Below are 72,089 nucleotides of genomic sequence, written 5' to 3'. Positions count from 1 at the left end.
CAAACAAAACATAAAATGAAAAAAACAAAAACATTACCTATAATAATACCATCTGAAGTAAATTCTGTTAACATTTAAGCTTCATGGTCTTCTGGATTTAAAATTAATATATTTATTTCTAAACAAGATATGAGATCCTTTTATTTATTTAGATTTTTTTAAAATTTATTTATTTGACAGAGAGAGAGAGATCATGAGTAGGCAGAGAGGCAGGCAGAGGGAGAGGGGGAAGCAAGCTCCCCACCGAGCAGAGAGCCCAATGAAGGGCTCGATCCCAGGATCCTGAAAGCATGACCTGAGCTGAAGGCAGAGAGGCCTACCTCACTGAGCCATTTTATACAGAGTATGGAAACCTGAGTTTTTTTTAACTTATCAACAAATATATATATAAACATATTTCTGGAATATTAAATGCAACTCTAATTTATTAAGTGATTATACAGTATTTTTTAAATATTTTATTTATTCATTTGAGAGACAGCATGATGGGGGTAGGGGCAGAGGGAGAAGCAGATTCGCTACCGAGCAGGAAGCCCAATGTGGGACTCGATCCTGGGACTCCAGGATCATGACCTGAGCCAAAGGCAGTTGCTTAATCAACTGAGACACCCAGGCGCCCAACAGTATAGTACTTCACTATAGGTTTCAAAATTTCCTTAATTATTCTCTACCATTTGATATTAAGCTGCTTACAATTTTTTTGAGTTATCATAAACATTATGACATTCTTATTCACACTTCTTTTTAAAATAGTCCAATTATTTCTCCAGAATAATTTCCTAGAAAGTGAAATTGTTGGATCAGATGGGTATGCACATTTTTTAAAGACTTATTTATTTGAGAGAGGAGCATGTGAATAGTGGGGAGGGCAGAGGGAAAGGGAGAGAAATCCTCAAGCAGACTCTTGGCTGAGTGCAGAGCATGACACGGGGCTCCACTCCAGGACCTTGAGATCATGACCTGAGCCTAAATCAAGAGTTGGACACTTAACTGACTGAGCCACCCAGGTATGCACATCTTTTTCAAAAGACTTTATTTATTTGAGAGAGAGACAATGAGAGAGAGCATGAGAGGGGAGAAGGTCAGAGGGAGAAGCAGACTCCGTGGAGCTGGCAGCCTGATGCAGGACTTGATCAGAAGACTCCAGGATCATGACCTGAGCCGAAGGCAATTGCTTAACCAACTGAGCCACCCAGGAGCCCTAGGTATGCACATTTTTAATTAATTTAAATTAATATTTACCTATTACCAAACTGCCCACCAGAAAAAAGTTGTACTATTTAACACAACCATCTCCCCCAATCTTCACCTTCACTGTACAGCGTCACTTTTTTAATCTTTGCATTTTTAATGTACTCACCTCAGCTAAAAATGCTGCTTACAACAGTGTCTTTTAAAAGTCATTATGACACTTGCTGAAATTAGGCTGCTTTGAGCTGCACAATCATTTTAGCTGGTGTTTGGGGCATCAGTGCTCTCCAACTCTACCATGCAAAGAAATTACCTGCAGATCTTTTGAAATGCAGATTCTAATTCCGCAGATCTAAAAGAGACTGAGATACTCATTTCTAACAAGCACCAGGTGATGCCAATGCTGCTAGTCTATTAACTACACTTTGAGGAACAAGGAACATAATTCTCTTATCTCAAGGACCCTCCCAGTCCCAGAAAGATAGCTCTGTTTCTCCAGAAGCTTCCTCCTCAAAAGTGCCCTGCAAGAGTGAAATTATACTACCACTAACTACTTACATTGTCTTGAACAATTCGCTGAGCTTCAAAGGGCCTCAGTTTACCCATCTGAGAAATGAAAAGCCTGGAGTAGCTGGCCTTTAAGTTCCCACCCATCTTCAATATCAAAGGAAGTTCTCCTCTGCCCACATATAACGAGGTGCATCCTATATTCCTTCTCACTAGGATAATTTTGAATATCTTCTCCCTTTCATGCCAAAGGACTATACTTAAAAGTGAGGACAAGCGAAGAGGTGATCTTCGAGCATCTGGTGACATTCACTGCTGTACCCCAAGGGAAAAAAGGATCCCTCAAAAGAGGACATTCTTCTCCAACTGACCTTTCTCCTGGTAGTGCCTGGTCATAACCACATACAAATCTCTTCCCAAAAAGAAGAGATTTAACAAGAACCTAAGGCTAATTTGCCCATTAAAGGAAGAAAGGATGGAATCAGGAAGGAGATCGACAGAAATACTGCATCTGTAAAGACCTTGCAAAAGAGCCTCCAGAAGTCAGCTCTTGAGGAGTGCCACTGTCCTGGATAATATTTTCCTTGTAATGGCTACTCCCTTCTGTTGTGTTTTTTTCCGTCTTGCTTTTCTGCAACCCTGAAAGGTGGGCAGAAGCAGAACATGATCCTTGATGCCTGGGATGACTGAAATGGTTATCTAATATAGGGTAAAATCTATAGACATAGTTTCTTCTTTGCCAATAATATGAAAATGTTGTGCTTCTAGTCCTATAGGAATATCAACTATGCATTATCTACCCTAACAGGAGACAGATTTTAATGCCCTCTAGTTCAATTAAGCTACTGAATAAGACCACAAAAATGGGTGCTTAACTCAATTCTCTATTTCTGAAGGACTGGGCCAAAATGACTTATTTTTAGTAACTGTCCTTTTCCCCCCAGACAACTTTTTCTCCTGCTTCTTTCCATTTGGTAGCAAGGAGTTTAATGTATTCACTAATTTTTTTTTTTTGGCTCATTTTAATTTCATTTAGCTTCCTTTAAATAACTCCATAGTTTTGTTTTTATGTCTTTTTGACTCCTAAGTGAACTTTTAAAAAAAGATACCAAACTCTTCACTTTTCTCTTACATGAATTGTATCCTGTCCTGCTTGCCAGTGTCTCCCACAAAGTCGGGAGGTTTCTGTTTCTTAAATTAGGCCTGAATTAGGCATGTGGATCAACTCTAACCAAGGACATGAGCCAACTTCCCAGAACCTAAAATACAATAAACAAAAATAAATCAGCTAGCATCCTCCACTTTTAATATTTATGTTGCTGGACATTCCCCCGGACCCACTTCCATTCTACAAGACCTGAACCCCTTGTTTTGAGCTGTTTTAAGTCTCTTGCTCTCCTATTTCAAGATGGAGCCCTGGAAAGAACACATTTCTCTGAAGAGCTGCCGTCCTAATACCTCCCCATCACTTTGCAGCTAGTCAGCAGGACCCAAGCAACAAAAAGATCAATAAGAAAACAAATCCCACCTTATTAGGTCCTGTTTGATCTTAAACCCACACCATTTAAGATTTCAGTTACTTAATGCTGGCTCCAGACAAGAAGAGCAGAGTTTTCTTATGAAAATAAATTAAACAAGCACACAGAAGAAAGAGAAAGTGGATGTGCAGCTACTAAAATGTACGAGAGCCTTCAATGTGGTCACCAAGCTAAGCAAAGGGCAATGGTTTCTTTTCCTTTCCTCTTTCATCTTCTGTTCTCTACTTTCCGTGCTCCATGCAACAAGACAAGTGTCTTTCTTTTAAGAAGTATGTTTAAGGTACTACTTTTCAATTAGGGATGACTTTATTTCTTTTGTATGCTGGGGTTTTTTCACAATTAATTGTGAAATTATAATGTATACTAAAGACGCCAAACACGAGTCCTAGGAGTCGCCTTGCTACAATTCATCAGCCACAATAACAGCAAGATGAATATATTGTCAGGAACCTGTACGCAGCATTTCATTGATCCCACCCCTTCCTTAAAAGAGATACCATAAGGGATTACATTATTATTATTCAAGCTTCCTGGACTCACTCCAAATGCAGATTGCAACTATAATTGAAAGGGAAACTTACAAAAAGTAATAGGAAATAGACCTTCTACAGAACTTAAAAAAAAAAAACAAAAAACCTATTCAGACTTTAATTCCATCCTATATACTCATAAATAGACCAGGAATATTTCAGGAAATAAAGACTAATCTTATAGTAAGATCATTAATATTGCTTTAAAAATCATGAGAAATCTCTTGGACTTCTTAAGCTTTGTAATGCATTTCCATACACCAATCCAAGAAACCTCATTAATTTAGGTGGCCTTTTTGCAATACATCTGAGGCACACAAATATTTGGATTTTTTACTTTGGGTCAGAGTTTAAGAAAAAATTAACTTATTTTCAGAAAGGATTTATGAATGTGGAAAAATCATTTGACAGTAGCATGGTTTAGTTATCTAATTTGCAAATAAAATAGGCTACACAGAATATAAAAAGTAAAAATTCAAAGAAAAATAGAGAAAGACTTTATATAAATGGTGAGGGATTTTTTTAAGAAAAGAATCTTATTACATCCTTAACATTTATTCCTATAACCTAGTTTCAATATTCCAATCGAATGTAAGATGGAAGAACTTTGATTTGGGAGGGAAAAAAATCCTTTGAACATCGATCAACATGCGATTTGTGCAATTATTTTACCTAGACTGCACTCCCTATGCTCTATTGTCCAATCACTGGATTGACTGAGATGCTGTTTCCATTGAGCTGGGTTTACAATTATCCTTAAACAAGTGGAACTTCAAAGGCTGCTCAATAGGTATTTTCTGTTCTTCATTAGAACTCATAAATGTATAACCTGAACATAAACAAGTCACTCTACCTAATTAAATGGAATCTCTTCATCTCTATTAAAAATTTAGAAGTGCTGCTTAAGTATAAACATGTCATCTAAAAAGGGGGGGAGGGAGAATCTCATAATATCCATGAATAACCATCTGAATCTCTCCTTTAGGCAAAGCCATGTTAATAATAGCACACATGCCCATAAATTTTTCTAATTATTTTATTATCAATAAAGATTGCTTAAATGTAAAGGATATTCATTGTAGGCAATAATGCCCTCAAGTATTATGTATCCACTAGGGAAATGCAGTTCAGGTACTTTAATTTACTTCAAAGACTATAACATAGCCTTTCCCCTACTTTCTTCCTCTACTATGTGTATTCCGGGAGAGGCAACACAGCACTTTCTCCGATAGTTCTATCTAGATTGGAAAACGGATTTGTTTGGTTGTTGGTATTTTTTTAAATCAAAAATCTAGACTCCAGGGGTGCCTGGGTGGCTCAGTGGATTAAGCCTCTGCCTTCAGCTCAGGTCATGATCTCAGGGTCCTGGGATCAAGCCCTGCACAGCTCAGGTCATGATCTCAGGGTCCTGGGATCAAGCCCCGCATCGGGCTCTCTGCTCAGCAGAGAGCCTGCTTCCCCCTCTCTCTCTGCCTGCCTCTCTGCCTACTTGTGATCTCTCTCTCTGTCAAATAAATAAATAAAATATTTAAAAAAAAAAATCTAGACTCCAAATTCTTTTTTTTTTTTTTTTTAGATTTTATTTATTTATTTGACCGACAGAGATCACAAGTAGGCAAAGAGGCAGGCAGAGAGAGGAAGGGAAGCAGGCTCCCCACCGAGCAGAGAGCCCTGATGCGGGACTCAATCCCAGGACCCTGGGATCATGACCTGAGCCACAGGTAGAGGCTTTAACCCACTGAGCCACCCAGGCGCCCCTAGACTCCAAATTCTTAGGAAGATAATCCATAAAAGATGTAGTTTGGAAATGGAAATGTTCCTAAAGTGTTTTTGAATTTGTGTTGTTTGGTCTATTGTTAAAGATAGTGAAGCTTTTTAAACTCTTTTGCCCCCTTCCTTGGAATTGAAGAAATGTTAAAGCCTCTCCAGCTAAGCAAGTAGTTAACTTATGCTCAGTGTTCACCTCCCAAGCTCTCAACACTCTTTAAAAAATCTCTTTTCATAAAGTTTGAAACAATATTTGTGACACTGAGCTTTATGTCACAAGACTAGACAGAAATCGTAGCATGTAAATGTTTGAGGAGGACGAGGTAGAGCTTTTGAGCTGTGAGGTGTTTTGTTAGAGCGCCCTCTTGTGGTAAAATGCCGTCACTGTTATTTGTTCCACATTTTTCTAAAGGGCACTAAAATTTAGCAATCCACAGCAGCACAATTTTGACGAAGATAAGATGCAATGTAGGGTTGAACTTTTAGTATCTTGTTGGATTTTGGACTCTCCTCTTCCCCCAGAAAACTTTAAAGTGCATTCACTTAAGCAAACAGGAATGTATGAGAGTTCTCAAATTATGAGAACTCTTATAATATATACACACAGTTAAACACAAATGCAAAGCAATGTTCCTTAGTAACTGGTGAACAAAGTCTTCATGAAATGACACCCTTCCCAAATGTCCTTCAGCTGGCCATGGAAGGGATGGTTTCTTTCCCTAGAATCAACTCCACTGTCAGATACTGACAGCATGAAGTTGATATAGTAGCTGCAGGCTAGGTGGATAACGTCACCATCACTGTCTGAGATGTCTTAAGATGCTATAACGTCAATTGTATGTATCTACAAGGAGAATAGATCTCCAATGCATGCAGCAAGGGCCCAGCGGCCTTAGTTCTTGACGTGAGTGAGGCTTTGCTGTGGTATCTCATCATATAAGGGCTACAGAAATTCAAAGTGAAGAGAACAATAATGAAGGAGTAATTATATTCAGGTATTTATGTAATTTGTTACTATGTAAAATATAAACTATTTCCATGGTTTCAGAATATCTCCTTAGAAGCTTCACTAAAAATAAGTATCTTTGTGATAAATCCCATCATTAATCAGGAAACCTGGGTTTGAATGAAGTGAGACTCTCTCTTTGATACATCAAATTTCAGGCCTTGAAGAGACTCTGGGGAATATACATTTCAAAGTTGTCATTTCACAGATTAAAAAAAAAAAAATCCCAGTGAGGTGTAGGGATTTTCCCAAGGTCTCATGGTAAAAAAACAGTAAACCTGGAATTAGAAGGGGATCTCTCAGCAATAAGTAGCATGATCTGTCCTCCTTGGCTCCATCTTGCCAAAGAGCTTCTCAGCATCCAATTCCCTAGCTTGGCTTGGAGTCCACCATCCGACCCAGTGGTTCCTGAATTACTACTAAAACTTCTGTCCTATTACTGAGTGGTCTGTCCTGGTTCTTTTCTCATACTGATAAATAAATAACCATATTCTTTAAGACAAGACTAGCACCAATTGAAAATCACAACCAAATTCAAAATAATGCTGAATATAAGACATCCTCCCTAGAAATTTCTGAAATTCCCATTCCATGTGGGTTCATGTACTGGGAGTCTTTTCAGTCAAACTACTTATACAAAATGGAATTAGGGTATGTAAATGAACTGATAATATGTCATTTTTTATTATAAAGTACCAATGTTAGTACCCTTACATGGGGTTATTAGGAAGGTTATCAGGAAGTACCTAATAAGGTTATCAGGAAGTAACTTTTAGTCATTTATGAAAATAAAGGTCCACAGAATGATTTAATAGAGGTAAAAGAACTAAGAGAGGTCTTTAATCAGTTGCCCTCAGCTGATACATTACATACAGATGGTTTCTATACAGACTGGTTCTCTAGGGTTGATCAACTTCCAAGATCTGATGTAACTGTGGAAGGAACAGATATGCCCACAAGATGGCACTCTTCTTCATTTTTAATTCATCACAAGCAAAATAATAATTGTATGTCTGATTTTCACACAATCTCTAAATAAACGGGGTTGTGAAATATGTAGCTAATTTCATATGCTATCATATTTAATGCTGTAACATACATCACAGTTATGAAAATCTGCTCCCCACTTCCCTGAGGATGAGGCATGTGATGATGGAGAACCTCTGTCTGGCTCTCCCCACGACCTGGACAAGGGTCTTGATGGTGCTTTTAAAGAATGCCAAGCTTTGGAAGAAAGGCTGTATGTGCACATGTGTGTGTGCACTCAACACACATGCAGGTGTACGTAGGTACTGCATAATTCTATATTTTTCCCAAGAGATGCTTGTCTCAAAAGTATGTTAATTAAATCCTAACCATCTTAAAAGTTTCCTGTCTTCAAGGACAAAATAGTGGCTCTCCAACCACTACCTCTTCCTCTACAAGTCCCAAAGGGACTTTACTGTCTCTGATACACACAGACAGCAATTCTTCTCTTGTGCACTGAAATAACAAGTCTTTGTAGCTATCTTCAGTGGGCAGCAGACAGCATCTGATTTGACAGGAAGATGGGTGAAAAGAAAACACCATATGGAGGTTACAAGAAGACTTCAGTGACTGGGCCAGAGTTTTCAAAGCCTGCTTCTATAGCACTCTAGTTCCCCAAACTGGACAGAAATATTTTTCTTTTTTTTTTCTTTTTTTTAAGATTTTATTTATTTATTTGACAGAGATCACAAGTAGGCAGAGAGGCAGGCAGAGAGAAGGAAGCAGGCTCCCTACCGAGTAGAGAGCCCAATGCGGGGCTCGATCCCAGGACCCCAGGATCGCAACCCGAGCTGAAGGAGAGGTCTTAACCCACTGAGCCACCCAGGCGCCCCCAGAAATATTTTTCTAATAAAAAAAAATATGTTGGCTTTCCAACAAATGATGCTAGAACTGAATGTCCGTATTAAAAAAAAAGATGACCTTGGAACAGACATTACACCCTGCACAAAAATTAACTTAGAATGGATCATGGGCCTAAACGTGAAACAGAAAAAATATAAAAACTTCTTGAAGAAAACATAAGAGAAAATCTACATGACCTTGGGTCTGGTAATGAGTTTGTATTTACAACATTAATAGCACAGTCTATGAAAGAAAAAATTGGTAAGTTGCACTATACTAAAATTAACACTTGTGCTCTGTGAAACTTCTTTATTAAAATTAAATAATTTATTGATTTTCAAATAAATTTAATTTTATTTAAATGAATTTTTAAATAAATTTATTTAAATAAATTTTATTTATTAATTTAATAATTATTAAAATTAAAACTTCTCTATTAAGAAAATGAAAAGATAAGCCAAGAAGACTGGAAAGAAAATGAGAAGACAGACTGAAAGAAAATATTTGCAGCATATCCAAATATTAGAATATATCCAAAATATGAAAGAACCCTAAGAGCCAACAATTTAAAAAAAGAGGCATATTAAAAAGCAGGCAAAGATCTGAACAGACACCTCACCAAAGAAAATATACAGATGGCAAACAAGCATAGAAAATGTGCTCAACATCTTCGTCATTAGGGAACCACAGGTAAAAACAAGATACTACTACACAACTATTACAATGACTATATCCAAAAAACTGACAGTATCAAATCCTGGCAAAGATACACAGCAAAAGAAATACTCATTGCTGATGGAAATACAAAATGGTGCAGCCATTCTGAAAGGCAGTTTGGCTGTTTCCTATAAAATTAAACACAGTCTCACCATATGACTCAGCAACTGTACTCCTAGGTATTTATCCAAATGAGCTAAAACTTATATCCCCACAAAAGTCTGCGCAGATTGGAAGCAACAAACATGTCCTTTTTAACAGGTAAATGCATCAACAAACTGTGGTTTATCCAGACAATGGAATATTACCCAGTGGTAAAAAGAAACAGCTATCAAGACATGAAAATACATGGGTAATTCTTAAATGCATATTGCTAAATAAAAGAAGTCAGCCTGAAAAAGTTACTTACTGTATGATTCCAATTATATGACATTCTGGAAAGGCAAAACTATAAAGCTACTAAACAGATCAGTGGTTGCCAGAAGTTAGGAAAGTGAAGTTGAGTAGATGAAGTGCAGTGAATTCTGGGGGTGTTGAAACTATTCTCTGAGTTACTATAAATAAAATTAAAATTAGCAAAAAAAAAAAATTACTTAGGAGGACAGAGGATCCTAGAATGGAGTACAAAATGTGACAAACCACCCAACTATATTACAAATGTGTGAACCTCACCGAAGGAGGTGGAGGTAAATGGTACTGACTGAAGCAACTTTGGAAAGAAGTAGAATCTATAACACCAAAGTAAAAGGAAATTCACATAGCAATGTACTCCAGTTGATAATGCCGTTTTCCTTGGAGATTTGGATTAAAAATTCTGATACTGCTATAACTATAGTAGAACTGGACAATTAAGTAAATGGTAAATGGCAGGTACCAGATTTCTCACTGTTGGGAGTGAGAATTTATAGGTAAACAAGGGGAGGAAGTTAGAATGATCCATGTAGCAATAAATTAGAGTTGGAGATACTAAGATGAACTCATGTTTAGTTTAATATAGATACAGATGATAAGATATAGAAAAATGTATAGATGTGTATATACACAAGTTAGTATACACGTATGTATTTCCTTGGTCTTTCAGCTGAGAGGACCTAGAAGCAATGACATCCCAACAGCAATGAACACGCTTAATGCCCTTGTCTCAGTTTCTAATACTAATTCTCCAGTGAAGGAAACCAGGGCTCCTTGGAGAAATGGGTGATTCAAGGACTGGACCAGGAAATACACGAGATGATCCTGAAGCATCCTATAATGCCAGAGAGTAAGAAGTGCTCCAAAAAATTCTAATTTAATGTATCACAGGGACACAGGAGCCAGATGAAAGACCTCCCAGTAGCCAAAGCTAAAACAATTTGAGCAATAAAATAAAGCTGTATTGGATTATAGTCCAAAGTATGAAGTAAATATCCATGAGTCCATACTGACATAAATTAATGACTATATTAATAAGAATAAATAAATAAGGAAAAGAGAAAAATCCACTGTGACAAATTCCAAATTACTTGTGTAGATAGATACTCTATTCTCAAAGAGATGGTGCATAACTCCCAACTCTTTAGGAAAACACCATGGTAACAGGAGAAAAAGAATAAGTTTACAGGGAAGAAACCTGACAAACACTACCTTAAGTAGATGATCTACATTAACATCAACAGCGATAAGTCATGTTCAAAGGATGAACCTTGATAAAAGATGACAAAAATAACATTCTACCTCTGCAGTCTTCCTCCAAAAATATATTACCCCAACCTAATCATGAGAAAAACATCAAACAAGTTCTGACTGTGAGACATTCTACAAAAATTCTGACAAGTAATCCTCAAAACTTCACAGTACCAAAAACAAAAAAAAGTCTGAGAAACTGCCACAGGACTACTAAATGTAGTCTGATATTCTAGATGGGAACCTGGGACAGAAAAAGGATATAAGGGGGAAACGGAGAAAATCTGAATAAACCATGGACTTTAGTTAATAATAATATATCATTCTAATGTAAGTTGTTAATAAAAAAGAGAAACTGGGATTAGAGAATACAGGTACTCTGCACTATTTTCACATTAATTCTGTAAATCTAAAACTATTCTAAAATCAAAAGAGTAAGTTTTTAAAAGGTTGAGTCTTTTCCATTCACATATGCACACAATTAATGGATAAACTTTTCTTCCATTTTTATTAAAATTCTGGTGCAGAGGTTGCAGAGTGAGCTGATGGCAAATAAAGGTGTTAGAATAAGATATTTGGGCTCTGCCTCCCACTAGCTGCACAACTTTGAGAAAGTTGTTTAACCTCTCTGAACTTCAGCTCTCTCAGTCAAATAGACTCAGGATAACCTACTTCTTAGGCATGTCATAAAAATTAAATGTTATAAGCCATATCAAACACTTAACCCAGTGGAACAGAATAACTTCAAGAAAATAATGCTCTTACTAGCTAGCTACTGTGGACTGATTGACAAAATAAGGGTCCTGGTAGCAAACAGATTTATGTAAAAAAAAAAAAAAAACCTCAGAATGTACAAAATATCTACCTCAAGTCCTTTATTGTGGATGAAAGAATAAATTCTTAATCTTAACCTATCAAACACCAACATCAATTACAGAAAAAAATATTCAAAAAGCTATTTACTCCATGTTCAAGCAATATATTCTAACTAACAGAAAGCCTTTCTGATGAGAGATTTCAGGGTTTCTTCTCTAATTTTCTCAGTATGACTCATGGGCTCATACAGATGGGTTTTTAGTCCCCAGCTCTGTGTAGACACCCTGAAAAAAGGTGCCCTCTCTCTCTTCTCTTTACCTTGCACTTTTGCCTTCTTTTGCTCTGCCTTTTCTTCTACTCCTTCACTCCCTTCTCTCTCCCCAAAACTTTGATATAATGGAGCAAGTATCCTCTGCTCAATGTCCAAGTCCAGAGAATGGAGAAAATGGAGAGGACTAAAAAGCAATCAAACCCTATATTCAGAAAAGGTTAACTCCCACTAGCGAATCTTCTTACATGTTATTGGGCTAACAGGCAAGTCCTCCACAGGCTGCCTTCTACAACCTACCCTCAGTAAGAGCCAGCTCCAGGAAAGGAGGTGAGGACAGGGACAAGAAGGACCATCACTGTAGATGTCATTTCCTAGAAATAATTTATGCATACATTTTTGAGGCATGGGACCTGTACACATATGATTATAGAATTTTCTATCAAGAAAACTGCTCCTGGATTATATAACACATGTAAGATGGATCATCATTCTGTGATGTCCTCAGAAGTGACTCATAGGGACTTGGCCACAAGGACAAGCCTGAGAGGTACCTCCTAAAATTAAGACTCAGCATGCTTAAGATGTCCATGCAGAATAGAAAACATGTTCTGATGGTTTCCTGGCCTTTTCCATGTTTTCTGGTCTTGTGGGACCAAAATTCCCCAGAAATCTAGGCAACTTGATATTTCCTACAGCTTTTACTACCACTATTTAATTGCAGTCATTGTCACATGGTTCCAGAAAGTAACTTAACTTAACTCCACTCCCTAAAGGAACTGGGTCTAATCTTTGACAAAGGAGGCAAGAATATGTAATGGGAAAAAAGACAGTCTCTTCAACAAATGGTGTTGGGAAAACTGGATGGCAACATGCAAAAGAATGAAACTGGATCACTTTCTTACACCATACACAAAAATAAACTTAAAAGGATTAAAGACCTAAATGTGAGACCTGAAACCATAAAAATCCTAGGAGAGAGCACAGGCAATACTTTCTCTGATAACAGCCTTAGCAACATTTTCCTAGATGTCTCCTGAGGAAAGGGAAATAAAAGCAAAAATACACTACTGGGACTACATCAAAATTAAAAGCTCTGCACAGGGGCACCTGGGTGGCTCAGTGGGTTAAAGCCTCTGCCTTCGGCTCGGGTCATGATCCCAGGATCCTGGGATCAAGCCCCGTGTTGGGCTCTCTGCTCAGTGGGGAGCCTGCTTCCTCCTCTCTCTCTCTGCCTGCCTCTCTGCCTACTTGTGATCTGTCAAATAAATAAATAAATAATCTTTTTAATAAATAAATAAATAAATAAAAATAAAAGCTCTACACAACAAAATAAATAAAAATTTTAAAAATCAATAAAACTAAAAGACTACTAAGTGAGAGAAGGTATTTGCAAATGACATATCCAATAAAGGGTTTGTATCCAAAATATATAAAGAATTGCTACACACATACATACACATGCACACAATCCAATCAAACATGGACAGAAGACATGAACAGACATTTTTCAAAAGACATACAGATGGCCAACAGACACATGAAAAGATGCCCAACATCACTCATCATCAGGGAAATAAAAAATTCAACCAAAATGAGATATCACCTCACACCTGTCAGAAGGACTAAAATGAAAAACACAAGAAACAAGCATTGGCAAGGATGTGCAGAAAGAGGAACCAAATTGCACTGCTGATGGGAATGCAATTTGGTACAGCCACTGTGGAAGACAGCATGGAGGCTCCTCAAAAAATTAAAAATAGCATTACCATATGATTCAGTAGTAATTCCACTACTGGGTATTTACCCAAAGAACACAAAACACTAATTAAAAAAGATAAATGTACCCCTATTTTTTTTATTTCCAAATAAGTTTATTTTTTTTTTCCATTGGAATACTGACATGTTTATTTAAGAAAACTCAGAAAATTTAAAAAAAAAAGTAGGAAGGAGAAAAACATTACCTATATAGCAATTTCTTTTTTTATTTTTAATTTTTAATTTTTAATTTTTTACAGACATATATTTTTATATCCCCAGGGGAAATGTACCCCTATTTTTACTGCAGTATTATTTATAATAGCCAAGATATGGAAGCAACCTGTCTCTCCACAGATGAATGGATAAAGAAAATGGGGTGTGTGTGTGTGTGTGTGTGTGAAAAAAGAATGCAGTCTTGCCATTTGGAACAACATAGATGGATCCAGAGGGTATAATGATACGTGAAATAAGTTAGAACTATTATTTCACTCATATTTTACTCAATTTAAGAAACAAAAGTGGACAAAGAAAAAAGAGACAAACCAAAAAACAGACTCTTAACTCTCTAGAACAAACTGGTGGTTGCCAGAGGGGAGGTGGATGTGAAATGGGTAACATAGGTGAAGGGAATTAAGAGTATGCTTATCCTGATGAGCAACGAATAATGTATAGGATTGCTGAATCACTAATATTGTCCACCTGATATTAACATAATACTGTATGCTAACTATACTGGAATTAAAATTTTTAAAAAAAGAAAGAAAAAACAATCTGTGTTAGGTCATTAAGTTCAGTGATTTTCACAAACAGAAGAGACGGACCATCACAAAACATTATTTCCTACTCATCATCAGTTTACATATATTCACCAACTTGATATGGTCCAAAGTTGATGGAAATGTGAAGGGAAAAAAAAGTGCGGGAGGGATCCTGTCTCACTGCCAAGAATACGAATGATGTTATCTATAAGATAAATTCAAGGACATCCATACTGAGACCCAAACACTGTGCATTTCCCAGGTAGGCTTGTATAGTCAGTCAGTCAAGTCTTGGGATGTGTTTACAGACAGGAAGGAATGAAGTAGGAAGCACATCCCAAGCCAATTATATGACAAGAGAAAAAGCCAAGGGAACCATGGAGGCTAAATTCCCAAATGGAAACAGGCCACAGAAGGGGGACAAGCCACATGGGACCCCTGAAACTACAGTCCACTGCCCTGTGCAAATGCCATATAGTGGAAAATCTCTCCTGGGTCTCTGAAGGACAAATCTAGTAATATTGTATGGTATTATTTACTTATATATCGTCTACCTGATTATATATGAAATTGACTTATTTGATTAAATACTTCCACTATACCAAGGACTATGCTAGGGACATTAACCTGAACTATCTCATTTAATCATCACAATCTTTGAGGTAAATAGTATTATTCCCGGGGGGGGGCGGGGCGGGGGGCAGACCTATTAGGCACAGTGGGGAGACTCCAGGAAAGAATTCAGCTTCTGTGAACTCCCAGGCTCACAATGGGGTTCAAGGGAAAACAGACCCATGCTGGGGATGAGCCAATCATCCTAACTGCCCCATGGCCGCCTCACCAGGGACCTGCTGCCTCCAGGCACTGCGCAACCCTGGGCACCCTCACACCTGGATTCTTGACGGGTGAGAGGGGGTGATGTACTTAACTCACCTCTGAGGAGGAGTCCTCAAAACCTGTGATATCTAAGCCGGTGTTCCGTTATAAAACACACCAGAAGTATATTAATGATGCATCTTAACAGGCCCTACCAGTTAATGTCTTACCTCGATTTAGTTTGCGGTCATGCTGCACGTTTTGTCATGCTCGTACCTCATTCAGACTCCCGGCCTGGCTTTCAGAGCAGCGACGGGCGGCGACACACGGGCCAGGAAAGACTCAGTGGGCGGCTGCGGCCCCTCAGTTCCCACTCCTGGGCCTCGCAGCCAGCACCCCGGCCGCGGGCACCTGCGTGCCTCGTGACTCTCGAGGGTTGCCCAGCCAACCTCAGCCGTCCGGAAGGTGTTTCTCACTCCCCCGCCATCCTCCCATTGGCATAATGGCGGCCCCCGGCGTAGAGTCTGCGCACTACGTGCTGCCCAACGAGGTGTCAGGAGGACGGCGCCTGCGCCGGGGTTCGACGCTGCGCAAGGACAGCTGCGCTTGCAGCCTGCTCAGCTACCCATTCCCTGCTGGCTCACGGGCGTACTTCCCCAGAGAGGTGTGTGACACTTCCAACTCAGATTGTCCTGAGTGTTGTGTAGCCTCTAAAATCCATTTTACCAGAGAGCGCTCAGTAGCCAGTGTGTAATACAGGTGCTGGGCATCAGCTGTGGATGGCTGATAACCAGCGCAACCAGGTGAAAATCTTAACTGTTCTTTACCTTGGAAGTGCCCACGGTAACAAGCGCCACCTGCTTGCCCACCTGCCCGTCACGGCCCTGCTGAATGTCTCACGGTGAACATCCAAGGCCTGCATGACCCACCTGCACAATAAATGGATCCCCGTAGAAGACAGCCATGTAGCTGACATTAGCTCCCATGTTTGGGAAGCACTGGACTTCACAGACTGTGTTGGTGAAACGGGAGGCAGGATCCTGGTCCCCTGTGAGGTTGTGATCTCCTGTTCAATTACCATCTGTGTGACTTACCTCGTGAAGACATAGCCCAACTTTGGCTTCATGAGCCAGCAGCTCCTGCAGAATGGATCTGAGATCCTGCCTTCCATGCCTACCCCAACAGGCTCCCTCCAGTCAAGAGGAGGCATCCAGCTCTTCATTTACAGCCCACTGGCAGACGCTGACCCTGAGCCCTAATGTTCAGGTTTCCTACAGCACTTTCCCTACTTAAGTGCTAGTGACAGGGCCCACCAACTGGATGGTCTCAGAGCTTCTCAGAGCCTCATGGGCACAGCCACATCCTGCTAAAACTGGGATGGGGGAAATAGCCCAACACAACTGTGATTTTGTTTTTTAAATTCATGGACATTTCGTATCTGTGTAGTACTGAAGAGCTCACTCTCTCACGGTGCTCCAATGGGGTAGTGAATGATCACCAGGCTTGCAAAGGACTTAAGACAGCTCAGGGATAGGTTCTTGGGGTACAAGGAAAGCCAAGCCATTATGAGGGCACAGCCTGTGCTGACAACTGTACTTCCAGACCCCCTGTCCTCTCAGGACTGCCCAGTCCTCGCACCTCAAAGTTCAATTTTTCATTTCAAGGGTAAGGCAATAAAACCTGCAGCAATGTGGGAGAAAGGGCTTGTCAGACCAGGAGAAAAGGCAGTTTCAAAGCCAATTCATTTCTAAGGAAACACAAGTTCCACTTCTTTTTTTTTTTTTTCTTTTTTTAAACTTTAGCGGTCTTAGTACCTGTCTCTGTTGCTTCAGGGTATAAACTGATCACCATCAAGTCAGCAAAGTAACCCTCTAGGGTTTGTATATGCTGATTTGAACTCTTAGATGTTTTTCAGACTCCCTCTTGGGTCCAAAGGAAGCAGTTGGTTCACGTAGCAAAATGCTGACTTTTCTGGGTTTCCCTTTCAATGTGTGTTCTTCCCTGAGTTTGGATTTTGATTATTATTCGTACTTTCTCATTGCGCCTCTCCTCAAAGCATGTCAACTGAGAAAAGTTCTTCGGAGCATAGACCAAAAATGACCCCGTTAAGGTGGTGACAGAGGGTGCCAGGAGAAAAAGGGTATCTATTGTCTGGGTGAGTGGCATTGAAACAGTCTCTCCCCTAGCTCACTTTCCCTATATATACTTGTCTCATCTCTCATGACGCTTGTTTTCTTCCCTGCCCCTGGGGATTGTCTTCAAGCTGTTGACTTCTGGGATTTACAGATTTTACAATGTGGTACTACTTTTTTTGGCTATAGGTTAGTTCTCCAGGGGAAAAAGCAATAATTTCCTAAAATCCATACTAATGTGAAGAAAAGCAATATATTACTGGTTGTCGTTGTCTGTAGTGCAAAATAAAAAAGTAAAAGAAAAAAAACCTTCACATCCCACATCCCCATTCTTTAAGAGCCACATTCTCTTTCAAAGAAATGATAAATGGCTCTAAAGTATGCTAAGAGATTAATTAGAACCACCCAATTAATATGCTTGCATAGAGACAATGTCTTAATGCAAAGACTAATGTTAAGGAAGGAGTTTCTGGCAAGAGCAGCAGGTGGAGGATGGGAGAAGAGAGGGAAAAGTAATTATCTGATCTCTGAACTTTGTGTAGCGTGTTTTTGTGTGTGTGTGCCAAACGAACAAATTGCATTACCATCTCTGAATTTATCATTGCTTGGCTGGTTATTCATAGTAAGGCAAAGCAAGCAAGGGACCATGGAATATGTTTTAAGTAGAGGCAAATAGTTAACTGTGATGGTGGAAACAGACAGTAGTGCTCTGATAAAGGGAATGTTCCAATTGCTGGGCAGAGCTCATCCTTCAAGGATGGCTGCCCCTGTTATGTGGACATTCATCAAGGAACTGAGAAAAGTAGGACTGGGATTGGAAGGAATGGTTCCAGGATATAGGAAGAAGGACCGTATAAACCCAGGGTTTAGGGTAGCTGGGAGATGAAGTCAGTTAACCGGGGAAGAAGACAAACTATAACAATCTCAGCCCCTTCTGGGCCAGGGTTTTCAGAGCTGGGCCCAGTGCTGGGGACAGAGCATGAGCCCCAGGAATAGCTTATTCCTTCCCAGGACAATACAGAGGCCCCCAGATTCCCAGAAGCGGCAGGAGACACAACTGGTTAAATATTCCATGCTCAGGCTAGCATAAGTCTGACACCAGGGATTAGCCAGGCCTGAATTTCCATGTGGTATTTGGAGGCTGGGAACAAGACTGACATACCTTATCAGACTCTGTATTTGTTAATATTAGAGACCAGATAGTAACTACATGGAAACTTCATATTAAAAGAACTGGCAGGGGCACCTGGGTGGCACAGTGGGTTAAAACCTCTGCCTTCGGCTCAGGTCATGATCCCAGGGTCCTGGGATGGAGCCCCTCATCGGGCTGTCTGCTCGGTGGGGAGCCTGCTTCCTCCTCTCTCTCTGCCTGCTTCTCTGCCTACTTGTGATCTCTGTCTCTCAAATAAATAAATAAAATCTTTAAAAAAAAAGAACTGGCTGTTACCCCACTGATAAGCTGAAAAGGTTTGATTCTACATCTTACTTTTTTAAAATCTATGCTCTGAAATCGCTTTCTGTTGTTTGTTTTTCTAGAAACCTGGAATATGATATCCAGAGCACATCCTTCATTTTTCTTCTCTTGTTTTATAACTCTAATAGGATCCTGTTTTCCTTACTGATTTACAAAATTTAGCTAACTTAAGCTATTCAAAGCACAAAGTTAGATCTAAATTATACAGCTCTGAGGTGCCAGGAATACTTACTATGATTTATCTGAGATACATTTTGTAGATCATAAAATCCCAGAAAGGGGAGTGCCTGGGTGGCTCAGTGGGTTAAGCCTCTGCCTTCAGCTCAGGTCATGGTCTCAGGATCCTGGGATCGAGCCCCGCATGGGGCTCTCTGCTTAGTGGGGAGCCTGCTTCTCTCTTTCTGTGCCTGCCTCTCTGCCTACTTGTGATCTCTCTCTGTCAAATAAATAAATAAAATCTTAAAAAAAAAAAAAATCCCAGGAAGAAAAGAAGGAATGGAGGGAGGAAGAAAGGGAGAAAGAGAGAGAAGTCAGAAATTAAACGTAAAAGAGATTCCCTTCCAGCAATTTACCAGGGGACCCGAGCTGTTCTGGTAATTGAGGAAAGAGGAGGATAAAATCAGGTCAAGATCGGAAGTAAGATTTTAACATTGGGCAGGGCCTCATTCCCTATTCACCACGCACAGTCATCAAGACATTCCCAGAGATAACCAACATTGTTGTGGGCAGTTTTTGATCCCCCATCAGAGCTTTGGACACTCTCATGCACTGTGTGGGGGCCAGAAACCATCCCTATCACCTGAACACTGTCCCGCTCAGTCTCTGGAGAGCCAGCAAGCCCAGTATAGGATACTTACTTCTTCCTCCCACCCAGAACCATCACCCAGAACAATCCAGGCCTACATCCTCTTGAACTAGACTTTGAAAAATCAAAAGCCATTCCACTCTTTCAGCAAAGAAAGCCTGACTTTCACTGCTTAAAGCCCAGCCCTTCCTCTTATGAAGGAGGAAAAATTGCCTCTTTCTTTCCTGATGTGCTTACTGCCAAGGGAAGAAGAGCTAATTCTCAAACAGGTTATCCTGCCAAAATGTTAACAATGACTGGTTGTGGTTGAAGTTGATTTTCTTCTTTATGCTTTACTTTCCAACTTTCTACAATTACTGTATATTCCTCTTGCACATCAAAAAACAAAAACAAAGGGGCTCCTGGGTGGTCAGTGGGTTAAAGGCCTCTGCCTTCGACTCAGGTCATGATCTCAGGGTCCTGGGATCGAGCCCCGCATCAGGCTCTCTGCTCAGCAGGGAGCCTGCTTCCCCCTCTCTCTCTCTGCCTGCCTCTCTGCCTACTTGTGATCTGTCAAATAAATAAAATCTTAAAAAAAAAAAAAAACCAACAACCCTACCACCACCACCCCACATATAAATCCTTATTTGAGGATTGCCTCTCCTAGAAACCTCCCAGATGTTTCATCCTAGGGGGTCAGCTACTATGGACCCCCAAGCACATTGCCTTGCCTTCCTCAGTCTCAGCTCTTTCATTCTACATGGTCATCGTTGCCTTGTTCTTTAAATCTCCAGTATTTCATTCAGTCACCAGCACATGATAGGTGTATCTGTTAACTAACTAGTAAGTCAACGAATGAGTCAGTGACTGAAGTCCCATATTACCTGCTCAACTCTAGACTTTAAAAATCGTTCTAGTCATGGAGTGCCTAGGTAGCTACTTGTGATTTTCTCCCTCTGCCCACTTGCACATTCTCTCTCTAAAAGAAAAATAAATAAATCTTTTTTTAAAAATTTCTAGTCATATATGAGTTCAGATCTACTAGAACCAAGGTGATCAGGGTGCCTGGGTGGCTCAGTCAGTTAAGTGTCTGCCTTCGGCTCAGATCATGATCCCAAAGTCCTGGAATTGAGCCTTTCATTGGGCTCTCTATTCAGTGGTGAGCCTGCTTCTCCCTCTGCTGCTCCTCCTGCTTGAGCTCTCTCTCTGTCAAATAAATAAATAAAACCTTAAAAGAAAAAAAAAAAAAAAGAACCAAGGTGATCCATAAAGACCAAGTTGATTCTCTCAAACTCAAGAGTCCACGGTAAAATTTGAAATCTGGCAAACTGACATAAAAACCTAAAACTCGTTAAAAACATTTCTTAATTCCTGATCCAAACTTCTTCCTAATTCTTTTTTCAAACTCCTTCCTAATTCTTAATTAATACTTAAAAATGTGCTTGCAAGTTATAATAGCCTTAGGCTGTAACGGATTATAGCTAAGAAAGTTCCAGTTTGTCATCACCTGTGGTTTAAAAATAACAGCCACCCCCACAGTCAGGTTCCATTGACATACTACAGATTTTCTGGTTTATTTCATCTTCTTTTTCTTAAATATTTATTTATTTGTGAGATATAGGGAGCGAGAGAGAAAGCATGAGCCAGGTGGCAGGAGGCAGGGGCAGAGGGAGAGGGAAAAGCAGATACCCCGCTGAGCAGGGAGCTTGACAGGGGGCTGGATCCCAGGACCCCGAGATCATGACCTGAGCTGAAGGCAGAGGCTTTACCAATGGAGCCACCGAGGCACCTCTGGTTTATTTCTTCTTAAAAGCAAACAGATTGTTCAAGGACAGATCAGCAAGGAGAAGGATCATTCTAAATACTTGGCTCATTTCTTCACTGTGATTTTAGGAATCCAAGAAAGCCCTCTTGTACTCAACTGCCTCTCATTCCTGTAACAGGCAAACAAAACCTTCACTCCAAGATAAGGCTGACCCTATAAACTCATGTCCAGGAAAGGGACATGGGTGAACAGTCATACCAAAGTTTAAACAGTATCCCACAGACCATAAAGGAGGGAGAGGCCCTGCAGAAACCAGGAAGGGAAGTTTGGAGAACTTAAGTCCATCTTGACCAGTCCCATTTCTGCCCAGAGCTTGCAGAGCTCTTAGACTGGGCACAGGCTATTGAAGGGTGGAATTGTTGGGTTTGGATTTCACCTAAATAAAGTGGCTTCTGGCTTACTCTCCCCTTTGCGCTCTACTGTGGAGAGCAAGACTGAGCAGCCTGATTGGGGACGTATAGCTGGGAACAGCACAAATGCAAAAGAAGACTTGTAAAGGGGGTGAGTGTACTTTTCTGTTTTAGGAAACCTGCTGACGTAGGGAATGCTTCTGTTTTTCTGCAGAAATGCTGCCTTCAGTGGACAAAATTCAGCCACAATCAAGCTAATTGAATGCACAAATGTAATATTTTTCCAGGGTACCTCCAATTTAATGCTTGATGAAATCGTGTCTTTCGCATATATTTACAAAAGCTTTTCTTCATCCAGAAATGTCTGTTAAAATTGCTTATAGATGCTGAGATAGCAAATCACTCTTCTAATGTAATGAGATAAGTCATCTCTATAAACTTTGCTTGCTCAAATGTACTCGCATAAAAGAAATCAGGCTACAGGCTTTTTTCAATAAATAGAATGAACAACTAGAACTTGATGGCTATAGTATGTTCTGCCTCATTGCTAAGGGATGTTTAAAATTGCTCCCTCTCTCTCCCGAAGCAGAGTTTTCATTTTGGTAGTTGATGGAAAAAGGAGGTCAAATAAACTGATGTGGATAAGAAGCCAAAGCCATTTGTCAAAACATAGGGAGAGGCCGGAGATTGGAGTCATTTAAAGACTAAAAATTGATTTAAAAGAGTTCTGTCCTCAAATCATTTTTCTTGCTAAACGTAGCCACTTTGTGAGCCAGGTTTTCCCTGCTTTAGCTATCTTTACTAATAATTTACACTAGAGGAACTTCACATGCTGGGAAGATTCATATGCATAGCCGCTCGTGTATAGCCAAGTACAACATATCCAAAGATCAAGAGTCTATGGGAAAATCGAGGCCTTCAGAGGTTTAGCCAACTGTTTCTAAGTAAAATGTGTCTTTAATCTTGGAAGCCAACTCTGTGACAAAAGACCTAATAGGGCATCTCACACACGCCTGGGGTCACCATATAGGGCTATCATACATATCTGGCCACTCAGGTTGTACACTGCACAATTGAAAAGAAGATACCATTCACATAGGCTACAATGTGAAGGGTGCCATCTGGAGTTGTACAGTATGTCAGTCCCACCACACAGGTCAGGGGGAAAAAATACATCCTCTTGTTCACAGTTACCGTCAGTAAGTTTCCATGGCTACACTACATGCATTGCCTTTAATTCTTCGAAGAATAAAATCGAAGTTCTTATTATCAGCTGACAAAATGTTAAAGCCTGCCTGGTGCCCTTTTTCTTCTCTTTACAAAGTAAAATTGGGAGTCTATTCAAATCTCCAGATGGTTATTTATTTCAAGAAATGGTTTGGACAGCTTCACTGAGGACAGACTGGAATCCAGAAAAACAGGAGACCAAAGTCTAAGTGTCCTTTCTGTCAGTTTTGGATAACATGAGATAATCACAGCTCCGAACAGGGGAGAGACAGCGGGAAGCATTTGGAACAGTTCTCCCAGAGCCTCTCTGGTGCCAGTCTGCCTTTTGGATTTTCCCTCATGCCTGCTGGAGGGTCCAACCGTCCAGACCTGTGGCCAGGGTGCCCTAGGCATGGTAGGAGCAGAAGCCTCCCCACATTCTGGCTGTACACCCTTGCCTTCTCCTACCACCTTCCCTTTGCAGCCTGAAACACACTTTAAGATGGGAAGAAACAAAGCCCAAATACTTCCTGATATGAAACATTACTCCAGACAGCCTCTGCTTAGCCCTATCAATTTTGAGTTCAGTATCACCATTTAGGGTTAAACATAAATATCCTGCTTCTTATGCATTTCCTTGAACTCTGTCCTAAGGACACAGAAAAGGATATTTTGGGATTTGAGCATCAGTTCGAATATGCACGGTAGGATACATTTGAGAAAACACTACTTTTGCCTAAGATACTTTTTAAACAATAGCTTAGTGGACTTCTAGGCACATCACGGGCCAATCAAGAGCCATGCTCTATTTGAGTTTCTACCCAAAGTTTGCCAAAATGAAAACGGCAAATCATTCAGCCCACAGATATACTTAGTTTGGTCAACATAGCGTCATCCTAGCTGAATGTGCATGCTTTAAGTGGGGCAGGGGGTCTTCATTTCTCTAGCCGCATACCCCGGACCCCCGTTCTGTCCAACTAGCCATTTTACACATTTCCATTACCTGCTTACTTCCTGCCGACTACTGAGTTTGCCCTATGTCATCCAGGTTCAGGAATGAGCAGTTGACACAACATCCTCTGACCAGGAGGAAATACAATAGAAGGGTTTGGAGAGAGTCATCAACTCCCTCCCTACATCCTGCTTAGGGGAAGAACATGTGTAAGCAAACCGTCCTCAGTGTCCTGGGCTAGCAGCCTATGGACAGCATCTTTTTTATTATGAACAATGATACAGTGTTACACATCATGTCTATTGCAGTCTATCCATGAAATAATGAGTAGAAACCAATCAGTCCTAGGAAGAGCCCCTGGCTGGCTGAGAGGTGTGGGAGACATAATTCTTTCCGTAAATAGTCTTGATGCCTATAGTGTGAATCACCTCTTCCATTATCAGAACCATAAGAATCTGGTGCAGAGCTTCCTACCTGCTTTAAAAACTTTACCCAAGATTTTCGGACACAATAAAAATGCTTCCTTCTCCTCTGGGTCATCTTTCTCAATCCTCCCAAAAGCAATCACTTTCTTCTCTGTGCTCCCAATCCACTTTTGTTACACCTCTAGCCTGACTCACTGGCAGGTGTGTCCTTGAAGTTGGGCCAGAACATTATTTGTTTCTCTAAGGCTAATGGCTTATAGATATATCTGCAATATTTGCTAGAGCCCACCATGCCACCCCACTCCTCTTCCCAGTTTGAGGCCACCACTGATGTTGGTTTTCACCAAATTTACCTGTAGAAAGATGAGTAGATGTGAGTTTTCCCCCATGGGTACTATCATCCCCTGGGCATGAAGAGCTGTGCAAGAGAACTTTCTAGTATAATGGAAATGTTCTGTGCCTGTGCTGTCCAATACACTGGCTGCTAACCACATGTGGGTATCGAGCATTTGAAATGTGGAGAGTGTGACTGAGGAACTGAATTTTTAATTTTATTTCATTTACATTAATTTAAATGTAAACAGCCACATCTGGATAGTGGCTACCATATCAGACAGCTGAGTTCTAGAGCTTTATTCCTCCAGGGGACAGCTTTACCAGCTGAACAATACAGCCCTTACACATGTTTGATTTTTACTTTTTATTTTATTTTTTAAGCTTGTTTGATTTTTAACAATTAAGTTGAAAGCAAGGTCAACAAAGTACTTGTTTATAAAGTAAAAATTCAGTTTATTCATCTGTTTATGACACAGTACACAAGAGGCAAAGTGTTTCACATCATAGATTTCACTTCCAACTCCTTGGAATGTTCATTTCTTTGGCTAAAAAGAGAGACTAGACATGAGAGGCAGGCAATGCTTAGGCAACTGCAATAAGGATGCGGAGCGGGTGATACTAATGCCATCCCTGTGGGGACGGGCACAAGGGGACTATTAGTCATAAGCTATTTTCTAGAATTGTTAGCTGGAAACAAAGGAGCACCACTCCTGGATGCTTAAACGTTGTGGGCCTCAGTCATCCCCACCACACAGGTACAGCAGCGCTTTCTGGTAGTCGCCCTTCGTGTCTTGCTACAAATGGCCAAGGAGAAAAAAGAAAATCAGTAATCAAAGCAAGGACCCCAACTCTGCGAATAGCATAGAACAGGCTCAATGCACACAGAGCCTTCCCTAGTAATAGCAAAGAGAAGGCTCTGCAGGACCTGCCTAGCCACAAGACCTGAGCCATCATCAGCAGGCCCTCGGGGAGTCTGGCCCAGGGGAGACCTTCGAGTGCCATGACCATAAGAAAGAAGGTGAGGTACTAGGGATTCACGCAGCAAGGAATCAGGCCCACACAAGCCGGCCTGCTCTTCCTGCAGTGAGGTCCTGCAAGCACCACCATTTTTCTCACCTCCCTTAACACTTTCAGAGAAAATAAGGGCCTCTCCCACCTCACAATGCTGTTTCTGGGATTCTTAAGGTCATGCGGGAATAAGCTAGTGAAGTGAAGAAATGTGTGCCCTAAAAAACCTGGGTATACCAAACCCACCTCAAAATTCACCCCTGGTAACCATTGACATGCCTTTGAAATTTTCAGGGTCTTTTGGAAAAGGGGGGCTGCAATGTCTGTCTGAAATACCCAGCTGGGGGCCACCGTGAGCAGCCCCTCCTTGCATTCAAAGGCTTTGTCTCTCCAAAACAGAGACTAAACTGATGAGAGAGATGGAAGTTCTGAGTAACTAAACATTGCCAAGCCTGTCACAGAGGACTTTGAAAAAATGGAAATAGTCGACTGCTTAACAATGGAAGGCTGAAGGGTGCCAACCCATGCCCCTGTTCCACCCTGACAAAAATCTGCATAAAATTTCTGACACCCCAAAAACTTCACTACTAATAAGTTTAACCAGAAGCTTTACCAATAACATAAACAGTTGATTACCACATATTTTGTCTGTTATATGTATTATATACTATATTCTTATAATAAAGGAGGATAAAAGGAAATATTAAGATCAGAAGGGAAATACATTTATAGTACTACACTGTATTTATAAAAAAAAATCGTTAAGTCAATCAGTGCAGTTCAAACCTGTGTTGTTCAAGGGTGAACTGCATAATAAAATGTAAAATTTAAGTGATCTCAGGCTCTTCAGGATGTCTTGCTCTTCGGCAAGTCTTAAATGATTATTGTCATGAACACCAATTATCGCTATAGAATAGCAGATGTGGGAAGTATAAAATCTTTGATTGTCTCTGGAAGATTCTAGGACAAGTCACAAACGGCACTTTCAAAATAAACCCTTGGTATCTGATGACCAGCATCTCTTCCCAATGAATTAGAAAACCACCACCCTTGTCATCATTCTGACAGGCCCCCGGCCCACGGAGCCAGGGCCTTCTGGATGGCCTGGCAGGGCCAACGCATCACCGTAGGGCTTACCTGGATGTAGTAATACAGGGACTTGCCATACTTTCTCTTGAATTCAGACCTAATTTTCAACATGTCCACTTCACTGCGAGAGACCATGATTCTTATCAGAACTTTATCACGAGTCCCCTTGCCCTGAAAGTCAAGTTGATGTTCCAAGTTACAATTCACTGACAATGTTAATCCAGTAAGTTTTCTTACACATGGAACTCATCTGAGTTCTTAATGCTGCCCTCTAAGAAGCTGCAAAGGTAATGATGGAACTATTTCTTTAAGAAAAATGATCATATTAGGGTGCCTGAGTGGCTAAGTTGGTTGAGCATCTGACTCTTGATTTCAGCTGAGCTCATGATCGCAGGGGTCATAAAATTGAACCCTGCATTGGGCTCCACACTGGGCATGGAGCGTGCTTGAGATTCTCTCTCTGTCTCCCTCTGCCCCTCCCTCACTCCCTCTCTAAAAAAATAAAAAATGAAAGAAAGAAAGAAAGAAAGAAAGAAAGAAAGAAAGAAAGAAAGAAAGAAAGAGAGAGAGGGAGGGAGGGAGGGAGGGAGGGAGGGAGGGAGGGAAGGAAGGAAGGAAGGAGGGAGAAAGAAAGATGAGCATTTTGGAATTCCAAACACACTAGGATGAAATCAGCACAAAGCCCCACTATGTTCACCCAATAAACCTGTAGGAGCCCTAACTACAGCACGGCTCACTTTAAGAAGTATACGAGTTTCCATATGTAACAAACAGTTCCTGGCTCACAGGGCTTAAAAAAAAAAACATACCGCTTTGTGCCATTTTGAATGGTATAAACGGTAAAGACAACTGAGTTTACTCTCAAGAGTCTCAGACCAGAGGCACCAAGGAACAGGTGCTAGCTGACACAGAATCCGAGGGAGATGGGAGAAGGAGATGGGAGTGGACAAGGGGTGGTCCAGGAAGAAGGGCCAGGAAACCAGAAATCACAAGGGATATCTGAGGCATAGAAAATGGGACGGGATTGTGAGAAGAGACAGTCCATTCAAGAGATAGCTGTAGGGCTGCCTTCAGAATCAGACAGACCCAAGTTCCAATGTGGCTATGTAACATCAGGCTAGTTGAAGATTTATGAGCTCCAGTCTCCCGATCTATAAAGAAAATAACACAAGCCACAAGGGCTTTTTGGTAACGATTTCAAATGAAATAAGTAGCACAATGTCTATGGCAGGCGACTGCTTGGTAATCTCTCCTTTCCTTGCCTGTCTTTACTCTGGGTTAATGGAAGGCAATCCCTGAGAAATTTAAGCAGGAATCAGACATGATTACCATCTGGTATTTTATTTTCTATCTGCACACAAACACATATTCAAGTAGTCGAGAGACAGAGAGAGAAGACGGACTTGTAGTCTTCTTACCCGTCAGACACAACTGTGGCTGACCAGTACATTCCTGCGCCTGGACAGCAGGGACCCTCCGCTATCCACTAGTCAAGGAGACTTGGTTTGGGGGCACAAGAGAAGAAAAGCCTAGTGTGTAAACATGGACCTCTCAGCTAACTCCCCTTACCTTCATGGAGTCGTACAGCCGGTCAGCAAAATACAGGGGCTTATTCTGAATGCACTGGACTGTGGAAAGAAGAAAAGGGGTCAGCTGCTCCTTTCTTCACCAGTGAGGGCCGAGGCCCAGACTCTGGGGTGCAAACAAGATGACCTAACATAACAGGAATGGGCTGCAAAAGGGGAAAAACTAAGGGAAAACTGGGGTCCTCTGAAACTCAGCTTCACCATCATTTTAAACGTGGGGACCCTGAGGGCTGCAAAAACCAATGTGGAAATGTGAGTTTCCCTCACAGAGCCCTTTTTCTTGTCATCTTTTTCTTCCTGGGTAATTCCTCACTCTACCAGCTTCAAGCCCTCCTTAGTTTTGTATCTTACATTTATACAGTGAAGATTATACAACAACCCAAATCAGGTAAAGCAGCCACCTGTCCCAAAAGCACTTGAATGAACAGGATGACCACTGGTCACTTCCACTGTGGCACAATTTCCTGAAAGCTGATGTCCACTAGCGATGGGTCGGGGTAGGGGGGGGCACACTTGCTTACCCAGGTTTAGGAAAGCATTTTCCAGGTCTCCTTTGACCTCCTTCTTGATGCTCTCCAACATGTCATAAGGGCTGTAGCTCTTGTACCTATCAAATACTGAGGAAAAGCAAAAAGTAATTATAATAACAGAGCCACTAATCAAAGCTGTCAGTGACGACTCACATGCTTATGCACCATGGTAAAAATAAATAAGCAAATGAGGATGATCACAGCATCTTAGAGTGTTAGGGGTTGTCATGGTGGACCAGAGCTGACACGGCACTGGCTGGCTTGGGACAGCTGTACCAGGCATCTGTCCTGAATAGCACTGCCTGGGCCACATATTTTGACCATCTTTAACTCTGAGTGGAAACTATTCTGTTTGGAAGCAATGAGAAACAGTACACAGAGCCCAGGAAAGTCCATTACTTCAACAAATATGGCAAGATAAAATGATCCTGGACAAGAAGGAGCAGCTAAAGCATCAAATATGGAAAATATTTAGGAGAAAGAAGGCTCCAAAATGGAAGAGAAGGGCAAATGGATCTGGTGATGGAAAATTGGATAAGATTATGGGGCGCAAAGTAGAGAGTGAACTTTGTTCTGGCAGACCCGTGCCCCAACATAGATAACCAGCAAGCTGGGCTGAGGGGACCATCCGTAGGCTTGAAGATTTCTTCAGTACAGAACCCACCTTTCTGGAGGTGACACACACTCCGCTCAGTCATGATGCTGATCCACTTGGGTACATCAGTTCCTTTCCTCTTCACTCCGGCATCATAGAGATCCTACAAGCACAACCAACCAAAAAAGCTGACTACACGATCCAGGGTAAGGTCGTAAAAAATATCATGCAAAGAAACTCAAAACCCATACACTGAAAATGCCAAATGAGAAGGATGATTGTGCTGAAGACACGGGCAAATATGTTGTATTTAAGTGAAAAGTCTTAATTAAGAGCAGTCTTCCGTAGGCGCAAACACAGCATGAGACTAGATTGTTTGTGAGGTGTGTGCTGTACACATCTACCTCCTTGACTGACAAAGGAAGAACCAAGCACTTCTATTCCTATGCAGAAGAACAAGCAAATGCTCATTAGCACATCCAGCCCTCCTTCCTTTGGTACTTTTGATAGCAAATAAGCTAATGGTTGTCTGTTGAAGACAGCTACAGATCAGGCACCCACACCCACATTTCTTAGAGACTCAGGAAGTCTCATTTTTAGTTTCTGGAAAATTTAGGAGCTACACGTAATGCTAAGAATGGCAAGGAGGGAGGGAGAAAGACTTACACAAGGATAAGATATTCATTCAGTGAATACCCATTATCTAGAAGATGTGAAACCTAACTAATATTACTTTATTTAAAACACTTCTCTACCTCCAGTTAAAGGTGCTGTTTGAAACATAATGAATTTTATTTTAGTTTTTAAAGATTTTATTTATTTATTGAGGGAGAGTGGGAAAGAGGGGAGGAGCAGAAGGAGAGGGAGAGAGAGAATCTCAAGCAGACTCTGTGCCAAGCACGGAGCTCTCAAAGTGTGGCTCAATCTCATGACCTGAGACTATGACCTGAGCTGAAACCAAGAATTGAACGCTTAACCCACTGAGCCATCCAGGTACCTCAAAACATACTGAACTTTAAAACCAAAATGAGTTTAAATTAATTTTGTTCTGAAACTCTTATAGAATGCCTTGAGATAGTTGACAACTGTTTGGGAAAGGTATGTAGTTCATAGTGATCTGAATTAGCTTAACAAACAGTTCTTAGTGATTATGACACTATAACCAGCAGAAGTGCTATTCAACCAGAAAAGTAGGGTCTCCGTTACTCTTCCCCTTTTCCCTCACCAGAAAGGGCATATAGTGTCTTCTTCCACTCTGCCATGTTGTTTATTGGTGTTTATTTGTAGCAAATGCACAAGAGTGCACACAGTCTTATTACACCCTGCAGAATCTGGTACTTCCATACAGGTAAAGCCTAAATAAGCACATGAGTCAGGTATTGGTCCTGTAATTAACAACAGCATCAAGAGGGATTATCTTAAAATAACTACTATTCCCAGAAAGTGAAAATGAAGCCCACAAATTCTTTGACATTTCTCCCTTCCAAAAATGGCACCTGCTTCCTTTTGAACTGACTATAGGCTACACCATAGTGACTCACTTCTAAGAGTACGACAGAAGTGACACTGTGAGGGACAACTGGGTGGCTCAGTCATTAAGGGTCTGCCTTTGACTAAGGTCATGATCCCAGGGTTCTGGGATTGAGTCCCACATCGGGCTCCCCGCTTAGCAGGGAGCCTGCTTCTCCCTCCCCCTCTGCCTGCTGCTCCCCCTGCTTGTGCTCTCTCTGTCAAATAAATAAATAAATAAAATCTTAAAAAAAAAAAAAAAAGTGACACTGTGATTCCTGAAATTAGGTGATAACAAGCATTTGGCTTCCTCCTTGCTTTCTCTCCTGGCTCACTCACTTGGGAAAGCCAGCTGCCATGTTACAAGGACGCTCAAGCAAGCCCTTAGAGAGGCACAGGTAGAGAAATACAAAGCCTCCTTCCAACATTCACATGGCTGGATGATCCTGAAACTAGATCCTCTTGAAGCTGTCAGGCTCTCAGAAGATGCAGCTCTGGTCAATATTTTGACCCCAGCCTCATAAGAGGTCCTGAGGTAGAACCACCCAGGTAAGCCACACTCCACAGAAACTGAGAGATGTAAGTGTTCTTGTTTTAAGCCACTCAGTTTGGAGGTAAATTGTTACAGATGATCAATAACTACTGTATAGACTATCTAAAGACCTGCTAGAAAACAGAAACTCAAACAAGAACCTTGATACCTACCCGGGCATCTTGGTCAATCAGTTCATAATCAATGACAGAGCCATCCTCTGCTCTTCTACCCTACAGAAGAAAACAAAAGAACATCAAATAGGTTTCCTTGTGTATTTTAATGTTGAAAATTTCATTCTCTCCAACTCATGAAAACCATTATTTAATTTATGAAACACACACACACACATTTAAAATTTTTCTTCACTTTCAAGTCTAGATAAGACGAAAGATTAGTAAATTACTGAGGCAGTGAAGTGGGGGGAGGGGGACTGTGCCTCACCATCACCAACACCCTCCTGGGACAAGCACTTTCTAGAATTCCCTCTACCTTCAAAAAAAGCACTAATGATATTTAATTCCTTCCCTCAGAGAGCTTACCATCCAGATGGAAAAATAAGCATGGAACAAAAGGTAAAACAACACAGTGATCCATGGCTTATGCAGACATAAAATGCAGAAGAAGGGAGAGATCTGTCATTACTGTCAGCAAAGTCTGTGGACAACGGTGTAGGGTTGAGGTGCACACTGAGGCCTGAGTCAATGAGGCTGGTAAAGGGGAGGAGGAGGAAGCCATTCCCCACAGCAGACACAGTACAGAGAAAGGCTGAGCACGCCACAGGGCAGCTAGAGCAGAAGGTAAGCAGGAAGGAATCCTGGAAGGAAGATGAAGTGAGGGAGGGACAGGGCCTAGGGAAGTTTTCAAGGCAGTAAGAGTTCCGATTCGGTGGCAGAAATGGGCTTTGATCAAGGGAGTGAATTACTGAAAGTGGACTCCAGGAAGATGGGGGGTTGGTGGGACGCAGGGCGAGGAACTGGCGGGGAAGGCTGTACGGAGTTGTTACAGTAACAGGTATGTGAGCGGGCAGGAGACAGCGTTACCAATCAATCATTCGTCACTGAGGTTCCTGAAGAAAATATTTGCTCTTCCTTCCTCTGGCACACAGGCCTTGAACTGCACACTGGTCAGGACTCGGACTCAGAAGGGAAATGCCTTTCATTCAGGTTTCTGTGTTAGCATTAGCAAACAAAGATCCCCTCTTCAGGCAAAGGACTACCTAGGCAAACCCTCTCAGAAGAAGTGAGAGCAGAGAGAAGGAAAGAAAAACAAGAGGATCCCTTCCCACTGGGTCCTATGTGGCCACTGACAGGCAAAGTGACCTTCCCCAAGTCATGCAATGAGGGCTGGCACATAATCCAGGCCAGGACTTCAGAGCTGCCTATTCCTCCTCTGGCCCAGAAGTCCACTTGACCATGCTGTTTCCCAGGATAAGAAATCCTATTATACAAAAATGACAACTCTGCAGTGACAGTGTAAACCCCCTGTCAGAAATGCAGCTGGAGATTCTGATGCAGGCACAGAGGACTGAGCTAATTCGATGCCAGGTATAAAATGAGGTACAGGACCTTAATTGGGAGGAAACAAGGACAAAGAAATAAACCGGAAACAAACCTTTGCAAGGGCAACCATCAGCTTGCGGAAGTCACCAGATGTGTCAGAAACGATGTCCTTCTCCAGATCAGTCTTGTACACTTGGAAAACAGCACATCTGGTTTTATGCTTCCTGCCTGTGCAGCCAGCCACCCACCCACCCCAACCGCCCCCGCTGCACTACGCCTTTGAGAAGCAGAAACAGCTGTGGCAGCATGGACATATCCACCCAAATGAGGGCAGATGGTCCATGATTTATTTTATGATTTTTAGCCTCATAAAATCAGAGCCAAATGTTATTATCAGTGACAGGAGATAGAGCTAGATCAAATCAGGCATCCGTAAGCTCACCTTTGATCAGTGACCTCTTTTGTAGCTAGAATACTGTTTCCCAAACTTAACTATGAAAACTCACTTTCAAAATGAAAAAATTTGGAAGGCTACACACACACACCCCAATTGTGCTTTGCTATCCACTGAACGAGAAAATGCACAATGGCAAAATTAGTAAGAACCAGAGAGTACTTTTGAATGAATCTGTATTTTATTATTCAAAATAGCTTCTACATTGAAACCTAGTAACAGCTACACATGTAAGCTGCATCAATGATTCTACCCATAGCCGCCTCTAATGCTTGGTGCACATAGAGCCACATGCCTCTTGCAATAATTATCCACAATCCAGAGCTGGGAACATCTTAAGCAGAGAGTGGGAAGCACCCAGTACATGTAAATCCGAATACATGCTTTCTATGCCTCCCATCAGACCCTTTACAAAAAAAATTTTTTTGATTCTCTCTTTCCCCTCCTGCCTATCCTTTTATAGACGGTCTAGTGGAATCTAATTACCAACACAGGCCACAAGAAGGTGGAGGGACTTGGACCATGGCAAACCCCTGGATGGTCCAGACAGCACTTCTGCATAGGTAATCCAGGCATCCTGCCCCCAACACTATCCAGGGAGCCATGATGAAGTTACAGACATTGGGCTGAGAAGCTGCATCCAAGAACTAGGGCTACTCACTTTCCTTGTAGACTCTGTTAATTTCCTGAAGCTCTTGGTTGGTCCTTGAGCAGATGATCTCAATGAGGGAGTCCTCATCAGTCCCCAGTCCCTGTGAACCAGGCAAAAGACATCAGCAGGGAAAATCCTCTTAGCCATTAGTGTACTTCTCTGATCTCAATCAAGAAACTGCAAACTTGGATTGGATCAGTTAGCAAGCTCCTTTCCATATTCTTAGTGGGGGAAATCTGTCCTGTATTCCACAGCACAATGTAATGTTATTTTCTATTTCTTAAAAAAAGGCTTCACGAGAATAAAAGATGTAAATGATACATCTGAGCTCAACTATGTCAATTGTTGCCTTTTGGTAATGGGTTTTCAGAATGAGTAACTTTTTCTTCCTCCTATTTTTTCTCTATTTTTCAAATTATTTTAATAGATGGGAAATTTTTCTTTACTAAACAATTCTGCTCAGTAATATAAAATAAGGGAATATAGAGAGTTTGTTGTCATTTGCAGTCAGCATCGCTGGAATGGAATAAGTCTTTTACCAGGGAAATGTACAGATAAGATAAAATTTTTAGCTTTACCTCTTTGAAATGTAAAATTGGGTTAATGTTAAAAATTTTATTCTTGTACTTCCATTTTTGCTTGATTACTATGCACTCTTCGGGCATTTTAGGGAAGCAAAAGGAAATAATGAACTGCCAAATAAACCTAGACACCAACACTTTATTAAGGAAGAAGAATTTGATGGGTGATGTATTCAAATTTAATATATACACTTTTGAACGTGCCAGAAAGCTTGAAAGGCCTCAATGAAACATGTATTTCAAAGCTGGCTTCATGATCAAAGTCAAGATTTAATAATCAGGATTCTCTAATACTTGTCTTTCCGAATATGGAAATATTACTTTGAACTAAGTAGAATTACAACTGTTTAAAATGTAAATCAATTATAAGGTGTTAATACAATAAGAAACTTACTTATCCACATGAAAAGTGTGTCAGCTATTAATTAAACTTATTAGAGTTTATACACCCCTGAAAAGCGGTTTGTATAATATAAGCTAAACCTCAGGTTAATGGTTAATTTTGAATTTTATTCTTAATCTAATCTACGAGCCAATGACTCTTCTTTCAGAGTTTTTAATCATGATATGCAGAGGTTCTGGCACAGCCAAACTTTCTTCCTACCTGAGCAAAAGGTCTACACAACATTCTATACACACGTTATAGAGTGACTAAGTGCCTTCAAATATGTTAGAGGCAGGTTTTCAATCTCAAGATGATAGAAATATAGTCTAAAAATGATACTGCATTGGAAGAAATGCTATATCCTGACACTGTTGAAATGTAAAACACGTGTGGCAATATAAGATGCTTTCTTTCACTGCTGATATACCAGTATTAACATCTGAGGATTCTAACAGTATTTTTATCTCTGTATTCAGAGGTGACCTTGGCAATTTCCTAAACTTGGCCCGTGCTTCCCACAGATTGTCCTATCACAAGGGCAACTTCTACCATAACATATGGCCAATAGTGCCACTGGTATTGCCAGAAGTCAAAACAGATTTTTTTTTGAAAAGCATAGTTCAGTTAACGTCACTTCGAGCTTTATGGATTTCAGAAGGGTACTCAACTGTGATAGCTAATGGAAGAGCTGGCACAAGGTCAAAGATTCAGTAGTCAAAGCACCTTTCATTGGGCCCAGTTACAGAGATTACAGCGGTGAGTGACAGCTCGAGCAGGTCCATTTCAAGTCACTAATACTGAGTAAAAGATATTAGTAAAATAGCACACATCACAACTAAATAGATTTTTGACGAAAGTAAGATAAACTGATCTGAAGTGATGATGGTCAGAAGAAACCTAGGACAGGCTAACTCATCCATGGCTCCAGAAAACCCAAGATTTGGTTTTCAGGACTGTCCTTCTTATCAAGCAGGATCATTAAATGTTGGTGACATTTCGTCATTCATCATCTACCTTCACTGCAATATAGCCTACTTGGGAAACTCAGAGCCAGTCCACTCAAATAAACTGAGCAGAGCTTGGGTTAGGCTGAAGAACTGAAGGAAGAATGAGATTCCCAAACAAATCTTGCAGCAGCCCTAAGCTATCAAGTCCTGGGCGATGGAAATGCCTGGTACGCGAAGCTGCCTCACTCTCGAGGTGCTCTCTGGGGAAAGAGATGACATGAACTGTGACATCAGCTCTGGTGACAGGCTTATAGCTTGGTCTCTTCATAATTCAGAAATAGGAGCATCACAGAAAATGCAACTGGACTCCAAATAAAAAATGAAAACTGCGGCTTTCCCCCCTACTCGGGACTTTACCCAGTTTTATCAGCAGAGGGCAGTATCAGATTACTCAAAGTGTTGCAGGCACATACTATAGAAAGGGTTATGTTTTCCTGTAAAATGCATTTATGCTTATGCCTCTATCACTTTATATAATACTCGATGTTTTAGGTACACACAGAATTCGGGGAGTTTCTAACCTGGAATTTCTACTGCCTAATGTAACCTAAAATTCCAAATAACTTTACAAAAACAAAAAATAAACAAAAGAGATAATCTGTGCTATAATACTTTGAACAAAACACAGGTACTAATTACAACCTGAAACCACCCTTTATATATATTGTAATGTCCTGATTTGCCTAAATTTGAATTAAACAATGGAACTGACAGGAGAAGGTCAGAAGAAGAAATACCCGATAGAACATGGGCAGAATTTGCAAGTTTCACTTGACAAAAGCTATGAGTTTTACTTTTGCCTTAATATCACAACAAATCTTTTTTTAAGGAGGAAGTGTAATCAAGGAAGTAGTTTTTCCAAATGGTATTCCAATTGCCCAGGTGCCAAGCAGTAGCAGCTGGGTAACTGACTTCCCAGCATCATGAAATTTCTTTACAGTCTTAAAAAGAGTAATTGAAATATTTTTGGTACAAATCCTGAGACTTATAGCTTCAGTTCATTAGAAAAAAAAAAAAATAGTTCCAAATGAGAATTCAACAAAACTGAAAATCACCTAATTATACCCAGAGAGCTGTAATTCACAAATATTAATGGCGGATTTGACAGAGATTGCATCTCACACATGTTTACCTTCATGGAGGCTTTCAGCTCAGAAGCGTCATACTGAGCAGGTGTTTTTAATAGGCCCAAAATCACTGTCTCCAGGTGGCCGGACAAGGCTGATTTCAGCGCTGATGCAAGTTCCTTCAGAAAAATGGGCAAGAACACGGAAAATGTGATTGGTAACCAATATTCCCTTTAAAACTGGTGAATAAAACAAAAGCAGGATGTGTTTGTAAAATGGATTGTGATTCCTTGTCCACTCTGGGATCGCAGACCCAACTGTCTCAACTGCATTCCCTTCCACAGACTCCGATGTCAAAAGCCACAAGATCAGCCTTTGCTCTGACAAAAATCCCTTTGCATCCAAGCTGATTGAGCCACCTTCTCCCAGTCAATACAAAGAAACCAGGGCAGTATGCAATTCCTCAGAAAGCTAGGAGTGCGAGGGTGCTTCACAGCACCCTTGCAAGTGATAAGCACTCATGGAAGATAAGGCACTTTCCAAGGTCAAGGCCTCTACTAAGAAGGTGGTTAGAGTAAAAGATGTTGGTGCAGCTGCACCTCCTAAAAGTCTCTGGAGGAACCAGAAGCCCCACCATGGGTGGAAGTTGGATCACAAAGCTTTCCTAAGCAAAATGCTTTATCTCAGACTGGAGAACATCGATTCGTCCACATCAAATTGGGATAGAGTTGACAGAGACAATGGGAGACTGAAGTCCCGCATTCACCCCCTTGGTTTCCCTGCTCTGTACTATTTTTTAAGGTTTCCACTGTCTCAACATAGACTGTTATGGCAGAGGTCTGAGTTCAACCCCCATGTATGCAGACAAATACCCCAATGCAATGGGTCATTTTACAGCCACTTAAATTGGCGCTTAAACTTCCTACACATCATGAGCAGAGTGATGCCTGAATTTTCCTATTGCAATTATTTTCCTTTCTTTTCACATTTTCCTTCCAATCCTCTCCCCTTCTTTTTCTCCTGCTTGCCCGCAGCACCCCAGGGCGTCTATAACGGTTAGCTCCTAGAAGTATCTGCAGGTGCCAGGAGGTATTGTGCAGTCTGGAATAATCTTCTCAGATCATTCCTAGGCAGTGAGAACTGAGATGGATCTTGGAAATCACCTGGCCCATGTCTTCCACCACCTACTCTCTTCTGATTCCTGGTGTCCTAGTAACACACAGCACTTAGAAAGGGACTTGAAAAGCAACACCTTCCAATTATAGCGCCAATTTGGAAATTTGGACATTTGAGGTTAGGTCATTCCAAACTTAGCCTACCCTTGACACCGCTCTACCCATTCATTCTCTGCTCAAACTTCAAATAGCATTTGGGTGCCTACTGATGTCTTCCACTTCTTTTATAAACTCCTATTGGCATTGAACTTCCTGTCTCTTATGATGTCTAGGACCAGGCTTTGCATATAACAGAAATCCCAGAAATGTTTGATAAATAAAACATTACCATTCCTTATCTGGAAAATTTGGCATCTGATAGAATGTGGAAAAAAACACAAGGCCAGGGGTGCCTGGGTAGCTCAGTGGGTTAAAGCCTTTGTCTTCGTCTCGGGTCATGATCTCAGTGTCCTGGGATTGAGCCCCGCATTGGGCTCTCTGCTCGGCGGGGAGCCTGCTTCCCCCACCCCCACCTGCCTCTCTGCCTACTTGTGATCTCTGTCTGTCAGGTAAATAAATAAGACCTTAAAAAAATAATAATAATAAAACCAATCCTCTTCCTCAGTTCCTCTCCACCTCTGTTAGCTTTGCCTATACTGTTCAAGGTTCACAACAGAGGCAGCCACAGTCCATACACCAATGTACTCTCTACACAGAACTTTCTCCTTGATTATGCAAACAACTCATTCAAAACACTAATGTTCTGCTTCCAAAATCCCCTTCAGAAATGATCTCAAATAATTTATGTATCTTTCTATACATGATGACAATTTTCCTTAGCCTAAGACTGAGAGACATCAAGAATCAATAGGACAGGGGTGCCTGGGTGGCTCAGTTGATTACGCCTCGGATTCTCAACTTTGCCTCAGGTCATGATCTCAGGGTCTTGAGATTGTGCCCTGCATCAGGCTCTGTGCTAGGTGTGGAGCATGCTTATGAGTCTCTCCTTCCCTCTCCCTCTGCCCCTCCTCCCCACTCTCTCCCTTTCTTAAAAAAAAAAAAAAAAAAAAAAAGAAGAAGAAGAAGAAGAAGAAGAAAAAGAAAAATCAGTAGGACAGTAAGCTGTCCCCAACACAAACAAAGCCTGTGTGGTCAAAGAACATTATCATGATTCTGGTAATATCTTCCAACCAACAGAGTATGTAAGAGTTTTGTTCTCCATCTATCTAATTTGAAATCGAGATCCAGGCTTTTGTGTTTCTGTGTACACATATGTGTACACACCTAAGTGTGTTCGAATACCCCACTCTATAAGTGACAAATGAAGGAGCAACTATAAGCACACTATCCAAAGAAGTGAGCCTTTTGCTCCAACTGGAACTCAGCCCTACCAGGTCCCAGATCCTTTCAGAAACTGGAGAAATAAAACACTCCCCTCTATGCCTCACTACAAAAGATTATATAAGTCTGGTTGGAAAAAGAATTTTAATGTATGTAAGATGATAGAAGCTGGATTCTTCCCTATTTATGTCCTTTCCAACTGTTTGAGTAGGTAGGGGTGGGAGCCATAGCAGGGCTTGACCTGCAACTCTCAGAACCCTGGTGGTCATGTCAACCCCAAGAAAAGAAATGTCTTTTCCAGAATCTTTCCAGCTCACCTCCACTGTGGCTACGAGTGAAAGCTATTAAGTCAAACAGAAGCTGCAGGAAGCCACGCTTACTGCACTGTCCAAGAATAAATCAAAAGCTTTTAATAGCAAGAAGTTAAAAATAAAGCATCCCATCCTTTAAAAATAAAATTTCCTAACACTGCAACAAAATAAAGGACGAACAAATGCTGGGTTGTTCCTTAACCACTAGTGCACAAGCAAGGGAAAAAGCACACAAAGACTCTTTAAATAGTGGGAGCATGGCATGTTGAAGATAGCCTAGTAGACCAAATGAACTACTAACTAAGCCCATTTGCAGCAAACCTCTTAAGAATTCAAGTTTTTTTTTTTAAGAGTCAGGAGAGCCTATCAGGATCAATGCTAACTAAAAGCTAGTGTCCTAAGATTAAATTAGAAACATCTTATCAAGAGCTAGCAGAAGTCATAAAGATGAAATGAGTTGCTACATGTAGAGAACTACATGCCTGGCACAGAGCAAGCATTCTAGACACGATACCTGTTATTGTTGATGTTCCCAGTTCCTTCTAACTTTATGTTCCCAGCAGAGCTCCCTCCACACCCTCTGGCTGGAGGAGGGCATGGTCTTTATGGATGAGCTCCAAGCACTCCAGGGATCAAGAGTATGAGTGATGACTCTTACAAGGATGTAAGAGGAAAACCTTGGATACCCAAGAGTTCTAGAATGCTCTTGCCGGGACAAGCCAGAATCCATAAAAAGAAAAAGCAATGCCTAAGGAAATGAAATTCTAAAAGGAATGCCCCCCCCGCAGCCCCTGAAATTGCTTATACCTTTTTGGTCCTTCTCTGGTAGGCGAAGGCAATATCCTGTCTCTGTTCATTGCTGCGGTTGGTCAAAATGTTGACAATGGTGACCTCATCCACACCTATGGAAATACAAGTTGGGAATAGTTATCACCCATGTGCTCTAGTCCTTTGGGCTTACATTGAGGGTTTTAAGCAGTTTATCAAATTGAAATTTATATACTGTTTTTCAAACCAAAACACCAGGACATCAAGTGTTGTCCTCTTCGTCAGTACCCTCCACCAAATGCGTTTACCCAATTTTTATCCTAACAGCTGTAAACCTCAAACCTAAATGGACCTTTTGAATATCTGCATTAAAAAAACTATTTTATTCATAAACTGGTTTCTGGAATCAACTGTAGAAGGTGTGTTTGTGGGGCTTTGGCAGACAGATGGAACAACAAAGATTTAGGAGGATTTTAAATGAAGGTTCCCAAATTGCCATTTAACCAGAGATTTAATAGACAGTAACTGTGAACTGAATTAATAGAGACAATTATTTATATTTATTGCAGGATTACGGCTATATAAGCAGCTAGGTATAATTTCTATAATTATAGAAACTGTCATGACAAATGAATCAGATTTAATATGGCAGTTGTATTTTAATAGCATAATTGATTAATACAATCATACTTATTGAAGACTAAATTGTTTTTTAAGGAAAATAAATGTTCCACTGCTTTTAATCTTCAATAGGCAATTTTAATAATCAATTTTATAACTTTATTAAAAAGAGTAAGTGTTTTAATCTAAATTAAATCTAAATTGGGAGTTTTGAAGTGCCACCAAAATATTTTAGTACCTATTTTAATTGGAACATGTGTATTTACAAAGATAAGCAATGCCTTCTTGTATCTGAAAGTTTCCAATTTTATATCAGAAATACTCCTAAAATGCCATTTAACTGAAGAAAGCCTGATTTTAAGAATTCAGAGAATGAAAGGTCTCCCTCCCAACCGATTATAAACTTTGTTTGATAAAAGGAAGAGTCTTTGCCATAACTGGATAGGTAATTCTTGGGCAAGGGAGAGAGGAGTTAAGTCCACAAGGTCACATGTGAATGGCAAACAGCCTGACCTAAAGGAAATCAGGAGTCCCCAACCAACAAAAATATCAGAACTGTAATGCTTTGAGGCAGAAGCAATGAACAAACTGACAGAGAAGGTACCCTCAACTCTCAAACATGTTAGATCAAAATGCGCCAAGTTAGATTTTCTGGGTATAAACATAGTTAACATTTATTTTTGTATTTATATATTCATTTCAGAGTGAGTTCATACTAGTACGTTAATCACTTAAGTGCAGCTTCTATAACTTTACCTCCAATTTTTAGAGGACCAATGTCAACAGAGAATTACAATTGCTATATATGAGATTCAGTTGCAAAGATACTTATTTCAGTATTATATATAGTATCAAAAAATAGAGGGAAAACACTCCCTATGTCCAATAAGAGTCTGGTTAAATAAATGTTCTTCTGTCCCAATAACAGGATACTACAGTCATTCAAAATGATGGCATAAAATATTAAGTGACATGGAAAAATGTTCATGATATGCTGTTAAGTAAAATAAAACAAAACAGGTGGCAAAGCAATATATACAGTATAACTCAATTTTTGTAAAATACATGTACATGTTACAAGAAAATAGAGGCCTTTATACCAAAATTTTAATAGTGATCATGTGAGTGGTAGAATTATGAACTTATGGACACTGTAAAGTTTTCTTTCTTTTGATTATATATACTTTCAAAGTTCACCATAATGCCATAAAAAAGGTTCTTTACATACACTGTGAATGACATGTAGTCATTGATCTAGAATCAACTAGTGACTTTACCTTGAGAGAATCCCAGCATGGTTCTACATAATTCAATTAGAATAAAACACAATATGCATAATAACTGCAACATCTACATAATTCTCTTTGGTTTCTGCAACATCCTAACAGAGATTGCTTTATTATTCTTTACAACTACCCAGTAAGGATAGGCCTTCTTCCTAGTTTATAGATGGAGAAGCTGATGCTCGAGAAACTGAAACTATTACGTGTGTAAACACCTGGCCTGTTTAGATCTCAGTTTCTACATCTGCACAAGTAAGGCACTTGAACAATGACCTCCAGTTCTACTTCCATGAAACATTAACAGATACAATCCTGCAGGCCTACCCCTACATGTGTTCTCTCTCACTCTCTTAAATATTTTATGGCTCTAATTTCATGTTAGGAAAACCATTGCTTATAAATGTGTTTTTGCTTCACACTCAACTTTCTTCTTCAAGGGGCGCCTGGGTGGCTCACTCAGTTAAGTCTCTGCCCTCGACTCAGGTCATGATCTCAGGGTCCTGGGATGGAGCGCCACATCTGGCTCCCTGCCAAGCTGGGAAACTGCTTCTCCCTCTCCCTCTGCCCCTCCCCCTTGCTCATATTCTCTCCCTCTCCCTCTGCCCCTTCCCCTTGATCATATTCTCTCTCTCTCCCTCAAATAAATAAATAAAATCTTAAAAAAAAAAACAACCCTTCTTCCTCAAATCTGAAAATGCCAGAGAACAACAAAATCAATCATATCTTCCAACCTCAAATCTAGTATTTTCTGAAAGCAATTTTGAAGCTGCTGACCTGAACACACACCAACAACACTGACCCAAAAAATAATTCTCCCTTGGAAACAAATGCAAAGTTTATGTTTGTGTCAAAATGTGGTCAGAAGCCCACCTGATTAGAATCCCATGAGGCACTTACTAACACACAGTCCCTTGGGCCACACCTAAGATCTACTGATTAAAGCCTCTTTAGAACTATGGACCAAGCAAACAGCATTTCAACCAGCTCTCTAGTAACTTTTTATTTGAGAATCACCAACAGAGACAGATAAGCATGAGGAATGCAAAGATCTTTAGAAATCTACTTACATAGAGATTTAAGTCACTTCTACCAACTGCTTCTGTGAGGGACAGGGTCGCCTACAATTTCAGGGCCAGAAAAGCTTACCTTTGTCCAAGTAAACCAGGTAAGAAAAAAACACCTGACGAGTTCACTACACTGACTGCAGTGTAGTCCCACACTCTTAGAGTCAGTGAGACAGCTTTTTTGCCTTTCTGTTCACAGCAGCTAAGCGTCCAGCCAACAGAGTCAGAATTCAATCCAATTATTGGAAATCCCTGTAAAGAGCCCGAGTGGTTAACCTGGATCTCACGTAGGTGGCAGCAACTATGATAGTCTGAGGGAATCTAAATGTATTTTACTTAAATTATTTACCAAGCGAACAGCCTGCTGAGATGCAACATCCAACATGCTGGGACCCCTTCACATGAACAATCGGATCCATTACACAAATGCTAATACCAGCAACTACAAAGACACGGGAGCTATTTCTGCCAGTGGACACCCCCGCCCCCTTCTAAGAACCTCACCTACATAAGCTATTTCTCTCATACCACTGTCTGCAAGTTTCAAATGGAACTGGGTGGGGGGAAATCATGGACCCCCGGAACAACTGCCTAGTCAAAGCCACTTAAGGCATGTCCTGTGTCGGACCACCAGAATATACATTTCTGCCAGTGGGATTTAACCATCTTATCTTCAGAATACTGCTGCTTCCTCTCAACCTGCTATCATAATTGGTGAGGCAGTTTATTCCTGTGGAAAATAGCTCAGTGCAGGTTGAAGCCACAAGGGTCATCCGGTTTCTCACCACTTCTGCCCAGGATGGGGCCAGAAGGATGATTACTAGGTACTCAGCCACCTATGTCAGCACAGTCGTCATCAACAAGGCATAGCAAGAGCCAGGACACCGGGAAAGCTTTATATTTAATGACTTTAACATAGGTGCAGATGCCCGGGAGATGAGGCTCTGGCCCTCTGGATTCCCATGTTCAGATCCCCAGATCCCATTCAGTGCATAAGGAAGCATCTGCTAGGCAGAAGGGGCCCAGGGCCTAAAAGAAACTGGGCGGTCAGGGCAAGAGCATAAAGAAAAAAAGCAACAAACCTGAATAATGTTCCTTTTCCCATCCCACTCCTCTTGTATTTCATGTGGAAAGTCAAAGTAAGCTAAGCAAAGGCTCACAATGGGAAACACTGATGCAGATAGGGGTCCCTACAGAACGTGGGTGAAAACACAGTAAGTTCTGTGTTTCAGGCAGATTTTTTTTTTTAATTTCTTCTAAAAATTGACAGAAGTTAAAATTTTTAAGATTGGTAAGGAACGAAGACACAAATTTGGCTCCTGAAGGGAAACAACACAGTAAATTTCATCAGTATTCGTTCCTTTCATGAAAATGAAAGGAACTGTATCACCTAACTACAAAAATGTTTCCAACAACTCTTTAGCTGGGGCCTCCGGAAGGTCAGTCACTGCTCTGAATGCCAGTCAACATGAGGCAGTCAGCGTGCTGCTTAGACAGAAGACTTTTAAGTCACTTCTACCAATTGCTCCTGTGAGGTGCAGAGTCGATTACAATTTCAGGGAAAGTAATGCTTCCCTTTGTCCAAATAACCCAGGTAAGAAAAAACACCTGTGAGCTCACTGAACACTGACACCTCTGCCAAGTGATACCACAGGGAGGCGCTGCTGACAGCAGAGCTCAGCAGGAAACTCTGGGGTCACGGGTCCCTTAAACCATCCACTGTATTTCTCAAACGTAAAGAACACTTGCAGTCTAACATAATGCTAACTCCAAAATCACAAAATCAGCCTCCTGGACTTTCCTCCCCTTCTCTACGGGTGGAAACCCCAAGTCAGCTCCACATCTGGCATTCCATGGAAAATGTGTCTTTATTGTCCATGGCAAGGAACCAAGAGGCCATTCTGAACAGGATGCTGACTCACATCTGCCAAGACACACTGACTGCACAAAGAAAATGGATTTCACTTTGTTTCATCAAGGCTCAGGAGGCCCTCAGGGCGTGGCTGACTGGTCAAAAAAAAAAAGATTCCTTATCTAGATGATGGGAAAAAACATGCCTCAGCTTAGATTACTGGGGATATGGGTATCAAACCTCAGAAGAAATCATCTCGGCAACACGAAGGTCAGTGGCAGGCCACAGAGAGGAGATCCATGGGTGTGGATTTTGCTTATTATAATAGCATCAGTCACTCACTGAACATCTACTATGTGCCAGGCATTTACTAAGTGCTTTACACAACTCTACCATTTAATTTTCACCACATCCGTAAGAGACAGGTGTTACTGTCATCCTCATTTTTACCCATGAGGAAATAAATGCGCATAAAAGGCAGGGACATGCCCAAGGTCACACAAGCAAGTCACTTGCAGAGCTGGGACTCAAACCAGGATTCAAGACCCAGGCTCCCTGCATTGGGCTATCCTGTCTCCTGTTATAAAAAAGTACCCAAAATTTAAAAATAAGGCAAGAGGAAGACAGAGTGGCTAAAGGAGCCTCCCAGCGTGGCTAACAGGGCGATCCAAGTCTGTGTCTCTAGGGTATGCTCTCACTCAACTTACTACTGTGGGCCACAAGCTCTGCGGGGTTACAAGTTAAGTTTGGAGATTATGGTCTAAAGGTTATGGCTTCAGTGCCCTGTAGGATACCAATGGTCTCACCAGCAATCTTATCTCAACACTCTTCCCTCAGTGCCTATTAACACCCAGTCTTTCAAATGTCCCTTGAACCAGTCTTACCTCCTTTGAGTTAAATAAATGTTTGATGTGTTCATCCCATATCTCTATGAGTCATGCTGGTACCTTTCCGAAATTATACTTTCATACTTCTTCATACCACACTCTTCCAAATAGTTCCTAAACAGGATCTGGGACAGTAACGTGTCCATATGTTTATAGAACTGGACTTACTATTTAGTATATCCAACATACACATATTTAATCATCTGTACATAAGGATTTGTTACCCACTAATAGTGCATGGCCACTGAAGAGATAGCCCAACTGGGGTTTTTTCAACAGAAAGAGCTAGAAACGCTCTTCCACGGATAGCCATTAATAACATGGTGAGAAAGGGGCAGCCCCTCCCAACAAAATTAATATGCCAACAAGCCATCTGTCTACTGGAAGTGACTTCAGGGACAGAGAGGTACACACACAGTTGCCCAAAATATCCTTCCCACCATCAGCCACAGTGCTGCCTGGCCTGGAATTCCTGCTCTCGGAGTCACTCCTGGGGATCACTCAGCAGCCGTGAGCTCTCTGTATCCAGAGGGTCCCACCAGAAGCTGGACATTCACATGGGGGACAGGTGAAAAGGGAAGGCATCTAGATCAGCGGCAGTGACAGATGCTTCAGAAATGATGTAGGGCTCAGAACTATACTATCTGGGCACATTAGTTACCTCCCTGTGCCTCAGTTTCTCACTCTGTAAAAGAGATTATGAGAACATTTAGGCAGATGCAGAAAGGATGGATCCAGTTAATGACTCGGACCATGTCTACTACCTTCTCCACAGTCAGCTTCTCTGTCGCAGGCCTGCCTCTTGGTTGCATTCTGTTTTGAGTCAATGAAAGTGAAGGGCAACAGGGGCTTGGGGAACACTTCGGCCATTAGCACACATTAGATTACCAACCTGGTTTCAAGGCTGTGGCAGCTGCCTGAGAGATGAGTGAGAAAACAAGGGCTGCATGGGGTAGGAGGGGGCTGGGGAGACCAGCACCTCTCCCAAGACTGGCACAGTGTGGCTGTGGTCCTAACTCATGCCAAGTGTGGTTTAGCTAAGTGCCTGAGAAGAACATTTGGTCCCCAAATCAAATTTCTTCTATTTCCATTCTGCTCTGATCTCACCTCTGCTGAGACCCTTAGGAAGGATTTCAGTGCCCTCTATTTGGCCACCTGACTGTATGCTTCAATAATCTAGAACCCTGTCTGCCTTCCATGCATAATTATAGTTCTGAAATATTCCACAGGACCAGCAGGAAAACACAAAGTAGGCCAGCATCCAAAATTCAAACCAAATCAAATTGTAAATGAAGGCTGATATGCAAAATGCAAGCACCATTTTGTGCCGGGCTACTCTATTAGCCTCATGAGACAGAAAATTTTAAAATCTGAACAGATGCAAGAGAAACCAGTATCCCCACCCTTAACTCAATTGATAGTGAAGAAGTTAATATTTACTGCCTTAGCACTGCAGACACCAGAAAAGAATCTGGTTACTATACCCAGTGTCCTTGTCCAATTTCCTCAGGGAAAAGAGGTACCAGTTTTTACAAAAAAAAAAAAAAAAAAAAAAAAGGAGCTGAGAGGCAGGCAATAAAAGCCAATGCCTACCATTAGAAAGGCACCAGGGACTCCTTCACCCATGTTTTATGGACTTTTTGGCTCAGGTTTGGCATCTATACACCAGTGCAGACAAAGATCGTTTTGAGGAAAATCTGAAAACCTGTGCTCAGAGCAAAGGTAGCCGTGACTCAGCACTGGTCCCTCTTTGCTCCCAGCACTGCCGAAAGACGAGAACTCAGTCGAAAGTAAACTTAATCACAAAGGGAAAGGCCTCCATGAAGAGAAGGTTCCCTTCCTCCTTTCCAGTACAGGAGGATGGGAAGGCCTGGGCTGCATGAGCCACAGGGACCTTTCTCACAAGGACACTGTCCCTCAGACTTAAGGGTTCTGGTAGGCTTTCCCCCCTACCCCCTTAGGAGTGAAGCCACCTTTCTGAGTCAATCTGCCTCCTGGCATCTTCAAGAGACTCTATTCCTAATTGCTGTCTCAGCTGAATGAATATTCCTCCAGGTGTGCAGGTGAAACCAAAAATACACATCCTGGCCTGCTTTCCACTGGCATGGGATGTTCGTATTTTTGGCCATGCTAGAAAACATGGTTCCATTTTAAAAGTGTAAGAAAAAAATAAGTGCAAAAACTTGCTGCAGTTATGCTTCTCTCTTGTGCTTGCAAGGGGGGAAAAAAAAACACTCGCTTTTGCATCCCTTCCGGAGAACTCAAATACTGCTAAAATCAAAACTGGCAATAATAATAGGGCAACTCATTTCCCACCCCTTTAGAGAGAGAGAGAGAGAGAGACCAAAGCTGTACCAGTCTATTGGCACTTACACTAACTCTGGGGTTGTGCTGCTTCTAATTACAATCTATTTTATGTAGTCTGGATTCATCCTTTTCTAATTTAGCTGACTTTCCTTTCTAGTTATTTGGACCCATATGGTAAACCATTCACAGCTGTGTTGTACACTCCACAGTATATATTTAACCCAAGGCCAATCTAGACCAAGAGACTCCTACAGATTTAAGTCTCAGAAACCTCTTGTTAATTAAGCAATATTACTACTTTTGCATGGCTTTATTCAGTTTCAAACTAGACATAAATTAAGGTAAGTAATTAAATAGTCTACCTCAAGCCAGAGTATACACAAAACAACCATGCATTCGATTTAGGTAACATACTCAAGAAATACAGAGATCCCTTCAAACTAAAAACAAAGCAGACTTATGAGCATAAGCTAAATTCATTTTGTGAAAACAGATCAAAGCTCACTAGGGGACTGTTACCCTTTCTGGCTACTGTCCAGATTCTGGAATGTCCTCTGCGGCCTCATCTCACCAGCCACGTGTCCCCCTTCTCTGCACTCACCTTGTGTGGTATGGGATCTGTGTACATTTGACTACTATTTAAATATAGGTTAAGTATTTACTTTTTCACACAGTCTCAGGGGCTGTGTAAATAAGAATAAGTAAGTTTAATGAAATAAAATCCTTGCCCTCAAGGAACTCACATTCTGGTGGGAGAAACAATTCCATACATAAATAACAACACAATATGACAAAAGCTGTAAATTCCCCACATGAAGTATCTGAGACACAGACCAAGGAATAATTGATTCTGCCTCTTCCTCAAAGAAAGCATGGAAAAGAGGCTATATATGGGCTCACTCCGAGAGGTCAGTGGGAAGCACCTGAGTGTGAGAAGTGGGCTAACACTACCACGAGATGGGGGCTGCACACTCCTGTTAGAGTAAAGTTTCCAAATAGCCTGGAGATGAAGCTAGAGAAAGACTCTGCAGTGGATGAAGCAAGGAGACCCACGAAGAGGACAGAAGCCATGCAGCCCAGGTGAGAGAGTATAAGGCTGAGGGGAAGGAGTAATAGTAATTGCTTCCCATCCCCATGACCAGTCCAGATCTCACTCAGCTTGGCCCCTCTTTCTAATCCCCCCACGCCAGGCCTGTTCCAGTTTATCATCCTTTGTTTCATAGTAAGGGAAGGACCCTCCAGACTTGCTCTCAGCTTTCCTTCCTGAGAGCACTCAGACCAAAGGGAAGTCCATGGTCGGTCAGACAGAGCAGATAATGCCCAGAGAACTCTGTGCTTGGCACAGCTTGCACGTGTACTGGGCTACTCTACCTAGGAGACGGAGGCCCAGACAGTCATCTTTTCATGGGCTTTGGCCTTTGTTTATAGGTATTGGAGGTTTACCCTTTGTTTTCTTTGATGTCAAGGAAACAGCAATTACGAAGCATTGTGTTCTTCCTGTAAAGGGCTGGAGGCAGGAGTGGGGTGAAAGTGTGGCGCAAGCCTCTTAATTACACTGAAGGTAGAAGGCATTTTAAACGGGAGGGTAAAATATTAATTAGCTCACTTTTAAAAGTGGAATGAGTTATCTACAAATATCAAGAGGAAGAGGAAAGGGACAAAGGAATGTTAACTTTCCCAATGACTGACTTTATTTCTATTTGTAATTAAATTTATTGCCTTTCATTTGTGAGGTTGATACATGTCCTCATAGAAAATTTGGAAAACAGAATATACTGAAAGCACAAGAAAGGAAAAGAATCAGCTCTACAACTAACAACTTTAAGGTGAGTGCATGTTAAAACAAGGATTCCAAAACCGTGACAGTTGCACAACTCGGTAAACACACTAAAAAATTGAATTGCGGGGTGCCTGGGTGGCTCAGTGGGTTAAGCCGCTACCTTCAGCTCGGGTCATGATCTCAGGGTCCTGGGATCGAGTCCCACATCGGGCTCTCTGCTCAGCGGGGAGCCTGTTTCCCTCTCTCTCTGCCTGTCTTTCTGCCTACTTGTGATCTCTCTCTCTGTCAAATAAATAAATAAAATCTTTAAAAAAAAATTGAATTGTGCATTTTATATAGGCAAATTGTATGTATGTGAACTATATTTCATTAAAAATTGTTCATAAATTTTATTTTTCACATTTCATAGTCTACAGATATTCTGTGTAACACAGAGGGAGTTACCAGAACCTATTAAGTCTTTCCCCAACTAGCCTGGTTTTTTGTTACCCTAACCAATGCAGATATTAACATCTTTGGTACACTGAGCTCTATATGAATATAATTTTCTTTCTCCTCAATAATTTCCTAGAAGGATATAAGATTCCCAAACACACTGACAATACAGAAATTATTTTATAAGACTAACAGAATTAATCAAGAAAACTCAGTTACTTTCTACAATTACTAGGCACCAAAAATAAGTAAGTGGTCCTAAGTGGAAGTCACTAGGCATTAAGTATGAAGAGAAGACAGGGGACCTAAAGTTGGGCCACAAATACGTCATGTATCTGAGATCAACAGACTCACAACTGCAAAATGTTTTTCATGTCTGAAAATAACTTATGGCAAAGGAAAAAAGTCTGGTCTTCAGGTGGGTGGCACAATATGGAGGTGCTTAAGAACATAGGCCTAGGGCTGGACAAAGTTGACCAAATCCCAATTTAAACCAAGGCCAAGAGACCTAAACTCTGTCACCCATAAACTGTGCAGAGGATATAACACTACATCAGGATGAATTTGAAGTTCACCTAAGAAGAGCATTCCTAAAGTGCCTGGCGCAATGCTTTCCTATAATGAGCACTCAATCAATAGTGGCAACTAGGATCATGGTGATGTCAGCTGCTTTTGACTACACTGGAATGCAGAAATCCAAATCTTACCCCTCCAGACGTCTCTGTTTAGAAACTACAGTATTTTCCAACCAACTCAGAAAGAGCCTGAAGGCATTTTTATTACCCTGGGAGTTTCAGCTATGACCAGAGCTCATTTGCGCAATCTACATTCCAGGTTGCTTAAAAGCTTGCTCATGCAAGGACAAAAGCAGCCTTTGTCTCAAGCTTGTACAAGGCACCATCTCTGTCAGATGAGTTAACTGTGAGGGGAGTTAAGTGTGTTTCTGCAGGGGCTCTTGGTAAACCCCAGGAATGTAGGCACACCCAGATAGTGAGACAGGGTGAGTTTTGGGCAAGTGGATCATGGCATGTGCACGCAGGCGCCTGTGTGTGTATGTGCGTGTGTGTGTGTGTGTGTGTGTGTGTGTGTATTGAGATAACACATTTCGAGCACTGTCTAATGGCAGGCACCACTTCATACCACCCAACTGTGTGAGGTGGAACTCTGATTAGCCCCCCTTTGTATGTGGAAACTGAAGCTTAAGGAAGTTAAGTGTTTTTCCAGAGTCAGATGGTTAGTAAATGAATGGCAGATCCAAGATTTGAAGAGCCATGACTGCACAATCTCTCATCCACTACACCCCAGCTCTGCCAAAGAGAATGGTGAGATAAGCCTGCACCTTTCAGTCTCATTTGCTGATTACTGACCTGCTGACTTCCCAACCTGGCCTTTGACAAGTATGGTCATTTGAAAGCATCAAAAAGAGAAGACTTATGAAACGTCTAATTTGGATGCTTCCTTATTCTCCCTCCAGTTGTCCAGGGAGTCATTCTGGGAGATACGCCATGTCCCCAGGGAACTAACTGTAAGGCTGCTTTAGGATGATGCAAATCCTTGTGTCCACTCAGAGCCACAGGACATAAATGATTTTTCTCCTTTCCGTCCTAGCTCTGGAAACAAAGTCACCAGTTTCTCCAAGGCTTTTAAAGATTTTTTTTTTTTTTTTTTTTTTTGACAGCAGAGATCCAAGTAGGCAGAGAGGCAGACAGATAGAGATTGGAGGAAGCAGGCTTCCTACCAAGCAAGGAGCCCGATGTGGGACTCAATCCCAGGACCCTGGGATCATGACCTGAGCTGAAGCTTAACCCACTGAATCACCCAGGCGCCCCTCTCCAAGGGTTTTAGAAAGACAAAATAATTCTGAGAGTGAAAAGGGGCACAATCAGTAAATAATGCAGCTGTAAATAAGCCAGGACATGTGATCACTCTCGTTTTGGGGTTCCTAGGTCATCCTGGTTGAGGTTCCCAGTCTGTCGGTCACCCGTATGTGAACTGTACAAGTGTCAGTAAGTTAAAACACCGGACTTCCCAGAGCAAACCGCCCATGGCTCTTTAGCAGAGGTGTGAATCAGCAGCTGCTCTGGCTGCTGGGTCATGTACACATCTCAACTAGCCTCACAGTGAAAAGAAGTGCTTTGTCTAAAAGGGGAAAGAGTGTGGTGAATCACAAGCATCACCACAATAATCAGAATGCCCAGGGATTTGGGGGATGGGGCCATCCTAGAGAGACACGCTTCATTAACATAAGCCAGAGAGGCTGAATACTGACTTTTATAGACACAAAAAACAGCACAAGGATGACCTGAACAAGTTCTTACTCAGACCCACCCAATCAAATGCTTTATTTCGAAGGGAAGTTCTGCTTTATTTCGAAGGGAAATTCTTATGCCTTCTGGCCCTCATTACTCATCCTGGAACTCCAGGAAATACACTCATTCTGACTGCTCTTCTAATTCAAGCTCCAGGTCTAAGGAATGGTGTAACCAGTAGGGTTAAAAAAAAAACCCGAGTTTTTTCTTCAATGGATCTAAAAGCAAAGCAGTATAATTTTTCCCAGCATTTTTCCAACAAATGTACTGAAAAATCAGGGGAATTCAGGAAAAAAAAGGCCAGTTAGGGATCACCATGACCAACCTCTTCCTTATTAGAAGAGGCACTGAGGTCTCAAAGTAAAGACCTGAAGTCAAAACACACACCCAGGGAATCAGGCCTCCAGCTCTCAGCTGAGGCCTGTTTCCCTGTCACTAGGCTCCTTGGTTAAAATACTTTCTCACGAGGGCACCTGGGTGGCTCAGCCGTTAAGCGTCTGCCTTCAGCTCAGGTCATGATCCCAGGATACTGGGATCAAGCCTTGCATCCAGCTCCCTGCTCCATGAGAAGCCTGCTTCTCCCTCTCCCACTCCCCCTGCTTGTGTTCCCTCTCTCGCTGTGTCTCTACCAAATAAATAAATAAAATCTTAAAAAAAAAAAAAAAAAAAAAACCTTTCTCATGTTTTAAGTCTTTTCTCCAAAGAGAAGAAGGAAGAGGAAGGGAAAAAGGAAAGGATGAAGGAAGGGAGGGAAGGAGGGGTGGGGTGAGATGGGGAAGGTTTAGATCCACTCCAGTAAAGCTTGAGGACAATTTCAAATGACCAGTAAACAGAGATATGAGGGAGAATGAAGAGACAACTAAAAATGCCTCAGTCATTGTCAGCCTGACAAGAGAAGGACAAATGTCACCTACCTTTGGTCTTGATGGCCGTTTCAATGTTCAGAGCATCACGCTCAGCATCAAAATTGGTGTATGCTTTGACTGACCCATATGCACTTGGGGGCGTGGAGTGCTGAGGTTAAAAAACAAACATACTCAAATCATACACATTTAAAATCCTCCTGCTGAAGTATCCCTGAAATAGATTTCTTCTATTGTTTCTTTAAACAATTCAAATCATTTGTAGACTATGTAACTAGGGAAGTATTAATGTGCCTTCACAACAGAGAATAAGAAACTTCATTGTTTCTAATAAGATTTCATCTTCAAAAGCTCAGCTAGTTTAGAAAATGCTATCTGTATTTCACTTCTCCTACTTCTAGTCCAAGTTCAAAAGCAGACAACCCAAAGCTGGGCACTGGAAACCACCACTTATCTGGGAAGACTTTGAAAAGCATTAAACTGGGCCAGCAACGATTTGAAACAAGCTGAAAATGTGGAAAGGCCTGAATGACAAGTGTGTTTGGCCAAGTTTTTGCTACAGGCATCTGAATTTCCACCGGGCCTGTATCGCTGAGCTCACAGTTCCTCAAAATGCAATTGTAAAATGCTGGTGGCTTGCTTGTTTCAGACTGTCAGACAAGTGAGGGAAACCGGGGCACCAAGGTGGTCAGGCCTCCTGGCCCACATCCTCTTTGTGTTCGCTAAGTTCCTGCTCTGCGCTCTCTCCTCTGCTCTCTTTAACACTATGCTTTTAACCCTATTCCTATCACCCTTTCTATATTTTTCTTTAAATTTTTTTTCTTATGGCCTTTTAAATCATACTCTCCTCCTTTTCCAGTGCTTTTCAAAGCCCACTACCCTGCCTGATCTGATGGACCCACTTCCATCCCAGACTGAAGCAAAGACAGTAGTAGGTGTCTACATCAGTCCTTCTATCCGAAGCGTTAACTTCTCTCCTTCCTTGAGAGCTCTTACAGCTTCCCTCTACCCTGTTACCCAATCCCAAAGCAAAGGGAATGCAGAAGATGGACCGCGTGGTTTCGATTGTCAGTAGAACCATCCACCTTCAACTTCAAGACTCATCCATCCCCACGACCTCCCCCAAGTACATAATGCCCATCGTAATGTGATGACCTTGCCTTAGTTCAGTTTCTGGGAAGAGTCAGAGCCTGAGGTGCCCTGACTTACCTTTCCACTCACAGGCAAAACATCAAGAGGCATTCCAGCACTCATTCATTTGGTTTTATTAGGAGTGCAGTTATATACAGGTAAGTAACTAAGATGACATCCTCTCAAATGTTTCCCAGGACAAGCCAGAAATCTAAGTGGAGGACTGAACAGAGTATTTCAAAATGTACTTGTGACCATCCTGGCCAAATAGTGAATCCAGTTAACACGTATACCTCTGAAGCACAGTGGATTATTAAAGTATTTTCCGTCTAATTTTACTAAACTTTCCAATAAGATTAAATCAATGGAGATGGAACATACATTCAGAAAAAAGTAAGGACAAAGGGCTATTCTGAAATACTCTATTTGTTATGGTGGCTACAACATGTGGATGGAAATCTAAGAAAAACATTTCCCTATTTATTAACAATGCCATCAATTATTTACAAAGGCAGGCAGTCTGTTCATTGAGCCATATCACATATGGCTTCATTTCCTAGGTGCTATGTCAACTTACTCCAAAAACAACAAGAAGTAGGAAAATTTTGCATATCTTTAATAAAACTTCTAGAAACAAAACTAAATGGATAACTGAACCTATTACCCATAGAACTGTCTCAAAAATCAAATTATTGAGGAAACGTGTTTTTTTTTCTTCCTCCAAAATATGGGGGGAAACATGACATTTTCTATTGCAGTCCCATCTATCCACAGAGAGATGCATTATACTAAAGTAACTTCAAAGGCCACACAAAAAGCCTTTTCTGAAATTTGATACTAAAAAATATCTAATGATCAGATCCATTAAGAAAAAAAATTGTTTAGCTCTTGGACTTGACTGGACCTCAACATACAGCTTGTAAGTGTTGCCGGCAACAGTGTGCACAAGTTCCACGAGGGAAGATTAAAAATAGATGGGCTCTATACTCCATACAACCCGTGTCTGCATAGACGTCATCTATCTGAACATCTGATGGCTGGTACCAGAGAGAATACAGCAGTACCACCTAATCCAGACTGCTGTCAAGTGCTTTGATGTATTTCAGTTTCAGTGAGAGTGCATTTTGAAGTACCTGCAAGATATGCCTACAAACCAGGGTTACTGCTGAGTTTTTGTAAAAGCCATTTCTGCCAGGATGACCCGAAAGATATACGGAATTATTAAATATTTTTACATATTCATAATTTATATTCTACTTGATTCTGAAAGTATTTGCAATGACCTCTAATTTCACATATAGTTTAAGAAAATTTTTTTTTTTTTTTTTTTTTTTTTTAAAGATTTTATTTATTTATTTGAAACAGAGAGAGAGAGATCACAAGTATGCAGAGAGGCAGGCATAGAGAGAGAGGAGAAAGCAGGCTCCCCGCTGAGCAGAGAGCCCGATGCGGGCCTCGATCCCAGGACCCTGAGATCATGACCTGAGCTGAAGGCAGAGGCTTAACCCACTGAGCCACCCAGGCGCCCTAGTTTAAGAAAATTTTGTCTATAAAACAAAGCATCAGAATTTCCCGGTTCGCATACTTCCTGTGAAAGACAATTAGATATAATTTTGAGCTCCCTGATAGCCAAAGCAAAAAAGCAAACATGATGAATTAGAATATTTATTTAGCTAAAAAAAAAACAAAACAAAAAACACACACACAACTATCCTAGTTTTTCTAGATTAAAGATTTCCTGGGTGTTAAATTAAAACCACAACAAACATGTAAGTCCTTGTCTAGAATAATTTCACAGACACTGTAGTAAGTCTAAAACACAAGGGTCATTTTTGATATGGCTGTAGCTTATGCCAATCATTAATAAAATGCCAGGGTATGACATTAAAACTCAAGTGTCAACATGGCAATTACCACCACTGACACACTAAGTATATAGCAGGATAAAACTCCAGCCACCCCAGTGTCCCTAATGCCTGTCCAATTTTAAGGTGATGCCAAAAAAGTTTCTAGTGCCATAACATTTCTGTCAAATTGAACTACTAGAAACAGTAAACGTAATGGTGAAGAAAAGGGGAATGAAGAGAGGGGAATAACTGTATATTTGTTCTCATTGTCCTTAGATGTACAAGGAAAGAGAGTAGCATAGTTATCCAGAGAGACGTCTAATTTGCAAAAATTACACAAAATGATATACTTACATCACCCTCCAAGCTGAGCTTGCAGAGAATTTCGTGAACAGTAGACATTTTGAAGGAAGCTGGAGGAAAAAAGTACAACAAGAGTATTTACAAAGAGGCTTTCTTTTCCCCTGAAGCGCAGTGATTCATTATACTAATCTCTATTTCTTGGACCATTTCATCTGAGGATATTAGAGCAATTTTTGCAAATAGATGCAATTCCTATCTTATGATTGGGTAAATTAAGCTGAGAGATGGTTTGCCTTAGGTTTTGGATGGACTACAAAAGTAGTCCGTCTGGGCACCTGGGTGGCTCAGTAGGTTAAGGGTCTGCCATCAGCTCAAGTCATGATCTCTGGGTCCTGGGATCGAGTTCTGCATTGGGTTCCCTGCTCAGCAGGAGTCTGCTCCTGCCTCTTTCTCTGCCTCCCTCGCTCAAGATCTCTCTCTCATTCTTTCTCTCTCAAATAAATAAATGAAATCTTAAGTTAAAAAAAAAAATAGAAGAAGTAGAAGAAGTAGCCAGTCTTTCTCATGCTCTGTGTAAACAGAACTGGGGTAGATGTGATTTGTGAATACAAAAACAAAATGGTCCCCACGGCTCATGCAACTTGTTCGAAGAGGATAAAACTGAGTCTTCCACTTCTTATAAAAAGTGATAAGCTTGAGGCACCTGGTTGGCTCAGTTGTTAAGCATTTGCCCTAGGCTCAGGTCATGATCCCAGGGTTTTGGGATGGATCCCCCATATGGTTGTTGGATCCCTGCTCAGCGGGAAACGCGCTCCTCCTTCTCACTCTCCCCTGCTTGTGTTCCCTCTCTGACTCTCTCTAAATAAATAAATAAAATCTTAAAAAAAAAAAAAAAAAGGGGACAAGCTTGTCCAACCGGCCACTGCTTCTGTGTTTCTCACCAGTAATGTTCCCTATTGAAAAGGACCTGAAATCAACAACATTTGCACGCTGGCCCATTCCTAAATAGAACCTTTATTATTATCCATTATTTTCTTAGCTCTCCAATGCCTAGAAGATATGCAGCTATTTATGAAAAAGACCATAGACAAATGTTCTGACATTAACTCATCCCAAGATAGACCGATCCCTTGTATTTAAGATTCAAAAGGGCTGAAATGAAGTCATCTTCCAGTTAATACACTTAATCAGGCAGCGACACTATAGCCTGATGAATTGGCTTTCTAGCTTTGCAATCACACGGTTCTCGGAATTGATACACCAACGTCTGCCAATGAAGAGTGCCCAAGCAGCAGGAAATTTATCTCAACTGAGACAAGATAGGTCATTCAGCATCATCATCCCCAAAAGAAGGAAAATAGAGCAGAGCTGTAACCTGAAACAGTGGATTCGACATCTGAATTGTAATAACTCCAGCTTCAGTCTCTTTGCTTAATATTCTTTGATCAAGGAAATTGTGTCCATGCAAATCCAGCTTTCCATTCTCCCAACAGTTTGCATGGTCTAAATATTTTCGTAAAACTGGCTTGGAGGGAGTATTTGACATAGACATTTGCTAACTTATCAGAACACTGTGGACTAAGCAGATTCCAGTCTGTGTCAGGTGGAGGCGGAGGGATGTAAGAAGATTTGCCCTTATTTGTGCTTATGGACATATCTCTGGAAGATTTTCATCCTGATCTCCCTCTCCTAGACCACCCCCTCTCTCTTCTTAATGATCACAGAATAGTTGTTTGATTTTTTTTTTAAGATTTTATGTATTTATTTGACAGAGAGAGAGACAGCAAGAGAGGGAATACAAGCACAAGGAGTGGGAGAGGGAGAAGCAGGCTCCCTGCAGGGAGCCTGATATGGGGTTCAATCCCAGGACCCCAGGATCATGACCTGAACCAAAACCAAAAACTTAATGACTGAGCCACCTAGGCACCCCCACTGAATAGTTTTAAGCAAAGCAAAAAGAAAATTAAGGCTATTCCAATTACCCCTATACCCACAGCTCTCAGACACGCCTACCCCAAATATGTTCCACTGCTGGGATATAATCCTGATTGTAAAAGGTCTTGCTCTACAAATAAACCATGGTACATCCAGACCACAGAATATTATTCAGAACTGAAAAGAAATGAACCATCAAGCCATGAACAGGCATGGAAGAATCTTAAATGCGTATTACCAAAGAAGCCAGTCTGAAGGGCTACATACTACATACATAGTATGATTCCAACTATATGATGTTCTGGTTAAGACAATACCATGGAGACAGTAAAAGGTCAGTGGTTGCCAGGTATTAGAGGGAAAGGAGGAAGGGATGAAGAGGTGGAGCACGGTGGATTTTTAGGGCCATGAAACTTCTCTGTAAGATACTATAATGCCATTATACAGTTGTCAAAACCCACAAAATGTATAGCACTAAGAGTGAACCCTAATGTGAACTATGAGTTTGAATGACAGTGAGGTGTCCATATAGGTTCATTGGTTGTAGCAAACATACCACTCTGGTATGGGAGGCCATGCATCTCTGTAACTGGACTGCCCAATACAGCAGCTACCAGCCACACGTGGCTATCAAGCATTTGGAAGGTGTCCTGTCCAAACTGAGAAGTGCTGTAAGTGTAAACTACACACTGGATTCTGAAGACTTAGTGTGAGAAAAAGGATATAAAATCTCTCTGTTTTGATTTTATTGATTATATATTGTACTTATGATATGCTGGCTTTATTAGGTTAAACAAAATACATTATTTAAATTTAATTTCACCTGTTTTTCCTTTTTCTAATGGGCCTACTAGGAAATTCACAGTGGCAAATGCAGCTCACATTCTATTTCTGTTGGACAGCACTGGTCTAGAGGATCCCCTAGTGCCACGGTCCAATCCTAGTCCAAAAACGTTTGCAGTAGCCTGGTCATGTGAAAATTCAGTTTGAGATTTCTTGTCAGGACAGACAAATTTGAGTCTGCCTTGACAGAAAAAGCAAGAAATCTCCTACTCCTAGTTGGGCCAAAAAATATTCCACAAGGTCTCATCATATCCATCAGCCTGAGAATCACCAAAGTGGAGATGAATTCCCAAGGATACTAACTACCCAATCCTGACCTTGACCATCACCCCTGAGCCTCGTCAGAACTGCAGTAGGTCTGCAGTGAGGGGTAAACTGTTGTCATCTGCCTTACAGAATTCTAGTCCCCACTGTAAACAGCTAAGAAATAAAAATGCCAAAACAAAAGGAAAACCCCAAAGAGAGGATCAGTAAGTCAGACTTGCAAACAGAATTGTTTCTGCTCACAAAGAAATGTGGATTAAAAGTCCACTTCGTTCTTAAATCAGGTGCCTCACGCGGGTTCTGCTGTTTAGGGAATCTCGACCACAGAGGCACAGTAAGTTTTTATTGTAGAGCTCTTTCAAGCTGCCTTTCCAGCCCTGAGCACTGGCTCTGCAGACAGCTGCCTAAGCTTGTCTCACATGAGACCTTCGTTACTGAGTAAGCCAAAGACAATCTGATACACACTCTCCATTCCTGTTAATTCTCCTCCCACAGCCACAACACACTGAGGAGAGACAGAAAATAGGGGGTTTTAAAGACCCCACGAATCTTTCTGTTTTATCGTCCACAGTTGTGCTGTTATTTCATCACATCAATCCCACCTGCTACTATCAATTAAATTCCTACATATCATCTCATCCAATGGTTCAAAACCCATCCTTCAATAGCCTTCTCCTATTCCAGCTTAGGCCAGTCCTCCAAGACTGGCACAGAAACCCAGTATCAGTGCCTTCTATATAACTCCCCCAGCAAAAGTGGCCTGACCCCCACAGTCACTTGCTTCACTCCAAAAGCTGTATTCCTTTCAGACACAGTGCCCCGATCCCTGCTTCCTCCCCCATCTCCTTACCTTCACCTCTCCTCTTGGTTAGGAGACTGTGCCCATTCCTGGAGTCACCACTACTCTGGCCTCTGCTCATGTGGTGGTTGTAGCTGCCATCCCACACGCTCTCTCCCACCTTCCAATGCCAAAAGCACTTTCTGGTGCCACCCGACTTCTTTGTGGAGCACACTGTACTGAGTTCCCACATGTACCAAGAATTCAAATGGCAAATGTCTAAGTACAATTCAAGCAGCAGGAGTATATTTTACCTCACTTCCTTCACAGCATCCTGGTTCCCCACAAACTTAAGAGAGCCTTTGCACACTCCAGGTGCCAAGTAAACTTTTAGAAATAAGTCAGTATTTGGCAGAGTAAACATTTCTATTTGTATTATTTATAACCATTCTACAGGAAAAGCAAAAATGTCATAATAACCATAAAAGAATCTCCATGAAGCTCGCTATATAGCTCTGTGCAAGTTCTCTGGTATGCATTAAATATTTCCTATTTCATGCAAGCATAATGGAAACACATTTTCACCTTACAAATAGAATTCGGCCCTTGTTTCTTCATTACATCCAATCCTTTGGCAATGCAGTCATTTTGTGGAGGACTGGGTAGTCACTAGAAGAAAGTCGGCTTTGCCACTCAGAACTTTTATTAAAACATTAACATAATATATTTGATTAATGAGAACACGTCAGTGCAATGCTACCTTTGAAAGCAGTAAAAGAAAGTCTTGGTAGGGCTACTGTAAGTTACAAACACTAGTAACCTTCAAATAATCAATCAACAAACCCCTGACAAGCACATACTCTTGGCTTGCAGACACACACAAAATGGTGAAATGCAGACTACGCCCCCATAGCACTTTCCAGCTCTCTTCTCATCTTGTTGCAGTGAGAGACACCTGAGGTGTTAGCCCAGATTACTCAATTAATGAAAATCGAGGCAGGGCCAGAATCTGGGTCGTCTGACTCTCAGGTCTTCACCCTGGCAACTTTACCACAATGGTTCTCCCTTCCAAAGAAGACTCAGACAGAGAGAAAGATAAAAGTAATATGAGTGAGATCAGCTGAGAGATCAACGGTGAGGTACTGACAGGTTTGAGAAGGGCAATTACCCTGGAAGGTTCCAGCCAGACAAACATGGGGAAAAGACTGGGGAGAAAGAATGGAGGAGAGTGTCTGTCCCTGGGTGGTGGGAGAACCAAGAGGACAAGTTTAAAACAAGCTGTGTCTACTGTAGTGCCCCGTGGGGGGTCTAAAATATTGGCTTCTGAATGGTGCCAATTTAAGCATGGCTATGGAAATATGGGAGAGCCAGAAAGCCAAAGCTCCCCAATACTCATCTACTCTGTTCATCACATTTGCTCTGGAGGCTGAATTTTCTTACTATAAGCAGGAGCTTTGCCTTAGTTTACCTAGTGCTTTGAGAATAAAATGAAGTCTATGAGCCATGTGAAAATTCCACTCCCACTGACTCCTCATCACAGTGTAAAATTCTTAAAGTGTGTTAAAAGAAGAACCACTACTCTTTTCCTGGCAGAGTTCTCAGAGCACATGAAAACGACAGTCTGCATCACTCTTTCCAGCACTTCGACCTCACCCTGATCTCCAACTGGTTTCAACTTGTAAAAAAGAAGGGGGAAAAGCCAGCAAATTCAATCTGTTGATGAGTAGTATCTGCACACACCAGCACCTCCCATTCCCAGAGAAGCGCTGGCTGACTAGACAAGATCATTAAAACAGCTCTTTATTGGGTAGTTTTGTTTTGTTTTGTTTTCCTTAAAAAAATAATTAAAAGGGCACCTGGGTGCCTCAGTCAGTTAAGCGGCTGCCTTCCACTCAGGTCATAATCCTGGGGTCTTGGGATCAAGCTCCACGTCTAGCTCCTAGCTCAGCAGGGAGATTGCTTCCCCACCCCCCTCAAAAAATCAGTAAATCTAAAAAAAAGAAAGAAAGAAAGAAAGGAAGGAAGGAAGGAAGGAAGGAAGGAAGGAAGGGAGAGAGAGAGAGAGAGAGAGAGAGGAAGGAAGGAAGGAAGGAAGGAAAGAACTAGAGAGGGCTAGAGAAACTTAGTGAAAGAGCCACACCCACTTCAAACTGATTTGAAATAAGTCACCACTGGAGTAAGAATGCACTCACTCATTCCTGGCGGCCACCAACCACTCCCCCATCCCGGTGCAGTGAAGTAACAGTTTTCTCCTCTGGCCTTGAAAATATTAACGAATGGAGACTGTTAGCTGCCTGACTGCAAAAGCCCTTGGAGTGCAAAGCTAGACATTAACAAAATCTGTGCAGCTGTTGAAAAACAATCATTTACATTTAACATAAGGACTGTCTTAATGATACTTAAAGGATTACTTTTTTAAAACCCTACCTACTTTTTTTTTTGTATTTTATTGTTTCACATCACACACGTGGTAGTAAAAATAGTACAAGGGAAACAGATTAAACTTCTCCCCAAAAATGGAAAGTAAAATAAAATTTGCAAAGAAGATTTGAAACAAACAACTCTTTGTTTGTTTTGTTGACCCAAAAGTCAACACTTTGCAAACAGCAAAAACAAGTTCTACTGTAATGAATTAAGAACCAGCTCCAGAAAACCCAAGCATTAATTCACACAAACAAACAAACAAAAACATGTTGCAATGGGCTGGTCTACACAGGCAAATCTGAAATCTGAGCACAATCTAGCAGTTTCGTTGACACACCCACTTTACAGTTTAAACGTGGTGTTGATGTGTTACCACAAAACACAGCCCTAGCAACCATGATGAATCAATCAGAAACAGGATGATACAAACGAGGATTTTTTAAAGTGAAAATGCGTGTGGGTGGCAGCATGGAGGGCTGGGTTTCCCCACCAAAACCTTCCCTGTGCAGCGTTCCTGGTCTATAGGACCAGACTGGAATTTTAAACCAAAAGGGGAGGAAAAAAATTGCATGAGTGGGGTTGGGAGTGGAATTCATATTGTACTGTGTCTATTCTTCACCGCCCCCTCCCCAAGCACTTTTTATTCAACAGAACATTCCTGAAAACACAACTTGTTCTCCTGGGATTTATCGTCTTGATCAAGGCCTGAGTCACAGGGCCAAGTCATCCTGCAGAAAGCCTGGAATTGTGCCCAGTGGCCTTGATAAAACTGAGCAGGATGGACACAACAGCACTTGCTCTGGCTTGTCCCTTTCGCTACCTGATCGGAATCAGTATGTGTTTGTTTGCTCCCAACAGACCTACGTGGCAACCTCGTGTTCTCAGAGGTTCTCCGTCAGTCCCTGGTCATGGGTTTGGAGTGGGTGGAAAGAGACTGGCAGGAATGAAGTCAGTTGGCATGGGACACTTCCAGGGTTATGAAATCAAGGCCTTCGAGCTACAGCACAATGTCAATGTTTTATGGCCCACTTACTGTGTTTCTAATGGAGACCTGGTGTCTACAGAAAAAGCCTAAACGGGGCGCCTGGGTGGCTGAGTCAGTTAAGCAACTGCCTTTGGCTCAGGTCATGATTCCAGGGTCCTGGGATCGAGCCCTACATCCAGCTTCCTGCTCAGCGGAAAGCCTGCTTCTCCCTCTTCTCCCTGCTCGCATTCTATCTATCTCTCTTTCTCAAATAAATAAATAATCTTAAAAAGAAGAAGAGGAGGAGGAGGAGGAGGAGAAAAAGCTTAACCTCAGCCTTCAAGATCTCCCACAATTTGGGAGCGCCTGGGTGACTCAGTCGATTAAGTGTCTGCCTTAGACTCAGGTCATGATCCCAGAGTCTTGGGACCAAGTCCTGAAACGGAGCCCCTGCTCCTCCCTCTCCCTCTGCCTGCCGCTCTGTCTGCCTGTTTTCTATTTGTCAAATAAATAAATAAAACCTTCAAAGAAAAAAAAAAGATCTCCCACACTCTGGACTTCACCTACATTTCCATAAATATCTTCTACACAGCCCCCCCCATGAGTGCACACCTGCGCACACACTGCAGTGACACTGGGGTGGTTAATTCCTCTGAATATACTCAGCACAGTTCTACCACCTCAAGACCCAGGTTCTCTGGGAACACGCAATCTTGAGCAGCTGACACCCTCATGAGACTTCAGGATACAAAAATACTATACTTTTTCTAGCGCACCTCTCCCTGCTCCGTGCTCCTATCTCGGTGTGTCTGTGAAATATCAAAAATGAGTATATAGGGGCGCCTGGGTGGCTCAGTGGTTAATGCCTCTGCCTTCGGCTCAGGGATCAAGTCCTGCATCGGGCTCTCTGCTCGGCGGGGAGCCTGCCTCCTCCTCCTGTCTCTCTCTGCCTGCCTCTCTGCCTACTTGTGATCTGTCAAATAAAGAAAAAAAAAATCTTAAAAAATAAATAAATAAATAAATAAATAAATAAATAAAAATGAGTATATAAAGATGGTCTTCCATTTTATCTGCCCGTAGGGTTTCTGTCACATCCACTTCTGTTTCCTTATAGGTCAAAGCACAGTGCCTACCAAACGGTAGGTGCTCAGTGGCATTTATGGATGGTTTACACACATGAGGTCTTTCCATATCATTATGGCTTCTTTTTTCAATACACTCTTACTCCATTTTCTTTCTCTTGCTCAGAATGAACATCCTAAATGCAGTTCCAGTTCCAAAGGATGCTTAAGCTGCCAGTTGCCTTGCAAATCTTCACAAAGCCTGGCAGGTCACTTCACAGGCAGCCTCTTCCTCATCATGAAAGACAGCCCACTCCCACCCCAGCACCCCACCTCTGTACTTCCAGGGCCACCCGGGTCCTAGCTCTGTCCCCTGGACAACATGCAAATGTAACCTACATCTCCTAGAGCACTTGGAATACAAGAAAGGAAGAAGAACTTGCAAATGGCCTTGGGACTCCCAATTTCCTCTGAGCTATGAGTGTGTACACTGGGTGTGGCAGAGAGACAAAGAGCAAGGACTCCAGGTCACAGCCATTCCCCTGACTCAGAACTTTCTACACCAAACCTGGAATTAGAACTCGGACTACTTGGATGTACTGACTTCTCTCTGACAAGACTGAGCAGATGTCTTCAAGCTTCAGGGTATACCCCAGAAGAGAGATTCAGAGCTAATCTCAGTTTGGAACCACCCAAAACAAGCCTGGGCCTCTCCTGACCCCTACTACTGACCTGCTTCCCAACTAAGTAGATGGAGACTGCTTCTGGTAACAGAAGGAAAAGCATGCCAGTGAAGGGGTGGAAAGAATTTTTTAAAAGAACTGGAATTTCCTGATGTAGCCTCTGACTAGAATGGGGTGTGGCACCAGGGAAAATGAGGGAGGTGGATTCGCTTATGCAAAAAAAAAAAAAAAAGGGGGGGGGAGCATTCCATTTCTGTTTAACTCTCACAATCAAATCTGGAAGGCAGGTTAAGTCAAAATAACTTTAAGAAACACTACCACAAGTCAGGCTAAATATGACACTCAGTTTTGTAGAACATCTAGATTAAAGGGGGAAATGAGCCCCTGCCAAGTTTGGAAACAAATATTAATTTTGGAAAAATGTAAAGTTCAAAACTTAATTACTGTCTATATAATTCACTTACTTGGTCTTTTTTTTTTTTTTTTCTCTCCCCAACAGACTTCAAATTTACAGAGCAGGTTTTTGGTTCAGTTTTGGCTTTTTTCAGTCTGTTTTGTTCACTCTTGCATACCCAGTACCTCTATCTGCAAGTAGAACCTGATAGATGCTCAATAAATACTGTGGAAGAATAGATGTTCAAAGCAAACCACTAGAGACTGCGACTCCTCCTTGTGACAGGGCCACTCTCCATTAACAAAAAATGCCTCAGCAGGCCCACAGCCCTGAACGAGGCTCATGAGTGTGTCAGTACAAGATTCTAGGCCCAATGGTGCAGAAGAGGCCACAGCCTCCGAAATCAATAGCAATTACAGAAGGATACCTACCTTGCCAGGAAAACTACTTAAATCAGAAATTTGTCAGGAAACTAATGGCCACAACAGCCAGTCTAATGTCAGTCAATACAGTACTTTAATAGCTCAAAGACACAAGATGTTAAATACTGAGGTGCAATCCAAGAACAAGCACCTAATCAAAGCCAGTGAATAAGCAGTATTTCCTGGGCATTTGCCACAGGCAGTCCATTTGGCACTGTGGGAAATTACAAAATCTAGGTCTCCAAATCATAAATCCTTAACTAAAGAAATGCACATTGATGGGCATACCCTTGCACTACAGATGTGATAGATACTTTCGGAGAAACCCTTAAGTTTTTAGATAATCGATAGACTTGGAAGAAGGAAGGGAATGTCTTAACACCACTGGCCAGCGGACTCCTCTCTGGAGTTTGTCTCTCTGAACCTGGCCTCATCTGAAATCTTCCTTCATTCACAAGACCTGAATGTTGTAATTACGTGGCTCCTTAACTCCATGGTCTCTAATTTCACAGAACACAGATCTGTTTAGGTTGCTGAGGATTTCAGGACCACCAAACATTCCTAACTTATTGAATATTGATTCAAATTGCTAGCCTCTGGGTGTAAGTACACTGAAATGGGAAGGAGAAGGGGCAGCAGCAGAAATGATGACAGTAATGGCTTTTATAATATGTCAGAGAAGAGGGATGCTAAGGACACAGGAGGAAGCTGGAAAAAACAAAGGTTGGGGGGGGCAACGATATAATTTTCCAAATAATCAGGGCCAATCTCAAAACCAAGGAAAGTTCCAGAATAATATTTCAGAAATTTGTTTTTCCTACCCACATATCCTCATCCCTTATCCTCCCACCTTTCCTCCCTACCTTCCCCCCACCACCACCAAATTAAGCATGTACTATCAATATAGTACTTAGAGTGCACCTCAAGAAGAATTTCTGGGCTAACCTGGGAACCTATAAACCTTTATAATATTGTTTCAGTGAGAAGGTACATTCTGCATTCCAAAACCACCAAGTTCCAGACCAGCACAGCACCACATATTTCTGGACAGAATCCATTGGTACAGTCAGTCTGGGCTGAATGACCAGACTCCTGGACTCTAGGATCTTAAGGCTTTAGACAAAGACCCAGTGTGCACCCATGAAGCCGCTGCTCTTCCACAGATTCAGAATACTCACAGCTTAAAAAGAGCAACTCAACATAAAAGTGACCATTTGCAGTGGCATGGCAACTAATGATTTCAGTGTGCTTTACATATTTATTTTTTTTGAAAGAACATGTTTTTCGAAGTTTACCACAATAACTGTGCAAGTGGAGGTAAGAATGGGCATCCTTAGGCCACTTTCCCAGGTAAGGAAATTGGTGTTCTCCTACCTTCCCAACAGCCAGTTGATGGAATCCAGCCCTCCACACCAAGGGCTGAGAACCGCCTCAGACCTCTACAAGCAGTCTCCGGGCGACGCCCTTTTCTACACCCTCGTTCCTGACTCACTACTGCATCATGCGGAGTAACAGTCAGTGAAAACCCTCTTCCTCCCCTCCCCCCAACCCTGGGGGACACTTCCTGACGCAAAAATGGTCAACCAAATGGGAAACTCTCCAGATAACCCTGAAATCAGAGGTTGTTCTCCTACAAGATAATCTAGACAAAAGAGAATGCGCTGAGGTTGTTTTTTTTTTCTTTGTTTTGTTTTACTGGGAAGAGAGGTAGCAACCCCTACAAACTCCCACCTTTCATTCCCCCCACCACTGCTTCTCCAGCTGGTCCTACAAAGTTCCACAAATGCGGGTTTGGTTGTGTGGTGGTTTTTTGTTTTTGTTTTTCAAACAAAGTAAAACTGAAGGAGGTTACTTTCTAGATGGCCGTTAAGCTTTTGTTCAACGTGGAGGGAAATGCCCCCAAGCCTGTTCAGCCTGGGACCCAAGGCAACCGGGGCAGCCACACCCTGCCTACCCCGCGTCTGGAATGCGGGGCCTTCTCCGTTCCCCTCCCCGGCACCCCTCTCTCAGCTTTCTGGGAGCACTTCGGGGGGGGATGCCCCACTCCCCTCCCTCTGCCTTGCAACCCTAACGCCAGAGCACAACCAGTCCTCCTCACTCTTACCCAGACCACCTTGCTATAGCGCTGCTCTCAGCAGAACCCCTTGTACGGACCGTCCCTCCAGCCCCCTTCCCTGGACGGCCTCCCGGGTTCCTGTGGCCCAAGGCTCTTTTCCTCTCTTCCCGCTTCCTATGGCCGTCTTCCTCTCTTCCCGCTGCTCCCCGCCCCGCTAGCGCAGCGGCCCCGGGGCCATAGCGGGAGGGCGGGGCGCACCCCGCTTACCTGGGCCCAGCGCCGAGAGCAGCAAGCGTCCCCAGTTGTAGAGCAGAGCTGGCTGCCCTGGGTGGGGCTTTTATAGCCGCCACATCCTCGCTGTGAAGGGAGGCCCGCCCCGCCCCGCCTCCCCCTGCCCGCTCCCACCCGGAGTCAGAGTGACTCACCCTCCCTGGCCCGCCCGCCCACTGGGGCGGCCTCGCCCTGGAACGTTCTGAGTCTCGACCTGCAGGAGCGGCCCCCGCGCCCTCAGCCCAGCCCTCCATTAAAGCACTGCGGGGGCTTTCTTGAGGCCCATCGGCGGCCTCGTTTCTTCCACCCTTCCCTCCTTTTACTTTTTTAGCGCCACGTCGAGTTCTCAGCCTCTGACTTAGGCTAATAAATTAGCAAAGTAAGCTTGGTTAAGTCACTTTTTTTTTTTTTAAGCGTCGATGCAATGGGAGAAAGAATTGTTCCAGGAAACATAAATCGAGATTCCCCTGAGGAGAGGCTGTTGGCATCCAGTTCCAGCTCCCAGTTACGGTCTGCAAACTCGTTAGCTTAACCTCTGACCCGCAAGCAGTTCCCGGGAGGAGAGCGGGGCGAGCGATCCGCTGGGTCCTGTCCTGTGAAGCCTGGCTCGCCTGGGCCTTACAGCACGCAGCCAGGCCCGGAGCCAGGGTTGGGATGAGAGAAACGGGTGGGAGGCCAAAGCCAGGCTCCAAGATCCCACCCCTTCAGGCTCCGAGAGGAGCCCGTTTTCCGGGAGCACGGTCCTCTCAGCTTCTCTCCACGCCTCCCGCACCCGCGCTCAGCACCCCGCGTCCTGGCAGTACTGCGCGTCCTCGTGGCAGGCAGTCAGGGCTGGGTGGGGGCGGCGGCTTTGAGCCTCAAGTTCCAACAAAGAAGTTGCCTTCCTTCCTTCTTTCATAACTGCCGTTCTTCCGCAGCCTCTTTGCCAACTCCCTCCGCTCGGTTTTGCTCCGTTTCTCGCTTTTCTTTCCTTCTCTATTTCAACGAACCACACTGGCAACATGTAAGCAAACAAGTTTTTGTGTGTGACTGCTCAAAACTGGACGCAGAATTCAAACTAGCAGGAGTGTTTGGCTAAGAATCCTGAAGACCTCTCCCTGAAACCTTTGAATTCCTTCCTTCCACACATTTCAGGGAGCTAGCTCCTCTTCTAATCCTGATGCTTATGTGTTTTAATCTTCCACCTATATTGAGGCCCGTTTTTACTTTCTAGTTGAGCATCATTTCACTTCAGAGAACCATAAAATTAAAGGAAAGCCAAAAGACATTGTTTGCCATGCTCACCGTCACCTAGCCAACTCGCCACAAGGCAGGGGAGGGGGGGCTTGTCTCTGGATGCTCAGCCCTGAGCTCACCGTTGCCCAGTTCATTCACTTATAATGATACATAATGGGCCCTATCAGAACACACAGAAAATAAACCAACTCTTTTAATACATTTTCTGATTTGCATTTTTAAGAAAATTTTTAAGTAATGTCTATACCCAATATGGGCTCAAACCCACAACCCTACTGAGATCAACGGGGGCTGGCTCCACTGATGAGCTACCTAGGAGCCCCCTGGTTTATGTTTATAGCTCAATTTGGTCTGAGGGGCTCCTGGGTGGCTCAGTGGGTAAAAGCCTCTATCTTCAGCTCAGGTCATGATCCCAGGTTCCTGGGATGGAGCCCTGCATCTGGCTCTCTGCTCAGCAGGGAGCCTGCTCCACATCCCCCCCAACCCAGCCTGCCTCTCTGCCTACTTGTGATCTCTGTCAAGTAAATAAATAAAATCTTTTTTTTTTTTAATGTAGGCTGGAAGACTTACAGGCAAAAATCATGTTTATCGGGGCGCCTGGGTGGCTCAGTGGGTTAAGCCGCTGCCTTCGGCTCAGGTCATGATCTGAGTCCTGGGATGGAGCCCCGCATCGGGCTCTCTGCTCAGCAGGGAGCCTGCTTCCTCCTCTCTCTCTGCCTGCCTCTCTGCCTGCTTGTGATCTCTCTCTGTCAAATAAATAAATAAAATCTTAAAAAAAAAAATCATGTTTATCTACCCACTTGTCTGAACATTTTGGAACAGAAGGGGAACACAGGCTGACTATAATGGTGGACAGGCTTCTGCCTCCCTTCTATTCTTTTCAGGGGAGGGTGCACAGCCTCTTACTCCTACTTACGTGTGGTGAGCCCTTTACAGAAGATAAGATTCAATTCAAATTATATGCATTACATAAAATTCACCATGTATCCAAAAGAATGTTGTTGTTGTTTTATCTTGGGACTCTAGCAAATTCAGACATACATATCTGCGAAATAGCCAGTTTGCTTCAAGCTCCAGAACTTTACACTGATGTTATAAAAATGAAGCTATTAGAAGTCATGGTTTGCTATCTGAGGAATGTGGGGCCAATTCTGCCAGTATAAAAGAGCTTTTTAATCTCTTTGTGCAAAGATTCTCTTTTTCTTTTCTTTTTCCCCCATAGCTGGGGAGAATGTTTACTACAATGGATCACAGATTATGTCTACTCTTCTGAATGCTGTCCTCTAAAGCCTATATTTTATTCACACTTTGTCTAC

At 42.0% G+C, this 72,089-nt stretch overlaps 1 protein-coding gene across 1 annotated transcript; it reads right to left on the bottom strand.

The window, feature by feature from the left end:
- Nucleotides 1-25,116: 25,116 nt before the first annotated feature.
- Nucleotides 25,117-69,640, bottom strand: ANXA2 (annexin A2). Its single transcript, XM_032864815.1, has 13 exons — nucleotides 69,535-69,640; nucleotides 57,495-57,553; nucleotides 54,214-54,313; nucleotides 40,801-40,895; nucleotides 37,253-37,366; nucleotides 34,157-34,247; nucleotides 33,154-33,233; nucleotides 31,713-31,772; nucleotides 29,568-29,661; nucleotides 28,895-28,990; nucleotides 28,357-28,415; nucleotides 26,836-26,958; nucleotides 25,117-25,484 (listed from the first exon to the last, which is right to left on the bottom strand). The coding sequence occupies exons 2-13, from the start codon at nucleotides 57,540-57,542 to the stop codon at nucleotides 25,425-25,427; spliced, it is 1,020 nt and encodes a 339-aa protein (XP_032720706.1). The 5' UTR covers nucleotides 57,543-57,553; nucleotides 69,535-69,640; the 3' UTR covers nucleotides 25,117-25,424.
- Between the last annotated feature and the right edge of the window lie 2,449 nt (nucleotides 69,641-72,089).

This window comes from Lontra canadensis, unplaced genomic scaffold (assembly GCF_010015895.1).
Source record: "Lontra canadensis isolate GAN:19392208 unplaced genomic scaffold, GSC_riverotter_1.0 scaffold28, whole genome shotgun sequence".
Lineage (NCBI taxonomy): Eukaryota > Metazoa > Chordata > Mammalia > Carnivora > Mustelidae > Lontra > Lontra canadensis.
The sequence above is the reverse complement of the archived record's forward strand: the minus strand, read 5'-3'. Positions and strand labels throughout refer to the sequence as shown.

Bases quoted from the DNA above. Each gene is read 5' to 3' on its own strand.
- ANXA2 (XM_032864815.1), bottom strand. From the start codon at position 57,542: ATGTCTACTGTTCACGAAATTCTCTGCAAGCTCAGCTTGGAGGGTGAT. The intron at 28,416-28,894 runs GTAAGCAAGTGT...TTCTTTCCACAG, and splicing joins AAATGCTTTCCTAAACCTGG to TCCAGTGCATTCAGAATAAG. The intron at 26,959-28,356 runs GTAAGGGGAGTT...CTTGACTTTCAG, and splicing joins GGCTGTACGACTCCATGAAG to GGCAAGGGGACTCGTGATAA.